Here is a 72089-nt window from a genome sequence, read left to right on the forward strand (position 1 = left end):
GGGGTGAGGATCATGTAAGCCTTATATGTATATTCCCATCTCTATGTAGCATGAGGCCTTTTGGGAGCTCACTAACTTCTGGTTTTGTAGGAACTCCGAAGTTAAGCAAGTTTGCGCAAGAGCAATCCCAGGATAGGTGACCCACTGGAAAGTTCTCGAGTGAGTTCCCAGAAACAAAACTGTGAGGCCATGGTTGAGGCCTAAAGCAGACAATATTGTGTTACGGTGGAGTCAAGCCAGGGATATGGTGGGGGCCCGGGCCGGGACGTGATACTGAGTGTTTGGTGCAATTATGCATTAAATAGTACACGTATTAATTAAACAGATCCCACATATTTTATACGGTATGAGCTTGCTAATTTATCATCTAAAAAACTTATGTATTATTAGTCAAGTCTTTATTCCTCTCGCTCTCTCGATCCCTCTCGCATCATTTTGCAATCTCACCCTCGTTGTCATTGTCAATGCTAGGTTTTCTTCATTCATCTTCTATCTCTCCCAGGTTTTCTTCCTCCTTCAGTTGATATTGCACCAAACGTCCAAATAATTTAGTCAGTATTATCTAATGCCAGATTATCTTTTTGGACTGAAATAGTAAGTACAGTTTGATGTTTCAAATGAGACCTAATATACTTATACTTAAAATTTAGTGTAAGCAATGAAATTTTTTATTTTGGTATAAAGGTAAATTTTGCACATGACCTCCTAAGTCCTTGGACAGGCCCTAGCCACATATTCAATATTCCTACAAGGCAAAGTAGAAAAAAAGACGACGATGAGGAGTCCTGGTTTTTTGCTAGACTTCTGAGAAATAGGCGTTGCACGACAAAGTTAAATCCCACAGTTCATTGCGATCGAAAGGCTTATACAAGAAGAAAATAATCAAAGACTGGAAATAGGGTCACGTGTCTTTAACAAAACACAATAAATCCTAGAAATTTGGTTTTGTTACTGTGGGGTGATTTGTGTTTTGTTTAACCTAAAATAATGTCCATTTTTTCTCCGTAATTCATATCAAATTCAATAGTGAATGACTACATATTTCTTGGTCACCAAATAACCAAGAGAACATTTTTGAGTTTTGGGCATCCAAATTTTGCGACACTAGTTTCATAGAGTACTCAATGCCTAAGCTAGAGCACAACCAAAGCAAGAACATGGAAGTACTTTATATGTCAAAATACAAGCTTGCATCAAATTTATAAAGACAAGAAAATGCCTTTGAAAATTTAAAGAGAAAAAAAAAAAAAAAAAAAGTGAACATACCTACTACAATGTATATCAATCCCATTTTCAGTCAGTACCGGGGTTTGGTGGACTTGTATTTGCACCATTCATGATTTCCAAAGTGTGAACAGAGGTTTGCGGACGGTACGTACAAACGGGATGTGGAACGTAAAATTAAATTTGAATGGCTGAAAACGAATCCATCGGAAAGGGCTTAGTATGAAACCGCATTAAAAAAGACCCGTGAATTAATGAAAATGGTATCCGCGAGAATTCCAAAAAATAGGGAATTAAACTTTCCCCCTCCCTCCCCACGACAACAATAGTTGAAACCAGAATTTTTTTTTTTCCTCCCAGAATCTCCTTCTCACCCTGACATCATGCTCTTTCAAAACTTTGGTAGTGTTCAAAAAGTTCATTGTTGTTCGAAACCCAATTGGAGTATTTTTGTGGTTGTTGTCTCCGACCTCAATGCACTTCGACATTCAAGCATCATTGGTTTGAGGGTAAGGTTACTTATGCGGAAAAAATTTGGTGGTTCCTTGATTGGAGTGGGTTCAAAGTTGTTGTTTTCGCGAAAGTCGACGTCAAACTTGATTCCAGAAACTAAATTTGAAATTTGGAGAGTTTGGAAATTTGGAACCCTAGAAAATAATTTTGTTATGTATGTGAAATTGTGTACTTTTTTAGTGTTTATGGTTATTTATGCAAGTGGATTGATGATATTAGTTGATGTGGAAGTATTTGAAAATTTTGGTGACATGTAAGTTTATGAACTATGGTTGATGGGTTGTGTACAAGGTATATGTGATTCAGTTTGTTTTGTTGAATTTATATTGTTGAGTTGGGAATGATTTGTGTTGATGAATCATTGTTAATTTTATGAATTAATTTGGTATTTCTTAACTCATGAAAGTATGTTCATAGTAGATGTGTAGTTATGAGAACTTGTTGATATGTTGTGTCAATGATTAACATTGTTGTATTTGGATGTTATGAGGGTATATGTTCGTCAATTTGGTTGTGATGAATGCTTATATTGTTATGTGTACTAGAGATGGCAAATGAAGGGGTTGAACTCACAATAAAAGAGGAAGAATATTATAGGCGAAGGGTTAACAACCTTTCTCAAGCTAGTCATGTCCTAAGAGTCACACGTCACAAGTTTAATGATGCACAACTTGCTGATTTTAGTGCCACATGCTTTGGACACTTAGAGAGTGTCGATAGATTAGCCTTTAATAGACAGCTAGTGCATATATTGTCGTTCCGTAGAGTGGCAAATCAAAGGGTGAAGGACCTAGAGGGACTCACATATTTAATAGGATGTAAGGTCATTGGGTTCATGAAGAAGGACTTTTGCCTCATTATGGGGCTTCGTTGTGACGAACCCTACGATCTAGAGGTTGAGCCTTCCAACATTAGGTTGTTGACTAAGTATTTTTCTCAAAAGTTTGGTTTTGTTGGAGAAAGTAGCAGGGGTAAGGGTAACGGTAAGGGTGTGAATGACAAAGGTAAAGTGACAGGTGCCGAGCTTCAAAAGGCATTTCAAGACTGTGAGGATGAGGATGATGCGTTGAAGATGGGGCTAGTTTACTTCGCCAAGGGTATATTGATAGGGGGTGAAGAGTAATGTGGGTGTGAACCTAGAGTACTTGGACCTTGTAGAGGATATGGATAGGTTCAACACTTATTCAAGGGGTACGATATCGTTTGAACAACTACAGAACAACATTTGTTTTGCTGCTTCTAGGAGAGGGAGAGGAAAAGGGGATCATGATGCCATAAGGAGATGAGGATGAGGAAGATGAACAATCGATGGGTAGTAAGAGGAGACAGAGATCTGGATGGGGCTACAAAGGGTTAAGTTATACCTTTTAGGTACAATTTGTTGGCTTGATTGAGGACTAATAAGGGTCAAGTTGTTGTGATTGTGATAAGTACTAATTCAGTGCACGTTTAGGTGTGGGCATACGAAAAAACTGCCCAACTGGAAAAGCCACTATAGTATTGCAAGATGACTGATCTGGTAGCCATCCCAACAATTCTCCGATGGTCGACAACGAATAAGCAGCCGATCCATGAACAGGTCCAGATGTACATAACTGAGAGCTAAGAGGTATGACCTTATTTCAAAAGTCATGAACTTTATGAAGGATTGTGAAACTATTAGAATTTCTCAGTGAATTTTCGTGAATATTTGTGAATGTTTATGATTGATTGTGTTTTGAAATGTAGTTGTGATGACTGGCGATAAATGGAAGACGGTGAGGATTCGAGAGATAGTGCCCACTAGAGCAGAGATGAACTCAGGCTACTGGACATAAGGTGATGATGCTGATATCGTGATGCTAGAAACCCTAACTCCAGATACAAATGATGTCAGAGAGCTTAAAGTACAAATTAAGGAGTTAAAGGTGGTTGTAGGGTGTTTGACCCACAAGAAAGATATTTTTCAGAGGAATGTGTTCAAGAAGGTGGAAGAGTTAACGGAGGAGGTAAAGGAATTGATGAAGGAAGTTAAGGAAGAAGAAAAAGAAAAATGTGTTGAATAAGGTGGAAGAGTTAATGGAGGAGGTGAAGGAATTGATGAGGGAAGTTAAGGAGGAAGAAGAAGAAGATGTACAAGATGATAATGAAGAGGGGAAAGAAGAAGGTAAACAATAGGAAAAAGAAGAAGAAGATGGTGGTTCAAGTTGCAATGGTGTACGAAATAGAGGAAAGGTTGGCATTAAGAGATCTTGATGGGGTTTACTCGACCTGTGTCTCCTCTATGTGGGAAATTGTACAATGTCATGATTAGCCCCTCCAAGGGGCTTGAGGAAACTGAGATTTCCAGCTCGTTGGGAAGGAATAGAATCTATGACAAACTTTACGGAAGATCAGTGGCAGTTAAGCCCTCTCAGCCCTGCCGCCTATAATAAAAGTACTATTTTGAAACTACTGGGGGCTTGGGAGCCCCCGGACAGTTCAAGTTCTGACTAGAATTCTCCATCAGCAAGCTGACAACATTGTATGTCTGTGAGTCCAAATGCAACGGTTCTGTTCTTAGGACTTTAAAAGTTAAGTTTGGTTTTGACTCAGCGTTCTGTGTTGATTCGAATGGAAATTTTGGTGGATTGGTTCTGCTTTGGCATGGGGAAACACCATTATGGATCATATCTTCCTCCTCTCACCATATTAACGCTGAAATTGGGGGGTATGGCAATTTTGACCACTGGCTTCTGACGGGGTTTTATGGTCATCCTAATACCAATCGTCATTCCAAAACTTGGGCTTTACTCCGATCCTTGGCTTCCCAATCATCTTTCCCCTAGATCTGTGAGGGAGATTTTAATGAACTCCTTCAATCTGGGGAAAAAGAGGGTGGGAGTTTCAGACCCATTCATCAGATTCTGAATTTCTGTAGAGCTATTGAAGATTGTCACTTGAGTGATTTGGGATTCACCGAGGAAAGTTCACTTGGATGACGAATAGGCATGGAGGCATTAAGGAACGCCTGGATCCTGTTCTCTCAACTTTTGACTAAAAAAGGATTTTTCCCTTCTCTTCAATGCACCACCTCCCTCTTAGTAAGTCTGAGCACATCCCCATTCTCCTTAAAGTTCGGCGCAATCTCAAGCAATCTTGGAAAAATTGATCTCTTTCATTTTGAGGAGATGTGGACGAAACATGAGAAGTGAGAGGATGTTATATGCCAGGCGTGGATTACTCATGTGTCTGGCGTCTCGATGTTTCGAGTGTGTGAGAAGATCAAGCTTGTCAGGGTGGCCTTACTCAAATGGCACTAAAAGACATTCTGAGAGAGACAACTTACAATTGACTCGATTTATGCTACACTTGACTTCATCCTCAGCCAACCTTCTTTTCCAATTAGATGACCTCCTTTCTCTTGACAAATCTTATTAGCAGCAGAGGTCTAAAACCATATGGCTCAAGCATGGGGATCGAAATTCTCGCCACTTCCATAGACATGTTGCTAGAAGAAAGGTCAAAAACCATATCTACGGACTGAATAATGCTTCGGGAACCTGGGTTTAAGCTAACAGGGATATAGAAAATGTTGTGTCGAATTACTTCTCTTCTACTTTCAAGTCACAGCAGAGAGGGAATGAGGAGGCTTCAAAAATTTTTGATGTGGTTGGATGCAGATTGGATGAGGGGAAGCTCAATACTCTCAATGCCAGTTTTACTAAGGATGATGTTAAAGGGGCGCTATTCCAAATGAAGGCTCTAAAAGCTCCGGGTTCGGATGGTCTCCTTCCATTGTTTTACCAAAATTACTAGAAAATCGTTGGTACGGATGTTTCCAAGGCGGTCATTTCCTTCATTTAGTTGGGGAAAATGCTCAATAAGATAAATTATACTTTTGTCACTCTCATTCCAAAGCAGTCGAATCCTAGGGAGATGTCTCACTTTCGGCCTATAAGCCTATGCAATGTCATCTATAAGATTGCCTCCAAGGTACTAACCAATCGACTCAAATTGGTCCTTCCCAGCCTTATTTCCCATCATCAAGGTGCATTTGTACCTGGTTGCATGATCTCTGATAACACGATTCTAGCTACAGAAATTGCCAACTCTCTTTTCAAGTTCAAGAGAGGTAAAAAAGGCTTTATGGATTTGAAGCTTCATATAAGCAAGGCTTATGATCGTGTTGATTGGGTTTTCCTTAGGGCCGTCATGGCTACCATGGGATTTCCCTCAAATTGGATCAATCTTTTGATGCAGTGCATTTCTACTATGCCGTACTTTTTCCTGGTTAATAGATCCCCATGTGGTTATCTCCGATCCAAAAGGGGTCTTAGACAGGGAGACCCCCTCTTTCCCTACCCTTTCCTCTCGTGCATGGAAGGCCTTTCGGCCCTTCTTACTAAATATGGGTGTGAGGGTAAAATTTAGGGAATCTTGATAGTCCCTTATTCGCCAAGGCTGATTCGGCCAATTGGTCTGAGATTGTTGAGATCCTAATGCCATCTCCAACCGAAGGGTCCAGAGGGCCGAAAATAGCCCGAAAACCGTCTCCAACCGAAGGCTAGGCCAGAAGGCTGTGGAATCTAAGAAGGCCCCACAGAATCGGAGAGGGCTGGAGGTATGCAGCCAGCCTGGGGCTGGCCAAAATTCAAATCAATCATGTCAGTTTACAGTAATACATTTATACGAAATAATATGAATGTATTCCTGTCGGTTTTAACCGACAAGATTGATTTGATTTTTTTTTTTTTTTTACAGTTTTATTATTATTTTTTATTTACGAAATTTTTCCTATAACTTCTATTTTTCATTTTTTTTTTAAATTCTATTTTTTTTCCTATAACTTTTATTTTACAAAATTTGTAGTTTTTAACAACATTTTACAAATTATTAAAAACATTTCTAGTTTTTCATATTTGTTAAAAAAAACCATTTAACAACATAAAACTTAAACAACATTTAAGTTGTAGTTTTTAAATAATAAATTATGTTTGGCCCTATGGCCCTCAGTTGGAAACAGTTTTTTGTGATAGGGCTAAAACGAGCCATCTGGCCTTTTGGCCCTCGGTTGGAGACGGAAGCAAATATGACCATGTACTGTTTATTAAAATATTAATATCTTGAAGGATCTTGAAGGACCAGAAGGCTAAAACGAGCCCTCTGACCAACCATCGGTTGGAGATAGCCTAAACCACTACAAAAGCTACCTCGGGACAGTCGTTTAACGTGCACAAAAGTGCTGTTTGTTTCAGCCGCAACACTAGGAGCTGCGATCAGGATGTCCTAAGCTGTCTATTGGGGGTGACTCGGGTGGATAGGCACGAAAAGTATTTGGGGCTACCCACTTCGGTTGGTCGAAATAAAACCGCGTGTTTCAATCATATCAAGGAAAGACATTGGAAGCGGCTGCAAGGCTGGAAGGAGAAACTATCTCAAGCACCATTTTTTACTGAATGCTATAAATTTCCAAGTGCATAGTTTTGAGAGACAGAAAGCCAAAAGAATTTCCTTTCCATTTACATCTCATATTTACAAAAATAATGCCCTCTAAGATCTAACCTCTTCTACAAAATTCGTAACCAACCATCCCCCCGCTACGATCTTCTCCATACCCTAACCACTTTAATAACTGATATCGATCATATACACACTGTATAACTATAAATCTAACCGCAGAAATTGGAAGTAACTTATCTCCTATATTTCCTTCGTTTTTTCTTCCTTGTGAGCTCTATTATTTCACAACCATCTGTGGCTGATGCTTACTTACCCAGGATCGACTGTTCGGTTGCTGACTTGCTCAAGGATCACTAGAAGGGGAAACAAGAACACAAACTAAAAGGGAAAGACTACAAAGCAATGCTTTCAACCCGTCTTCTCACTGATCAGGACAACGTCCACAACTGTTGCATTGCAAAAAAAGCATCTGTGGCAATTCAAAAGATGCCTGGTTATGCAAACATAACAAGACCTGTGCGAACAAGGTGAAAACTGGGCATCTGCTTCACAGGCGTAACAGATGCAGCACAGGCCATCATCCCCATCCGTTTCACCCCTGCATATTGTATTTTCTTGTGATTGGCTCTGGCTGAGAAGGCTCAGAAAATTCTCTAGCTGGGCAAGTTTTACAAGATACGCATCGCCTCTACAGGTTCCATCCTGAAAAATAAACTATAGTATAAATAAGTCTGGAAAATACAAAAAGAATCCAATGTGGAGCTTTAATCGTTTGTTTTGTTAGTGTTCCTAATATTTCGTTATGTGGAGTTCCAAGAATGTCAAGGACAGAGCTATATAATAAATCACCTAAATACACAGCTACAAAGCCCAACTCAATCACTTTAAATGCTTCACATAACTCCTGAATAGGTAGAAACGAGGTCATTGATATATAATTAATTGTATACATAAGACAGGAACGATGATAAAACCAGATTGAAAATATGGTATGATATTAATCAGTAGCTCTCGTATCATTCAGAAACAGTCAACATTACAATTGAACTCGCTCCGAAGGAGAAGAAAACAAGTTTTAAAAAGAATTTTCTTTGGAGAGAGAGAGAGAGAGAGAGAGAGAGAGAGAGAGAGAGGAACTAACCCAGTTGTAATCCACTAGATACTGGAATCTGCAATGAAAACTGTCAAGGCAACCCATGTTTGCAAAGATGCTCACAACATCATTGTACTCCCTGCATTCCATATGCTCGCCGGCATTCAACAAGTTCAAGATAATGCCTACAAGGGGTGCCAATATCATCCCTCGGTTTACTTTTTCTAAAGATTGGCCATGTCGTCTCAGTGACCTGCAAAAAAAAATCATAAATGTTAAGGTAACTAAGTAAACAGACCAGGTTCAGTTTATCATAACACAGGTTATGAGAATCAACAATGAGAAAGCTAGATCAAGCTACAAAAGTCAAAAATGAACAATGAAAATTCCGAAGAAGAAAACACTATGGAAGATAGACAGGGACTTTCATATGCACTCCAGAGTTTTCTTGCATGCCTTAATGTGAGAGCATAGAGAAGTGTGAGAAGTCATTTTTGGAGTGCATATATCATCTCAGATGATAAATGGAAAGTAATGGTAGACTGCATTTGCAAGAATGTGAGAGCATAGAGAAGTGTGAGAAGTCATTTGCGGAGTGCATATATCATCTCAGATGACAAATGGAAAGTAATGGTAGACTGCATTTGCAAGAATGTGAGAGCATAGAGAAGTGTGAGAAGTCATTTTTGGAGTGCATATATCATCTCAGATGATAAATGGAAAGTAATGGTAGACTGCATTTGCAAGAATGTGAGACCATAGAGAAGTGTGAGAAATCATTTTTGGAGTGCATATATCATCTCAGATGATAAATGGAAAGTAATAGTAGACTGCACTTGCAAGCACAGAATCTTACAAGTCAAAAAATTCAGCATCTTCTACTGAAGTTATGTGGTTCAGAATAAAGACAATCAACTCCGTCAACCTTCGAAGGTTTGTTTCAGCTCCAGACAGAAATGCTTGAGGTATCGCGTGGGTACTGAACTCCAAAACCCTTGTCAAATTGCATGAAAGATCAAATATGACACTGCATTTCTTTTGCTGGAACTCTAAAACCTGCAAAAGATGTTTTATTAAATTTAAAAATAAAAAAAAATGTCTGACGGGTAAATACGAAAGACTAGAACATAAATAGCCAAGTCAAATTGGTTAAATATTAGGCCATTTATATCTTTATCCAAAACTAAAATATAAAACAATATTCTATTTGGTTATTAAGAAAGATAACCAAAGTTCAGACAAGGTCCAAATTTGAAAAAATAATGATTATGCATATAATTTTCTCCATACATAGAAGAGGTCTCAAACAAAAGTAATTTAAATTGCATTAACAAATGTGCCCTCGTTATTTATTCTGCCCAAATGTTTGAAAAGATCATCAATATTTGGTGAGGAGCATATTAGGTTCTGCTTTCAAAAAAATTTGGAAACCAAGTTACAGTTCAGAAATTCTCTATTTTATCTTCCAAACACTACTATGGACATGGAGAAAAAAAAATACGCTCTTTATTTTGCCCAGTTCTTCACTTATAATGTGTTCAATCAAGAAAGCACATCTCTCTTTCATTACTCATTCCGCCCTGTCAACCCATACCAAGTCTTTGAGTGGCCTTGTGGGAATTGTGCCCATGGTTTTGAGTTAATCTCCTCTTCAGGAATTTTTCCAGCAAAGAGAACCCCGTAGCAAAGCTCCACCAGAGAATTTGTGCAAGTTGAGGGTTTGGGTTGCCCAAATATATGGCTATGGTTGGTCAATAATGCATTGGATCTAGGTACAGACGAGCTCACATGCCAATCCAAGCTAGACAAAGATTGACTTGCTTCACTTAATTTTATTATGGGCGTTTAGCTATGTTGTATTATCCCTCTCCAAAACTGGATGTTTCACTACACTTTTTATTCAGTAACTAAAGGCATATAAAAAGTAGTCTATATAATTCCTAACATCAAGCATTGGCAACAGAAACTGTAGTACATGATAACTTCTATAGCTAAGAATACTAGAATTTGACGTTTTCATTTTCTATTACTAAAAATACTAAAAATTAATGTTTTCATCAAGTAGTCATTTTATGAAAATTTTTGCATTTCATTCAGTAAATACAAAATTGGTTCGGTGTTATAGCTTCCAAACACGCATTTCATTAAACAATCCCGAGATTGATTTCCGTTTCCATTCCTCAAAAATCTAAAACAAGTTTGAAAAATAGTTTTCCAAAATCCACCAAACAAGCTCTGATACATGTAAAAAATTTCCTTCAACGTGTGTGCGCCTATATGTATAGCGCGTGAGAGTCTATCTTCTCAAAAGCACCAAGGTGTTTAAGCTTAGAGATACATAGCCAGAAAACAGAGATAAAGCTAATCAAGTCAAACATATGAATATGATAATAATAGTAGTGATAATAACAATGATAATAATAATACTTATTATCATCATCGTCATCATTATAACAATAATATTAATCCATACCTGGTACTTCTCTTGCATTTCTCTAACAGAGACTGAGAATTCAGTCATCGTCCAGCTGAGGGTGTTAAATAGGCGATTGATAAAAGCTGAGAACAATTCTTGATCATTGACACATGTTTCTCCTAACAATCTCTTTACGGATTAAAAGGCAAAAGAAGAATCAGAAGTTATTCGGTTGTAATACATTATACAACAAAAATCCTAAAACCATAATCAAGGATCATTTACCTGGAAGACAACGGATGAAGACGACAATTCTCCGTGCTTTGAACAACCAAAGCCAGATCCCTTGCACAAACGCAGAAGAATGTTTGTCACTGGAATCCAGGATCTATTATCAAATGCTGAAAGCAATGCCTTGGGCATTCTCTGGGTGGCTGCTTCATTACTCTCAAAAACGGACAGATATTCTTTGTACTGTACCAAGACTGAGATTGATTGGAGAAGCAGATCCCTCAGATCTGCACTTGATATCCGAGGATCATTGAAGTGCATGACCACAAAAGTGACCTGGGAAACAAGACGCACTCAAAAATCTAGAGAAAACAGAGAGAAAAAAAAACTCATAATCTTCATTAAGTCCTGCCTGGCCATGTTTTGGCCTGTCAATATGATTCAGGATCCAAATTTCAGAGGATGTAATATGTGTTGAGATAAAAGAATTATACATAGCAAGACATGAATTTACAAATTATACGAACCAAAACAATAATACAGAGCATTCCATAAAACAAATTTATTGTTTTCCTTCAGAGGAATGCTTAAATATAGAACTTAAAATGATAACATTCATCAGGTGAATCAAAATATAAATTATCTCGATGCTCAATTATCATATCTAAAACCAAATAATTTATCATTTTCAAATCCATCAAGCCTACTATTTGTATTTTACATTATGTAAATGTCTAGTCAAATTATACACAGCAGCATATAATAGAAAGTAGGAAAACACAAGATTAAAAGAATAAACATACAAATGAAGCAAGGCCTTGCTTGATAAATATTGATGAAGGTACAAATGGTGGATCACTTTTGCGCAACACATGAAAGCAATCGACCTGCAAGGGAATAGAAGAGTAATGAATAATTTCAAATACAGGGCTTCAGAAGAACTGGCTCAAGAGGTCATTGCAATTAGAGGCTAGATCCAGTATTTCCCAAAACATTAACAAGCAGATGAACTTCTTCTATCTTTTTTAGATTTGTCACATATAAAAAATCAGAGGCTGACATATTTGTAGAAAATTAAAAACTTTGTCTCGGAAATTTCCCAAGCAGTTGTATAGCATCCTAATGTAATTCTAGGACTACTCTAAGGGTACAAACTGCATCTACCTGATATCCTTCTTGAGAATTTCAGTAACATGCAAATATCGCCATCAAAGAAACATTGAATAAAAAACATGAAAAAAAAATTTTTTAAAAAAAATAGGATTATCCCACATGCAATAAAACAAGTGCAAACATCAAAGTCTGCTTATTACAAAAACAAGGGAAAACACAAATATTCTCCTATTGAGATGGAAATATTATGACAACGACTCATAGCCTATCAAACATTGTTAGATCGAATAAATAAAAAGTTAACTTACAAGAGCTTCCAGATAATATTCAGGGATATAAAGGAACAGCAGATCGACTTTGGTAAGAACCAAAAGCAACTGGACAGTCCACATGCATGTTGCATACATTCCTCTTTGCTTCCATCGAGAAAACAGAGAAATACGGTACCTGCAAGACATGACAAAGTGACAAACGGAAACAGATGTATGTAAATGTGAACAGATACCTAAACTATGTATCTTTTCAGGTACATACTAAAGTACGTAAAATTAAATGACTTGTTTAGCTGTTCTTCTATCAGAGATCTTTCTCAACACTCCTCTAAGCAGTATACCTACGACTAAGATTAAATTAACTAACAAACCATGCAACGTATATTTAACAGAAAAAGGAGGGGCAAAATTAAGTTAAATATTCTGAACAGTTGCAGGCAAGAAAATTGATGTAAACAGTACATATACAGATTATGGAAACAAGCTAATCTTCAAGGTCATCTTACCAAGCACATTGTCTGACACAATCAATAACTTCTTCTCTATAACCATTACGAGCTTCTTTCAAACGCTTTAATTGCTCACTGCAAGCTTTTTCTCTTATTTGTTTATCAGCTTCTTCCATGAGGGATATTGACTGTGACTGGTGGGTGGTTCGGTATGGGATACCATACCGAAACTAGTATCCCGAATCCCAAACCGAAATTTTTCGGGACGGGAATTTGAAGACCAATCCCAAACCAAATTTTCGGGAATCCCAAATTTCGGGAATCCCGAAATATTTTCGGGATTTTGGGACAAATCGGGAATCCCAAATTGAAATATGAAATTATGAATTGTTCTTCAAATATATAATTCAAGAACACATTCATAAACTAGGAATTTCATTTCATTCACACTACCATTTAATTGAACACTGACATGCTTGACTCTTTTTATCATAGTCAAAATTCAAATTAATTAAACTCTTTTTGCAATCTGTTGAGAGATAAAAGAATCAAGCCTTCTGAAATCATCAGCCATGGCAGCAGCAATAATAAAATCCACATGAATATCAAACAGAACATGAAAAATATGCAAGGTGTAAGGCATTCTAGGTTGCTAAGCATGAATTAGAAACTACTAGCATCAATTATAAAAGAATAATATATATATGTATAAATATATATATAATAATTAATATTATATATTTTCGGTTTGGTATGGGATTCCCGAAATATCGAGAAGCCAATCCCAAATCCCATACCGAAATTTTGGGATTGGTTCGGGATAGCATCCCGAAAATTTCGGGAATTTCGGTTTGGGAAATTTTTGGTTTGGGATCCGGATTTTTTCGGTTCGGTTCGGGATTTTCGGGAATTTTTTCCACCCCTAGGTGAGACATGTAATACGATGCCTGCAACCAGGTTTTTTAATAAATCAAATCTCGCAACAATCGGAATACAAGCATGCATAAATACTCAATGAAAGTTCTTCCCCTTATTAGTCTATCAGCTTCTTCCATGAGCTATTTAAGATTAATCGGTAAGAAGACAATGTTCTCACCTAGAAGGTTTTGTTCATTTCACATAGAAGACAAGACAAATATACAAATAAATAAAAGCACACAACAACATAGCAGAGTAAAAGAATGAGAAATAGAAGATCACAATTAAATCAAGAAAAGATAAAACCAAACAACAGTTTACCATTCGAATAAAAAACAGATCACAATTTCAATGTATTTTGCGCTTTAGCCTTGACAAATTTTATCTTTTAAAGAATGTTAACCTTAAAGACAACCACATTAGACCATGACTACAACAATATTGATAATGAGCGCATTAGGTTAAGGATTTTAAAAATAAAAAAATAAAAAAATAAAAAACATTTATTAGCAAAACTCTGTATTCTGTAAGGATAAGAACAATCATGCCCCAATATCTCCTTACCTGCTTAAAATTTGGTGCAAGGCCTATATGATATAACAGCAGCAAAATATCTAGAAGTTCTTCTTCTCTTAGTGTAGCTGAAGACATATTACTTTCCCTTGGTACAAACCTCATATGCTGCACTGGGCGATAACTAAACTCAGATTCAGATCGATAACTAGAGCTAGGTTTATCTTCTATTTCATCATTCACACTTCCAGTACTGCATTCTGTAGCAACATGGGCAGATCTCTCTGGAATGGAACTGCAATGGACACTAGAACCTTTGGCTGTGTATCCAATTGGATAATTTGAGATTCTTGTAAAATCATCATTGTAGCATGAGCAACAACACGGCTTTTTTGTACTTGAATGAGTCACTCTGGTTTCTTCATCGTCCATACAGCCTTCCTCCCACCGAATTAGTTCTGTTTCCTCATCATATACCGGATTTGATTTTGAAAGATGGCTAAATGATCCTCCAAGCCTAGGACTGTCATTTCGATGAGGATCATTTCTAAGAAATAGATCTACAGGAAAGCTTCGGTGACCACCCCTATGAAGAAAACCAACATCAGGGCCATTTTCACTGCCTTTCAACCAGCCACAAATATCCCCCATGCCAAAGCCTTCGGATAAGAAATGAAGTATAACTGTGTACAAAGAAACAAGAACAGAATTGCTTGAAACTCCAGGAGGTGGAAGATTGCGGTCAGCTCCTCTATTCTTTAGTAGAAGGTTCTGTAAAAAAGTTCTGAACACTGAACCGGGAAACTGGGGAGGTGTCACAGGTGGTATAAACTGTATGACCAAGCGACAGAGATCCCTATGCTTCTCCTCAATCTGTGAATATAAGATGTATTGTCAGCTAAAAATTAGTGTGGAACTGCACAATGTGTATGTTCCCCTAAGCTCTAGATAATTAGGATCAGGGGAAACCCCTATAAAACAAGCTGGTTATGTTATATATGGTTCATCATGTCAACCATATAATGCAAATTGCCTCAAATAGAAAGCAGTTCTCCCCAAACTCAGTTTACAGCATATACCCAGAAAAGGAAATTCATTATTAAAGTCAAAGCTTAATTTTCTAACAGAAAAAATTTGTCCAAGGAAATAACCATGGATATTTTTGTCGAAAGAGATAAGCACGGATTTATATTGATACAGGATATGAAACTAAATATTTCCAACAATTAAAACACAAATGGCCTTATCTATATCTTTAACAACTGAATTTGTTCCCAAAAATGGCCTGGTTAGATGAAATATGCCTTTATAGAAAAAGAAAACTTCCTCTGTAAGTTTTCTGATTGTATTGAATAGAATAATCAGTTACACAGATGTGAATATATATAGCCTTAGCTGCCTTAGTCTAATTACAAGAATACCCTCAACCATCTTAACTAATTACAGTAACTAACATAACTGATTACATTTAGCTTTATCATACTACTTAACAGTAACTACAGTAGATGACTTGTCATTTGCCCTATTACACCCCCTCAAGCTAAAAGAGGAATCAGTGAGGATTCCAATTGGAAGCTTGGAACAGAGAAAAGAGAACCTGTTCTTGGACAAAGATTTGGTGTGAAGATCAGCCAATTGGTCTTCACTACAAACATATTGAACTTTGATGAGATTTGCAAGAACCAACTCTCGGATATAGTGATAGTCAATCTCAACATGCTTGGTTCGAGCATGAAAAATAGGATTAGAGGCTAAAGAGATTGCAGAAATATTATCACACCATAGGGTAGGTAGAGTAGGAAGAGGGAAATGAAGATCTTTGAGAATTTTGCAAACCCAAGTGAGTTCTGCTGCAGTATGAGCTAAAGAACGATATTCAGCTTCTGTAGAGGAACGAGCAACAGTGCTTTGTTTCTTTGCACTCCAGCTGATGAGATTAGGGCCAAGAAAAACACAATATCCACTGGTAGACCGCCTGTCAAAAGTGCAGCCAGCCCAATCAGCATCAGAGTAAGCTGAAAGGGCGAGGGTACCTTTAGTAAACCATAACCCATGAGACAGAGAACCTTTAAGAAATCTGAGAACCCTTTTTGCTGCTTGAAGGTGTTGTTCTCGTGGAGCATGCATAAACTGACAGATCTGATTAACAGCAAATGCAAGATCTGGGCGAGTCCAAGTGAGACAGATCTGATACCATATAGAAACAGAAAACTTCCTCTGTAAGTTTTCTGATTGTATTGAATAGAATAATCAGTTACACATATGTGAATATATATAGCCTTAGCTGCCTTAGTCTAATTACAAGAATACCCTCAACTATCTTAACTAATTACAGTAACTAACATAACTGATTACATTTAGCTTTATCATACTACTTAACAGTAACTACAGTAGATGACTTGTCATTTGCCCTATTAGCCTTTACATTCAATTAAAAAAAAAAGTAAGAAATATGTCATGCACAATGAATTTCGAAAAATTCAAACATATTATATAAAGTTTCATGGGATTCACTATAGAAACCAACTTATAGTTTCAAATGAATCATAAATTATGCTTCTTGGTAGAAATATTAAAGAGCATTTACAGTGCTGCCAACGTATATGGTTTTATTGAACAATGAAGCTCAACTTATAAGCCTGACTTGATCTAATTGAAATCATCCACAAAGAAAATTGTGAAAGTCATAGTACTTCCTGTTCAGTTACTCTTACAAATGTTTCCATACACTTCCACTCTCGTTTGTTATGATTAATATTTTCTAAAAGACTCATCAATTTACCCAAAATTCACATTCTCAATATAACATGGACAATACAAACAAGATAAATGTAGCAATGGCATGAAAGAAAATTAAGCTCTTTAGCTCAATATGTTATTACCTTACTGACTGCTTCAGATAAAGCTCTAGTTGTCAACAACATGCTACTTTCATATGACACGTCCTCACTTGAACCAGGCCACGAAACAGATGGTATCATGGATTCAAGGTCATGCTTATTTGGATTCTTCCGTGACAGAAACCCTTCAAAAAGGAATTCAAAATCAGGTGATTTCCACCAAAGCACCATAAGTTCTTGTCATCGCAAGACGTGGATTGCCATCGCAAGGTATGGGTATGACCCTGAACATGGGCAATCTTCCAGAACCAGTGGAGCTGTCTTGCAACCACAAGCCAAGGCATTTATGAAATGTTCAAACAACAAATTTGATCCTTCAAACTCTAGAAAGACATCAAGAACCCTATCTAAACTTGAATAATCATGTGGAATCTGCAACCCAAACATTTCCATCACGAATGACAGAAATGGACCCCAGGCAATGTACTCTGTGCTCCACACATCTACCCCAAGTACTGAGAAAATTTCCTCACATATGCCATGAGAAACAGGATAAAAAAGTTCTTCACGTGAAACAAACCTCTTTAGTCTCCTCAACTTCTGAACAGAAGAGTGCTTTGCCTGCTCCACAGAGTGCAGACCCAACAGCCTTGACAAGCAATACAGCAACTGAGTAGCAAACAGAACTAAGAATGGAGGTGCCTGAAGGGGGAGGTATCTTTCAATGGGGAATCTAAAGGGGCGGGCACCAAAATTTAATTCACATCTTTCGCCTTGAGAAAGAGAAACTGCAGGATAATAACCAGACCCTGGTCCCATCTTACGAATGCCATGAAATGCGGGCCCAAGTGAGACACCATTTCTGTAGAATGATATTTCATTACAATCCAAATCTATGCAGCAACCAATGGCATCACCAACAACCCATGACTGACCATATGGCTCAGCTTCCTTGTTCCATTTTCTAACCCTCCTCCCATCAAATGCATATGAATCGTCTGCATCACCTACACCCTTATGGTCAGTGAAAGGGCAAGACACAGTTGCCCACCCAAGCTGCTGAATTCCTGAAGTTTCTAGAATAACTTCATACATCCATTTACCTTTCCACACAAAAGCATTAGCCCTGGCACTGCTGAACATTGCCAAGCTCTCAATAAGCAAAGGTGGTTTAATCACTCTAATATCACCACGAATACTGGATTCATCAAGACCAATGATGTGGGATGTACAACCATCTCCAGAAATACAAACTCCATCTCTGTTTCTAAACACACTTGAATTTGCATGCAGTTTAGGGAATTCATTCTGTATAATACAACGAACTAGATTGCTGTCAACTGGACTGGCCAATGAACTAACAGATTTGTTAGGGAGACCAAGAACATATTCTAAGCTACGCTCCACTGATTGGTAGCCAAAATCATCACAATTTGAAACAAGATGGGTTTTCAACGAATTCTCTTTACTGCCTTCGCCATTCAATAACACGGCTAGACCAGAAGAAAGCCCACCAATTCATAGGCCGTCTTCTGCCATTCTGAATATATGCCCAAATCTAACCCAAATCAAAGGACAAATTATCGTTCAAACTTGAATGTTCCTCACGGAAATTCAGTTATCTCCAAAACAAGACTCAGACGCCTTCATATCACTGAAAGTTCATGATGTCAACACATACAACTAAGTTTCAGAAACAATCCACAGAACGTTGTTTTTGTTTGGTGGGCACAATGAAAAGACATAAATAATTTCAGCACAATTGGTGGGCAAAGTTAATCAACATTACAGTACCCTGTCTTTTCCCATCCCTCAATTTTCTCTGGAGCCAAACAGGGATCAAAGGGAAAATAAATTGAAACAAAATTCGAAATTAATCATAGAATTACAGGAAAAAATACAAATTCAGCGCTCAAACAATAAAATTGCACATAAAATTGAGAAATGATGAAGATGAACTCACAGGTGCTGCCCAGGCGTTGTCGTTTCGACAGTAAAAAGCGGCTAGGGTTTTGTAGCAGCCATTAAAATTAAGTACCTTCCAGAGAGGAGAGAACAGGGGAAGGGAAGAGGACAAAAATGGAATTCTGAAAATTTTCGCCAAAAGGTCTGGGGGAAGCGAGAGGCAGGACAGACAAAAAAAAATGGAAAGGAGAAGCGGCCGCTGCTTCAACCTCACGCACCTGACCGACACGTGTCCAGCACCTGCTGGAGTAACCGGCTGCTGACATGGCGGGTCTTTCTAAACTGTGCGGCGTTAAAACTGCGCCGGTGAGTGGACGGTGTTGTTCTCTTTGTTTTCTAAAGCGAGGGTTGCGGCCGTAACTCGATCCATGACAATGACGTGGACTTTTTTTTCTTTTTTAATCTTTTTTTATATGTAATCTTCTTTTTTTTTTTTTGTTAAATAATACATTTTATTAAATTAAATATTAACTATTAACGAAATTTAAACTCACGCCGTCATATAAAAGTTTAACACTTTTTCACTACTATAGTAAAGCCAAATGCTTTTTATATTTAATCATTAGATGATGAATGTTGTAAGGGATTTGAATCCTATCCAAATCCTCTAGAGATCCTCACATCTTATCTGTTATCTTATATTGTGTGATCGATAATCATTTTGAATTTTTTATTTAAAATTAAACACTAATAGTACCTAATAAAAGTTGACCGCATGATGTGCAATGAACGGATATGATCTAAGAATTCTTAAGATCCTCGTAAAGAGAATTCAAAGAAGATTACCATCCTACTATCATTATTGTAACTAGGTTTAAATTTCATGGCCTGAATACAGTATTTATATTTATTTAGTATATTTATCGGGTAACGGTCACATAGCTATGGCCAAAAATGATACTTTCTTTTTAATTGTAAATAACAAATGTATTAAGAAATAGATGTATTAATGATTAATCGTTCTTAAATCATAACCTAAAAAATATTTGTAGCAAAATCAGAATTTTAAACAAATAAATGAAAAATAATTTTTATGGCCGCGTGGAGTTTTGTATCCCATAGCAAAAGGGTCCATGAGACCGTGAGAGAATCCTCGTCGAATTCTCTTTGTGAGGATTATGAGATCCTCTAATCACATTCGTTTATCGTATATCGTGTAGTCAGTTTTTTTAATTTTAAATAAAAAAATTATAATAATTTCTGACCACACGATGTACGATGAACGAATGTGATTGAATGATCACCAGAATTCTCACAAAAAGGATCAAGCGAAGATCTTCCTGGCCACAGGACCATTATTTGGTGATGGTTTGTTCGTAACTTGATAGGGAAGGATCCGATCAATATTTCATGTGTTACGTCATGTGGGAAAAAAGAAGAAGGAAAATACTACTTTTATTTTGTGAAATGACAATTAAGGTCACTAGAGTAATGCGAAGTCGTTAACATTGAGACCCTGTGAATCGAACCTAATACATTTAAATTTTTTTATATACTAAAATGCGGAGTAGTAAATTAATTATGAACTCGTCATTCACAATATACAAATTTAAGGTCTCTAACTTACAAGTGAAAGTAATACTTATAAACCGTAATACTACATGGCAACGCATCTGCTTACAAGTGTATGAAAATATGACTAAGATTTACGGTGCTAATTGACAGTATGCCAAAAAAAAAAAAAGGCTAACAATAGACTTTAAACACGAAAATTCGTCATTCACAATATACAAACTTAAGGTCTCCAATTTACAAGTGAAAGTAATACTTATAAACCGTGATACCACGTGGCAACGCATCTGTTTGTAAGTGTATGAAAATATGACTAAGATTTACACTGCTAATCGACAATATGCCAAAAAAAGGTTAACAGTAGACTATAAACACAAAAATCTTGTAACAAATGAAACAAGAACACAAGTACAAACTAATAATTGTATTAATGAGTTTAGGGTTACAATCTCTTTACAATTTGAATCCTTTGATTCGATCTCTGAAATGTAAGGTGTTGAGTGTTGTTGACCCGATGGTCGTGATGACTTAATCTCGTTGATGGAAGAATCAACACATGTAGTGGTACTTGACTAGTTATTTTCCACCAAATGTCGACATGTATCCTCAATGACTCATCCGTCCTCGCATGCCACGTAAACCCTCGCATGCCGAAATTTAATGCATTGGTGAACATTTATTTTCACCGAAATTAACTTGTCTACGTAGACATAATAACAAAAACCAGTTAAAATCATTTAATTGATATTGCAATATATTCATTTGAATATCTGATAATACACATCAAAAGCTTAAACAACCCCCAACCCTTGGCCGCAAAACCCCACCCCCCCTCACCCCCTCACTACACTCAAAATGCTAATAGTACACAGCAAATTACAATGCCAACCTGATTATTCCGGCATATGATACAACGGCAGCTTCCCATAACTTACAAACAAATTACAACGCCGGCCTCTACTCAAAAGCTACCTCGTTGAGTAAAAAGAAGCAGCTCGTCCCAGCACTCCAGTAGCCACCTTTCATCACCAGTAACCAAGATCAGTGACCCACACCACAAAATGATATTTCCATTCACCAAGGCTTGCGAAAGGCAAGAGGCCGCAAAACACTGGAAGAAGCAGAAACAAAATAGCAAAGAACACCACTTGCCGGATACAGTATGGTAACCTTGTTTTTATTTTTGCTCCTTGGGACACATCAACTGATCCATACAGGATAAGGTACAAGGTCGATGTAAAGACATTACATAAGAAGTGCAGCGCGCAAAAAATCTCCCACCACATAACCCAAATATTACCGTTCCCTCCCAATGTGTCTATGCAGAACTTGCCCGCAGTACCACACAAAAGTCCCAATAGCAAGACTATGTAAGTTACTGGCATTATCCGTTTTGCAGTTGCTGAGCAATGGAGGAAGACGAAAGTAATTGCAACAATCGTTAAGAGACCAATTAGCGCTCGAGATATAACTTGAACCTTACACCATAGAACATTAAACCATGAATTGAAAGATGTCATCGGATCCCAGGCTTCCCATCTCAACCAAGACTTCGACCCCTGAGACAAAAAAGAATCACTAAGATTTCCCAGACAAAAATCAATGTTAGTGCATGAAGTGGAGAAACATCATAATTCATGCATATGATTTTTCTTCCAGTAGAATAACTACATTTTCCAAAAGGTTTGGAATTGGTTTTTAAAGTCGGCTACGACGTTCAGTTTTTCTAAACTTACAACGTCAAGTTTTAGAATTTCATGAATTTAACCCTCTGTCAGATTGATCATTAATTCTTCTGTTTAAGTTGATGATGTGGGAACTGGCAACTGTGGGACCCATTTTTGTGCTGATGTGTGGAAGAAAAACCATACAAGAAATAATTTTATTAATATCTTAAATCCTATTAGTTTTTACCTATCTCTGCGCTTTAAAATTTTTTATTAACTTTCTTCCCAACGTTAGCATAAAAAATGAATTTCGTAATTGCTGCATCACCAATTAAGCAAAACCGAACTTTAATCATCACAAAAGCTTTTAGTTAATGTAATCTTAAAACTTCAGGGTGTCAAATGCTAACATAATAACATCAAAAACCTTGTGGTCCATCTTGAAAGCCACCCGAAACCTTGGGGGGAAAATGTAGTTTATACTAAAAACCAATACAACAGAATGCAATAATAATCAACCTCGACTAACCAATTCTTAAATTCTAAAGATTTAAAAAGCTACATAGCTGAACCCTGAAATTATAGCTTTAAAAGAATAAAACCAAATGAAGTGAACCTAATTTCTTAGCTTGCGTCTAAGCCCAACTAATCATAATTTTCTTTTAGTACTGGTCATCGGATAGTCTTCCCTCTATAGTAAAATTAAATCCTAAATATTTTCCTATGAGATTTTCTCACATAGAATCAATTGATGAGGTAACTCTATGAACAGTCCAAAGATCCAAAAATCTGAAGCCAATGAATAGTTCAGGCTGTTCTTGAAGATCTTTCTATGAATGCGACCAAGAAAGAGGTTGCTGCTGATTTTTCATACATACAGCTTAGTATGAGAGATTTATTTTTCCTAGATACTGTGTCTCGGTATTTTTCCTACATCAACACGTAAACAAAAAGAGTATAGCGGAGATGAGAATGCTTCGTTGGATGTGTGGGCACACGAGAAAGGACAAGATTAGGAATGAGGATATCTGAAGTAAATTAGGAGTAGCCGAAAATGAAGACAAGATGAGAGAGAATCGGTTAAGGTGGTTTGGACATGTGAAACGAAGACCTACAGACACTCTGGTTAGAAGATGTGATTACGAGAAAGGGGCTCAAGGCCAAAGGGTTAAGGGAAGACCTAAGAAGACTTGGAAAGGAACTCTAAGAAAAGACTTGGACTACTTAGATCTAATAGAAGAAATGGCACAAAACCGAGTGCACTGGTGTTCTAGGATTCACATAGCCGACCCCACTTAGTGGGGTAAGGCTTTGTTGATTTTGTTTTGAACTGTGTCTTGGTATTCTCTCGCATTGTAAACAATTTGCAACATCTTGTCAACAGGGTTATGTGTACTTGTGTAGGAAAGCCAATTCATAGCAGCACTGACAAATAAGTGAACCTTGTACCAAATCAGATAAAGCCAGAGAGAAAAAGGGAAATACCTTTGTTGAAGGAGATGTACAGGATGCAGTTCCTTCTGTAAGTCTTTCATATGAATAGACATAAACACCATACATCAGGAATCCAGTCATGACAAGCAAACCAAAAACTAGACAGTCATTACACCTTCGAAGCAGCTCAGCATGTCTGATTTCTTCTAATTGACTCTTAAACTTTTCAGCTTTAAATGATTGCTTTGATATGCCCATAGCAAATTTTGATCTCTCCAGTTGATTAGAATCATAGTGGAGATCCAGCTGTGTCTCTTTCATCTTCAGTCTTTGCATTGTAAGATTAAGCTCCAATGTTTTGAGGTCATTTGCACGGGCTTGCTCCATGACAGATTTCCCAATAGTTTTAAGAATAGACTGGTTGGTTCCAGATTCAGAAGTCATTGGGAAAACACAAGCCAACTGGTTTGTTTGCCCATGCAAAGAGAGCTCCAGATTAAGAGAATTTGTTAACATATTCTGCTGTACTTCGTCTCTATAATTTAAACAACCCAGGGTTGCATTAGTGTGGGGAATCTCTTCTGAGTGACAATCTTCTATAACAGAACTGCTTTCTCTTCTTAAACAATCATCATGCTCGTCATGAGGCACATGCAGATTTGACCTGTCCATGTTTTGGTGGCTTGAGATATATTCCCTGTTTTCTGTAGATGATTCCTTGATCGATTTTAGAGTCCTCAAGGTGCTTCCAAATGATTCTTCAAAGTTCCTGATAAAACAATCAAATGTGTTCCCAAAATCCTGTTGGGACATAGGCATTCAAGGAAGATAAATACCACTTTAGCATCTAGGACCTGTGGGGCGTTGATTATGAACGACAAGAAGGAACTTCTAAAACCACTTTCAATGGATGAATCAGCAGTTAGGTCTGGCTTACATTGGCTAAAGATTCTCTGACAGCTGAAGCACATATCTGCATTACAGAAAGATTATATTAGTTGATTCCCTATTATCTAAATTTAATTTGAGAAAAAACAAAAAAACACTATATGAAGGATGGAGAAAAGAAAAGTTCAACCCCACCATTACAGACAGGCTTCACTTTTTGTGTGACAACAATTTCATCAATTGAAGTAAAACACCTCATATCACAAGCCAAAATGTCACTATAAGGGTAACTTGGCCATATGAACATGCAGTTTTCTTTAGTAGTAAACAAGTAACGGTCAATTACATGTCCAATGGACTAACTAACTATAAATAGTGAAGTTTGAAATGAAAGAAATTAAATACAAACAGATAACTGATGGTGTAAGGTAAAGCTTATTGTTGATGTAGGTCGTCTAGGATGGAAAGAAGAATACCTTAGCAAGATGATCAGATGACATCCCTCCACCTACCTCACCATTCCTTTCCAGAATCTGGAATGAGAAAGCATCAAACCCAAATTGTCAATGTTTAATACTTACTCAGAATTACAAAAACTGGAAATGAAGCATAGAAGTTATCTCTGAAAGAACCACAATTAGCCAGATAGGAATCACCATGTGAAAGTAACAGCTGGAGGAAGAATGACCACATGAATCTAACACCAGAAAAACCCAAGAGGCAAGACTAAAGAAAAGAAATTAAAGATGAAGACCAAATGAATTTTCAAAAACACGAAAAATAAAATAATACCATGTGAATAAAATACTGTTTCCGCCATAAAGTAATAAAGCTAGAATATGTAAAACAAACACCAAGCACCTTCAACTGACATAGGATTTCTACGTTTAGCATGGACCACATCTGTAATTACATCCTCACAAATCCATTTCGCTGAAGCTTTACAGGACCAACAACATGATATCCACATTCATATGCAGGAGCATATTACTTAAGAAATAGAAGACAAAGATACTATATTCATAATCTATAATTCGCAAACACCAAATCATGTTTAAACCAGAAAAAGAATCGCTCCATAAACAAATACCAACAAGCCGCAACCCCAGGCTAATCCAAATATGTTCCATATTTCCTTAAAGAGCGACAATTAACAATATTTTGTCCCCACCAGCCAATACCTATTTAACCACTGCCCATCAATGCTTGTAAAGAAGCTCATTACTATTAAACATGAAATCAAAAGACACAAACTTCATATCAACACAACATTGTGAACTACAAAAATAACGCAGCATGGGCCACCAAATCCAAATCATCCACGGTTCAATTTCAGAAACTAACGACATAATTCTTTGAATTAAAGCATAAACTCAGCTCACAGTTACCTAGCTACGCAAACTTCAACTGCATTAAGCCCATTCCAGAGTCCAATAACAAAAAAATAAACTTCGAGAGAGTTGAAGAAGCCGAATCACAAACAACTAATGCTTAAATGTCACAACTTTTCCACACACACCAAAAACGAATGCCGAAATTCAACTAAAGATATAAAATTTACACATGAACATCAATTAATTATTCGAAACCCGCAATTTCGCAAATCAAACACAGAACAAATACCCACCAAACAACCAAAATAGAAAAAATGGGACCTGGGCAACAAAAGCTGCAATTGACATCCCCAGCCGAAACGCAATCTCGTCTGCATTAGGGTTTCTTCGAGACGCCGTGGAAACCACCTTAGGGGTTCGGCGCTTGCCCGCCACGCGTGTTCCTCTGACAGACGAACCCGAAGATATTGAAGCAGAAGAAGAGGAGGACGCTGCAGAAGGGTCTCTTAATACCCTCTTCGTCGCCTTCTTTTTGTTCCTGCCAATGGGTTTTTCTGGGCTTGCATCACCCGGCAAAGAGTTTGGGACCGCCGGATTTGAAGGGTTGGGGTTGGCATCAACGGTGGTGGTGGTGGTGTTTTCATGGTCTGCGGCGTCGGGTTGATCGGCGGGAACGGAAGGAGTGGAGTCCATGGAACGCAAGGAAAGGTGGGAAAGGGAGCAACGTTTCCTTCATAAATATTTGAAAAGTAGTCAGACCTTTCGATACGGCTGTGGTTTTTATTGGCTTATTCAAGCTACTTTTCCTATTTTTCTCTCCTTTTTCTTTACTTTTGGGTTTTAATCGCATTATTCTTCTGTTTGATCAACTATCAGTTTATTCCAAACTGATCAATTTCATTCCTCATTATGTCTTGTTTCACTTCTCAAATTTGTTCTCGTCATCCAACATCATTAAAAAAACCTGTTAGGCCATCTCTAACCGAAAGGTCCAAATGGTCGAAAATAGCCCAAAAATCATCTCCAACTGAGGGCTAGATCAGAGGTCTCGTAGAATTTGAGAGGGCCCCACATAATCTGAAAGGGCCAAAGAGTTGGAGGGCTGGCTGCCTGGGCTGGCCAGAAAATATACCAATCCTGTCAGATATCATCGATAGGAATCGATTTGTATTATCCATATAGAGTCCACCAACCCAATCATGTTGCTAATGGACTACATAAATGTCAATTTTAAAAGCGTTCTCAATATACTGATTATATAACACTTGCATTTCTTGTTATTGATGATGAGATTCCACCAACTTACAAAGAAGCAATCAAAAGTTTAAAGTTTGGAGATTGGAATGTGTCTATGGATGAGGAGATAGATCACTTCATAAGAATGAAACTTGGAAAGAAGAGAAAGCAAATGGGTGCAAATGGGTTTATGCTAAGAAGTTGAAATCTTCGAGAGAAGGCAATGTAAGATTTGTGGACCCTAAAATAATTCCAAAAATTCTAGAGGCGACACGTGGACTTTTGCTCAAGAAAGACAAGATTGCCCTCATTAAATGGGCAGGCTCCTCATATACTCTCACGCTCAACTCACACCCCTGAAGGTCCATGCAGCTGAATATGACTGTCCACAGCTCACCTCCCCTTGGCAAGGAAAAGTCAAAGCTTAATCTCTTCCTTTGAAGGCAGCCCGCCTTTCTTCCAACGGAGAGGACTGAGTAGCCAACGCCACTCACGGTACTCAGCAAGAATGCCCAAGGTGATGTGCACCTCCTTTATATCCGCCAAAGTTCTTGGAGTTGAGCCAAAATCCGAATCTACACGAAGTAAGAAAGACGATCAATAAATTGAAGTCATGGAGCAGCTCAACAAAAAATTTAAGCAGGCCAGGAATGAAGTAGTTCACTTACCACTTATAAATACAGTCGGAACACGTAGCTCGGACGAGGAGTCGGACTCTCACTCTCCACTTAACTCCAAGGTATCTCTTGCCCACGCATGATCACCTTTGTAGGAAGCATCAAGCAACCTATGGCGAAACCTCAACTGCCTCATGCCTTCCTTGTGGCCAATTTCGAAGAAGTACCAGAACTCATTGATGGTCAAGCCAAGATCAAAGAACCTGCTCAAGTTCCAAAATCCCACCACCACACGAACTGCATTCGAGGAGCATTGAGCAGACACGCATTTCATGGAGCAGATCACCTCCTAGAAAAAGACGCGGCATAGAAAAAGTAAATCCCAACATGAAGTAATATGGATGGAATTTGATGGCCTTCTTCCTAGCAGTGGCACCCTCACCGCATGGTTCATGGCCGCCATCATCCTTCACCCACTTGACTTGAACCCCTGATAGAATCGCATGCTTGTACATCTCGAGAAAATCCCAAAATAGCTCATCGAAATTGATCTTGACATGTGCAGCCTTGAAGTAGCACACCTTGATAGTAAAAAGGTGGATGATATTCGTCACTTTTACCATCGGAGGAAGACATCTCAAAATTTCTGCAAAATACTACGAAGAAAAATATATAGAAGGCAGCTCGCGAGAAGAAAAAAAAAAAAAAATATATATATATATATGTATGTATAAATGGGGGGATCGCAGAGCCTAGCCCCAACGCCAGGCCCCATGGCCCAACTCGCCATTTTGGCTAGGCCATAAAGGCCTAACCCTTACACATACTTTCCTCCAGCACAGGCCCAAATCGCTGGAGCCTAGCTACGCGTTAGGCCCTACGTCCCTGACCCCTGCCATCTCTATCTCGAGCCCAGCACGCTCAACAAAGCTCAAGGCTTTTTGGCCCAACTTGCCAGCAAGATAGACCAGACCCGTGCTTGTCTTTTTGTTTTCCACCCTTCATAGCAGGGCCGAACATGCTTCTCTATGCTTGGCCGTGCCAAGCTTAAACCCATAAGGGTTAAAGCTTCATAGCTTGCCTAACTCCGCTCCCAGCACGCCTACACCTTGACCCAGCCAAGCCGAGCTCTGGCTCACACCATCCGAGCTTCGCTGTTGCACCCCATGTGCATCCAGCAGCCCCGTGACACCCTTGCCACGTGTTTCACACGTCATCGGCCCTTGCCGAGCCAATTTTTCAAGCTCCAAGACTCCCAAGAATTAAGAAGAAGAAAATTCAATTCTTACCTTGGTGCGGCATGAATAAGAAGAAGAACAACAATGAGAGACAACTTTTTGCAAGGCAAGAGAAAAAGAAAGTTAGGAGAGGGGGAACAAATTTCCTCTGGCTTCTCTCTTCCTTGTTGGAATGATGATTGTTCTCCAAATTTATTTAATCCCCTGCTTAAGGGAGAATTCAATAGGTATTGAGGGCAATTGGTTTCCTTTTCCTAGAAAAAGTCTATCTCCAAATCAAGGAAGGAGATTTAATTCAAATTGGGACACAACACTACAAGCCCATGCAACTTGGGATTTTTACACCTATTGCCATTTTCCTACGTACATCCCAGCAGGTGTGGTGACATTTGTGGAGCCTAAAATAATCTCAAAAATTCAAAAGGCGACATGTGGACTTTTGCTCAGGAAAGACAAGATTGCCCTCATTAAATACGCAAGCTCCTCAGATACTCCTACATGTAGCTCACACCCCTGAAGGTCCATGCAACTGAATACGACTACCCACAGCTCACCTGCCTTTGGCAAGGAAAAGTCAAAGCATTAAAGATAAGGATTAATTACCCAAATCCTATCTTTAATACATTGCCAATTGAAGATTGACTCCATTCAAGTAAGTACTTCTTATTTAAATCAATTAGGGATACTTACTCCATTATCTTAAGATATTATTTCATATTTAATATATTGAGAATATTTCTTCATAAACCTTGGCCAATAGGATGCTGTCGGGTTACAGAAACCTTGGCCAATAGGATGCTATCATGTGTAACCCTAACACCATGGCCGACCCTCTCCCCTATATATATATCCCCAATTCTACCAAATTTCGGAAAGCTTTTGCTACCCCTAAAATCCCTAAACACTTACTCTTTTTCAAAGAAACTAACTTAGGCATCAGATATCCATTGGCCTAAACCACCCCCCCCCCCCAAAAAAAAAAAAAACCACGTCTAGGGAGCCTGAGGTTTAGGTCCTTAATCAGTGGTGTTGATTGTTTTGCAGGTGCATTTTCATCAAAGTTAGAGATGGTGGAAATTTGTATCGACAAGATTCAAAGCAGATTAGTAGTTAAAGGCTACTCTGAAGGAAAAGTTTTGTCCTAGCTAAGAACATGTGAGAACATTTGAACACATAAGCAAACTAATAACACTTTAAAGTAGGCATGCATTCAAAAACAATTCTAAAACACATGACTTTCAAAGCCTAGTAAATGGTGAACCACAAGACTATTTAACAACATTAAAGAGAATGAAGGATTTTGAGATTCATTACCCTTGAAGCTCATCCTTGTTTACACAAGGGATTCGCCCAAGTGGAGAGCCTTCAAGTCACTTCCTAGCTCCTTAGACCTTCCTTGTGATTTTCTTCCTTTTGATACTCTTTTGCTTCTTGAGGATGTGAGCAAAGGATCTCCAAGAACACCAAAGGTTTGGTGTCTCTAAGTCTCCACACCAAGGATGAGATGTGAAGATGAAATGGATGACTTAGATGAAGAAAGATTGCTAGCTATCCTTCCCCTAAGTGGCCGACCTTTATAGAGAAAAAGAGAGAAAAGGTTTCTCTTCTTTGCCTCAAGAAAACCCTAATGAAGGAATGGCTATAAAGTTGCTTTTATACCACCTCACAAGTGAGTGGCAAACTTGTAATAAGTCAACCAACTCACTCTCCCTAAGTGGCCGGTTTTAGCTTTGTTTTTGGGCTATTTTTCCATTTCGTTTTAGTTATGACACAACATAAACTCAATGAGCCTTGTGGACCAAAAACCCTTTTGGGCCCTGAAACCCGAAACTAACTTAAAAAGCCCAACACGAACATTTTGTATAATTAATTAACTAATTAATTAATCATGACCATTCTCAATTAAACCATTTAATGATTATCTGTCTCTTTTATATCTTCACATCCATTTTTACTTGGTGTACGATCCATTAGGTTCCATTTAGCGAGGCAGTAGGCGATTGTTACTCTTAACGATCGATTGTGAATTGAAACAACATTTCAATTCTCCCTTTGATGAAGATTAGTGTTTGCTAATCTTCAGGGCTTCCACAAACCATGGGTGACATCTAACAGTATGTCATGGTTACCCAAGCTAAGTAGAAGTGGTTGGAGAACCTATCCAGTTACAATTACCATGCAATACGGTCATTCTCTAATACAATACTCTTAATCACATTGTTTGAGTAATTGTTTGTTTCATGTCTACTATCCAATGTGATACTTCTTTATATGATTCAATTGAATATGATTTGGAACAAACTTCCTAAGTCATATTCGTATGCTTTGGCCAAAGACTCCCAAATCATATCTCAGAGTATTCTTCCTCCAACATGGAAGGTTAGAGATCCTTTGTTGTGCATTCATATGCCTACATGACTAGATAGCTTCACCCCAACTATGTCGTGGACACTCTCGATGGAATGCCCTTAACATGATCAAAGATCAAGGACCTAACCATTAGATATCTATGATGCCTCAGGTCAAAAGACTACGTTACATATTGTAACTTACGAGTTCTTACATGAGATGTATGTTCGAACTCCTTTTTTATCGTTGTTCAGTGTACTTAATTACCTTTTGAGCACCTATGTGCTTGTCTCAGTGTCCAACACTAAATGACATGGGACTAGTCATACTTACGCTTGAGTTAACATAACACATACTAACCTTAGCAGATTGTCAATGCCCAATTAGCAATCTTATAACTAGGAACGTTTTAGGAATGAACATAAAAGAAAGGTCTCGTTAATCTAACTTACTTACATCATTTCTCTCTTAGATTAAATGCATTCCTTGGATTCCCTTATTGCTTAAACACATAATACAATAAATAGTGATTAACAATAAGCTTTGCCCTTCATTAAACTTATAATAGTTTAACACAGTAGTATTCCAAAAGCTATTACATCAAATGAATGGCTTTGTGGGCATACTTCCAACAATCTCCCACTTGCAATCAAAGCCACATTCCCATGTATCTAATACCTATCTTTTCCATATGGCGGCCAAGTTGGATTTGAGACATTGGCTTCATTAATGGATCTGCTACGTTATCGGCTGAGGCAACCTTGAGTATGTTGACTTTCCCCTTGGCAACATATCTTCTAATGATATTAAAGCATTTGTCAAAATGCCTATTCTTTTGATGAGCCCTGGGTTCCTTGCCTTGACCTATTGCTCCACTATTATCACAATACAAAGTTACTGGTGATGTAATGGTTGGAACCACTCCAAGTTCAGTAATGAACTTCTTCATCCAGAACGCTTCTTTGCCGACTTCATCTGCAGTGACATATTCAACCTCCGTCATGGAATCAGCAATTACATCTTGTTTTTTGCTTTTCCAACTAACAACCCCACCATTCAAAGTGAACACATATCTAGAGTTGGAACTTCTAGCATCGACATTAGATTGGAAATCTGTGTCTATATAGGCTTCTACTTGCAACTCTGTCGCTCTTCCATAAACGAGGAACATGTCCTTAGTTCTTCTTAAGTACTTAAAGACCATCTTGACAGCTGCCCAATGTTCTGATCCTGGGTTAGATTGATATCGACTAGTAATGCTCACATTATATGTGATATCAGGCCTTGTGCATATTATGGCATACATAAGACTTCCTATGGCGGAAGCATAAGGAATAACACTCATCTGCCGTATTTCTTCAAGAGTATTAGGTCCTATGAATTTAGAAAGGTGAATTCCATGTCTCACAGGAAGAAAAACTTTCTTAGATTGTTCCATCTGGAACCTATTTATCACCTTATCTATGTACATAGATTGGGATAATCCAATCAATTTTCTAGATCTATCACGATAGAGCTTTATCCCAAGCACATAAGATGCATCTCCCAAATCTTTCATATGGAAGGTTTTGGACAACCACACTTTTACAGAAGAAAGTACTGCAGTGTCATTACCGAATAGTAATATGTCATTTACATATAACACTAGGAATACAACTGCATCCTCAACGACCTTTTGATAAACACAATTGTCGTCTTTGTTTTGAGTAAAATTAAATGATTTGATTTCAATATCAAAACGAATGTTCCAGCTCTTGGAGGCTTGCCATAAATGGACCTCTGAAGCTTGCATACCTTAGTCTTTTCAGACTTGGACATGAAACCTTCAGGTTGAGTCATATAGAGCTCTTCCTCTAGGTAGCCATTTAGAAATGCCGTCATCACGTCCATTTGCCATATCTCATAATCATGGTACGCAACTATAGCAAGTAAAATCCGAATTGACTTAATCATGGCTACAGGAAATAAGGTTTCTTCATAGTCAATCCCTTCTCGTTACCTGTAACCCTTGGCTACTAGTTTAGCCTTATAAGTCTCCACGTTCCCATCAGTGCCTATCTTCCTCTTGAAGACCTATTTGTTTCCAACAGGTATTATACCTTCTAGAGGGTCTACAAGAGTCTAGACCTGATTTTGATACATGGAATCCATCTCGGATATCATGGCCTCTTGCCATCTCTTTGAATCAATGTCGAACATTGCTTTAGTGTAGTCTCTAGGGTCTTCTTTTGTGTCATTGTCACCTAGAATGTGCAATTCCCCAAAGTCATTATCCAAGCTATACCTCTTAGGTGGCTTGTTGACCCGTTTAGATCTACGTGGAGTTAGGGGTCTAGGAACAGAGTTGTCCATCTGTTGATTGCTTGTTTGTGGCTCATCAGGAATCTCTTTCAATGCCATTATTCTTTTGCCAGTTCCATTGAGAACGAATTCATTCTCAAGGAATATAACAGTTCTGGCGATAAAGACTTTATAGTCGTTAGGGTGATAGAATTCGTATCCATAGGTTTGTTTAAGATACCCCACAAAATAGCATTTAACAGATCTTGCTTTAAGCTTTCATGCATCTTGTTTCTTAACGTATGCAGGAAAAACCCAAATCTTAAGATGTTTAAGACTTGGCTTCTTCCCATACCATATCTCATATGGTGTTTGTCGAATAGATTTAGAAGGCACTGCATTTAGCAAATAAGCCATTGTGTATAATGCATATCCCCAGAATGATATTGGTAGATTAGCGGAACTCATCATAGAACGAACCATATTCATCAAGGTTCGGTTTTTCCTCTCAGAAACTCCGTTATGTTGAGGAGTTCCTAGTGGAGTCCACTGTGATAATATTCCACACTCTTTGAGACAATCTAGGAATTCAGTACTCAGATACTCACCCCCTCGATCTAATCTTAGGGTCTTTACCTGTTTCCCAGTTTGCTTCTCTACTTCATTATTGAATTCTTTGAACTTTTCACAGGATTTTGACTTGTACTTCATAAGATACACATAGCCAAATCGAGAGTAATCGTCGGTGAATATGATATATTAGGAGAAACCTCCCCTTGATGTGATGGACATAGGTCCACATACATCTATGTGGGTTAACACTAGTATATATTTGGCCCACTCTCCTTTCCCAGTGAATGGAGATTTAGACATTTTCCCTAGTAGACAATGTTCACAAGTGCCCATGTGGTCATTACCCAATGGGCTAAGATATCTGTCTTTCGACATCTTGCGAATCTTATCCTAGTTTACATGTCCAAGTTTAAGATGCCAAAGTCTAACTTGGTTAACTTTTTCTCTAGCCCTTTTGGGTTTTGAGGTATTGCCGCTCTCAGGGTTGGTTTGGTATTGCTGTGCTTTGAAAAAAAGTTGCTTCTGCTGTGCTGTGAGAATAAGCAGCAAGGTGTTTGGTAAACTTTTTTGTAAAAGTGCTTTTGGAAAAAAAAAAAAAAAAAAAACAGTATAATAGTGTTTGGTAAACTTTTTTGTAAAACAACTGTGACTGTGTGAAATGACCAAAAAGGGTATAATGCTAGATGTGCTATTAATTTAATTTTCTTAACAAATAAAGGTGAATTACTAAATATACTTTATTTTTAAAAGAAAAATATTTATAAATTTTATCTTAAATATTAATTAGTATGACAAACTAATTCAATTGAAATATTTTAGATTGAATAGCTATGATTCATTAGTACAATATTGTTAATGTACTTGAAAGTAGTCTAATTAGATGCATTCATCAAATCCAGTCCTACCAACCAAGCTTTAATTCCTTTCTCTGTCTCTCTCTCAATTTTCCCAGTTCTGTTTCCTGTCTCTGTCTCTCTTTCAATTTTCCCGAGAAAATTCAACATCAACAACCAAATCATGGAAGAAAATCACATTGCAGCTTTCAAATCAATCGCCAACGTCGACCACCACGACGCCGCATCCACCGCTGACCACCACGACGCCGCATCCACCGCCATAAACGACTACAACAATATCCATCACACCCATGCCAACAACGACCACGACTAGCAGAAGGTCACCGCAAAGCGCCTGAGGAAGAAGAAAGAATCAAACACCGAAGTAATCAACAATCAAAGCAAACTCGTCCCCAGCATCGTGAGTGCCAACAGAAACGACATTTTCCAGTAGCTGGAGAAACAATTTGAAAACCGACGCCGATGGATTCTCGAAGCTTAGAGGGCCAATGTCGACCTCAATGATGTTGCTCCAGCGAGATCGAAGCTTAGGTTCGAAGACGAGGATAGGGATAATAGTGATGATGAAGCTGCAGCGCAGAACGTGAAGGCCGAAGAGGTGAAGAAGGGTAGGATTGCCAAAAACTTTTATTAAAGGGTCACTGTTCACCCGCATTTAGGTTTGCGCAGAAGTTGAAAAGCTAGTTTTTCAAAGCTGTCTTTTGCTGCTTCTATTTTTTGGCTTTTTTTCACCTAAAACTATGAAAAACAGCTGAAGTTGGGAGTTTACCAAACACCAAAAACTCTCCCAGCTTTTTTTTTAAATCACCTTAACCCCAAACCATACCTCAATACAGTGCATCCCACTACTTGTTTCTAGGTAAAAAAGTTCCCCTATCATATTACCATGAGTGCTAATATGACTGTTCAAGTATAAAATGCAACTCATTTTGTCAAACAATATTGAGTTCCCATCTCGTAAAAGTATAGAGATGGAAATCAAATTCTTTATACATGAAGGAAAATATAAACAATTTTTAGGTTCCAAGATTTCCCCAGAAGGTAGTTTAAGCATGTAGATGCCTATTGCTTTTGCAGAGATTTTAGTGTCGTTCCCAACTCGCACAATCATCTCCCTATTGCGCAGTGTCCTGCTCCCTATTAGTCTCTGCAACGAATTGCAGATATGTTGACTAACACTTGAATCAAATATCCAGGAATTTGAGCTTATTGTAAAAGCATTCTCTATGACAAAAATAGTCCCTTCAAAAGTTCATGTCATAAGGCTCGCAATGCGCACCCTGTATTTCTTCTTCCAACGTTCATCCTTTCTACAATGAAAACATGCTCCTTTGGATTTTCTTGCCTTCTTCTTATGCAACCTTTTCCTTGTGATTACATTCTCACTCCCACTGTCCTTTTTGAAACTTTGTTCAAACTCACAGCACATGTCAATCATCTTGGTAAAAGTATGATCAAATCTATTCACTTTATAGTTTACTATAAACTTAGTGAAATCATCCGAGAGAGATGGAAGGAAAAAATCTTGGGCCATTTTCCCATCGATGCAAGTTCCTAAACTCTCAAGATCTTGAAAGATCTTTTCCATCTTTTGTCCATGTTTTTGGACCGATGTCCCCTTTGCCATTTTGGCATTCAATAAACTACAAACATTTGAGAATCGTACGTTACTTGTCTCAATGTTATGCATCTTACGCAAACTATCAATCATGGCACAAGAAGTGTCCATGTGCTCATATAGCTTCTTAAGCTCCTGACTAAGTGAAGTGAGGATTAATCATTTGGCTTGTAAGTCATTCTCATAGTGTTTAGCATGATTTTGACACTTCTCATTTGAAGCTAGTTTCGTAGGAGGTACATGAGGAGGGGATTGCTTAAGCACATACGATATGTCATTCATCTTTGAGACATTCTCAATGTGATGATACCAAGCAAGGAAACGTTGGCCTCTAAGGCCCATTTTGTCAAAGTATAATGGTAGTTGTAATTTTAGGCATGTTGTTAACTACATAACATAACAGAAATCGTATTAGATTGTTGATTTTAAAACTACTTGATTGGGTCTTAAATCAAATAGTACCACCCACTATTTTTGGCAAATTCCACATCCCTCAATGGAATCCGAGAGTTACGTTGAACTCGTAGCAGGGTATGGGTGACTCACCATTACCAAGCCCACTTCAGAATTATATCATTTTGGCTAGCAACAATAATGATGAGAGGATAACTCTTAGCCATTTACAACTTTTGTAATTACCCATTTGTTTTGGTCTCTGGAGAATGATTGCCTTATAATTATATCATGTTGGCGTCATTGCACTTAGTTATGTCATTCCCACCATGCTAGTTTATGTAGGGGTTCAAGCACAACCTTAGAATTATATCATGTTGGTCACACTCGTTGTCTACACTCACTTCATCATATGTGTTTATAGACTCCTCCTGGGTGTAAGCACATACTTTGAACTTCCCCATTATAGGGTGAAGCCGTTGTATGAGTCACAAACGATTGGAGCCTACCACGGTGGAAGGCCCACAAAGAGATGTTCAAAGCATTTCTCGCTTATCAACTTAATATTCGTTGTGAGGGAGTAGTGTTGGGCTACATCAATTTCAATTTAGTCTTATTGAAAGAACTTGGGCCTATCACAACCATTGGTCCAAGTTTATATGAATTAATAATATATAATACTCCCACTATTTCGATGAAACAAGCGAGACTATATGGAACTACTAACGAATGCATTGCATCCTTATATGGACTATATAGTCATCTTAGGTCTTAGGATGGTTATGAACCATTTGATTTGATCCAACACGAGCCTTGTGTTGGACCTTGGGTCTAAGGTAGGTAGTTGTTGATTTTAGTTACGCGTTTAATCTAATTAAACCGTTATTTCCGATTGGGTGTTGCCACGTTGGACCCAACTATTCCAATTTGTATGCAAATAAAGAAAAATGGAATACTTGAAATAAAGAGAAGGGCTTATGCCATTTTACAACACATTTGATGGACTTATGCCCATTTACAACACATTGGAACTAATCAAATTACATTCAAATCTAAACTACTTAACCCAAACATTCATAATGTAAAGCGGCCAATCATATAGCTCAATTATCGAGGCCTTTGGTTCATAATCATCCTTTTCTTAATCAATCACATTAACTAAGAAAGCAACTTAAACAATTGGTTTTCAAATTCATAGAATTGATTTAAATGGAACTAAATGAAATGAAAATCCAATTCTCATTTAAAAAAACAAAACCATTTTGCTCTCTTCATAACTTGGGCCGAAAATGCAATGACCACAACTATTGGACCACAATGCTAAAACATAAACTTTTGGGGTCACTTTGTAAAAACACAAGAGTCCACAACTTCATGTAATTACAACTAGAACCCAAAAAATTTCAACAATAACAAAAACTTCATTAAAGGAGCAAAACAATTTGTCCTTTAGTGATTTTGGGCCTTTACATTAAAATGTAAACTTTTGGGTCAAAGTGAAAATACACAAAAGTATTAAAACTTTATGTAATTGCATAAAAGCCCCAAAAGTACCCCCAGTATAGGGGTGGCTGGTTTTGGTAGTTGAGTGAAGGGTTAGTTTTTGTTGAAAATTCAAAATTTCATAGTGCATTGAAAAAGTGAAAGGTATGGGTTGAATAGTTGATTGGCATGGTTGAAAAGTTTGATTGGTATGGGTTGTAAGATGTAGGTTTGTCAAACAATAAAGACACCAATCATCCATCACCAGTCAATAACAAACCAAAACTTTATGAAAAACAACAAACACATTGAATCAAAACACCAAACCTTTTTGTTCTTGGTAAGAACATCAAGAACATTGAAGAACACACATGAAAACTCATAAGAGCTCCATGCATGTTTTCACTTAATAAAACTCAAATTTTCACTACACAAAAGAGGCTTAATATCCTAGGGTACTTAGGGGTTCCTAATGTCACTTTAAAACAATTTTAACAAGACAAACATGAACCCAAAAATCCACCCTTTGGATTTGGCCGAATTTCCCCACATACATGACACCAAATTTTAGTTCCAATATTCATGCTTAAATGAACTACATCTACAACATTTGAGATGCTAAATTTTCAAGCAAAATTTATATTCAAAAAGCAAGAACAAAGCTTGTAACATTTACAACATTTAAATCACAAACCATGAAAAACACAAAACCCAAAAGGATTCACCATACACTAGACCTAGGCTCTTGATACCACTTGAAGGAAAAGTTTTCTCTTAAACATGTGAGAACATTTGAACACATAAGCAAACTAATAACACTTTAAAGTAGGCATGCATTAAAAAACAATTCTAAAACCCATGACTTTCAAAGCCTAGTGAATGGTGAACCACAAGACTCTTTAACAACATTAAAGAGAAGGAAGGATTTTGAGATTCATTACCCTTGAAGCTCATCCTTGTTTAGATAAGGGATTCACCCAAGTGGAGCGCCTTCAAGTCACCTCCTAGATCCTTAGATCTTCCTTGTGATTTTCTTCCTTTTGATACTCCTTTGCTCCTTGAGGATGTGAGGAAAGGATCTTCAAGAACACCAAAGGTTTGGTGTCTCCAAGTCTCCACACCAAGGATGAGGTGTGAAGATGAAATGGATGACTTAGAGGAAGAAAGATTGCTAGCTATCTTTCCCCTAAGTGGCCGACCTCTATAAAGAAAAAGAGAGAAAATGTTTCTCTTCTTTGCCTCAAGAAAACCCTAATGAGGGAATGGCTATAAAGTTGCCTTTATATCACCTCACAAGTGAGTGGCAAACTTGTAATAAGTCAATCAACTCACTATCCCTAAGTGGCCGGTTTTAGCTTTGTTTTTGGGCTATTTTTCTATTTAGTTTTCGTTGTGACACAATATAAACTCAATGGGCCTTATGGACCAAAAACCCTTTTGGGCCCCGTAACCCAAAACTAACTTAAAAGGCCCAACATGAACCTTTCTTATAATTAATTAACTAATTAATTAATCTTGACCATTCTCAATTAAACCATTTAATTGCTTATATATCTCTTTTATATATTCACATTCATCCTTACTCGGTGTACGATTCATTAGGTTCCATTTAGCGGGGCAGTGGGCGATTGTTACTCTTAATGATCGATTGTGAATTGCAACAACATTTCAATTCTCCCTTTGATGAAGATTAGCGTTTGCTAATCTTCAGGGCTTCCACAAACCATGAGTGACATCTAGCAGTATGTTATGGCTACCCAAGCTAAGTAGAAGTGGTTGGAGAACCTATCCAATTACAATTACCATGCAATACGACCATTCTCTAATACAATACTCTTAATCACATTGTTTGAGTGATAATTTGTTTCATGTCTACTATCCAATGTGATTCTTTTCTATATGATTCAATTGAATATGATTTGGAACAAACTTCCTAAGTCATATTCGTATGCTTTGGCCAAAAACTCCTGAATCATATCTCAGAGTATTCTCCCTCCACCATGAAAGGTTAGAGATCCCTTTTGTGCATCTATATGCCTACATGACTAGATAGCTTGACCCCAACAATGTCGTGGACACTCTCGATGGAATGCCTTTGACATGATCAAAGATCAATGACCTAACTATTAGACATCTATGATGCCTCAGGTCAAAGGACTACTTTGCATATTGCAAACTACGAGTTCTTACATGAGATGCATGTTTGAACTCCTTTTTTATCATTGTTCAGTGTACTCAATTACCTTTTGAGCACCTATGTGTTTGTCTCAATGTCCAACACTAAATGACTTAAGACTAGTCATACTCACACTTGAGTTAATATAACACATGCTAACCTTAGCGGATTGTCAATGCCCAATTGCAATCCTATGGCTAGGAACGTTTTAGGAATGAACATAAAAGAAAGGTCTCGTTAATATAACTTACTTATATTTCTTCTCTCTTAGATTAAATACATTCCTTGGATTCCCTTATTGCTTAAATACATAATACAATAAATAGTGATTAACAATAAACTTTGCCCTTCATTAAACATATAATAGTTTAACACAATAAGTATTCCAAAAGTTATTACATCAAATGAGTGGCTTTGTGGGCATACTTCCAATATATGCTTAGAAAGAAGGCATTGACTACAATGAGGTATTTTATCTTGTTGTAAAGCATTTTTCTGTTCGTATTTTGGTAGCTTTGGTTGTGGATTATGACCTCGATTTGGCACAACCTGATGTCAAGATGGCATTCTTACATGGTGATTTGGAAGAAGAAATTTACATTCTCAGTCATAAGGTTTTAAAGTTGCTGGTATGGAGGTTTGCAAATTACAGAAGTCATTGTATAGTTTAAGACATCATCCACGACAATGATATAAGCGATTTGATCGGTTGAAGTTCCAGCAGAAGTACACAATATGTCATTGTGACCACTGTGTCTATTTTTGCTAGTTACAAGATGGTACCTTCATTTACTTGCTCTTAAACGTTGATGATATGGTATTTGCTTGTATGAGCAAGGTGGAGATTGAAAAATCAAAGACTCGGTTGAGTAATGAATTTGATATGAATGATTTCTAAGAAACAAAGAAGATATTGGTATGGAGAATTGAAAGAAATTGAAAGAATGACAACATTAGTCTGTCTTAGAAGCATTATCTGAAGAGGGTACTACATGTTTTGGAATGAATGACAAACCAAAACCGGTTATACACCTCCTACTTTTCATTTCAAACTTATTGCTTATGTGTCTCTTAGAACAAAAGAAGAGAGTCAGGACATGAGACAAATTTCATATGCTACTGTTGTTGGCAGCTTGATGTATGTTACAGTGTGTTAGGTCTGATGTCTCACAAGTTGTTAGTATTGTAAGTAGATGGTTTTGTCATGAAAACAATGATTATGACAAAAACAATGATAATATGTATAATCCAAGAAAGGGCATTGATGAGTTGTGAAATGAATGCTACAGTATATTCATGGGTGGTACTCGAGTTCCTATGTATGATTATGGAGATACATGAATGTGCAATAAAGAATCTTATTGCCTTTTACCAATCGTTGAATAGAAGGTGATATCCCCGAAACCACTTGAAGAGCCATCTCGAAAATCTCTGACCAAGAGTAACTGTTGATCAAGCTATGCTTGTAAGAACTGCTTCAACATAAGATGCATCGTGGTGATCATAAATATCTATATGTGATTTGACATTATTCCATAGCACATAAATCATGATCCGAAGATGTATGATAGAAGAACTGAGTTACATTGTAACTACAATCAAGGTTCAAAGGATTATCATGATTAGTTCGTGTATACTTCTTTTAATCCAAGTAGCCATGAAATGTTGTTAGGTGTCATTCATGGTTTGTGAAATTAAGTTAATTAATTGATTAATTTCACTACCGACTTTAGTTACAACCTAAGATGCCACACACATATGGTAGTTTTAGCAATGTTAACAGGATGATGATTAGATGAACTTAATTATTAATTATATTAGATTAATTATTTTGGACCCACTGGACATGTTTTAATTAAATAAGTTTCAGGCTTTATTTTATTTAATTAAAAATGGGTTCAAGTCACAAAGATCAAATAGGCAAGTCATTGGGAAAGGGATTCTCTTTGGATCCCTTTCCAAGTGATTGTGCTTCAATTTCAATATCCTGATTATTTAAATAATTATTCACAACTACAATTTCTCTTATTGAGATTTTCGTGACATGAACAACTTAATATTGATTTCCACAATAACTTTGCCAAATTTACACGTGCATATAGGTATCGTTTGGTATGCAGACGGGATGGGACGGAACGGAATGGGACGAGATGGGACGGGACAGGATGGAACGGAACGGAGTAGGAGTAAAGATGCCCTCGGATGGAAACGAGGAGGAAGAAGAAGGAGACGGAGAGGTTATAATTTTGTGTTCCATGGATGTGGAACGAGTCGTTCCAAGAGGGTGAGGTGGAACGAAAATTCACCCAAAACTCGTCCTGTGGAACAGCTCGTTCCACCCGTTTTAGGCGCACCAAATGTGGGACAGAACGCCTTGTCCCACTCTGTTCCATCTCGTCCCACGTACCAAACGGTACCATAAGGACGGAGCTAGTGTAGGCCTAGGGGCGGATGCCCCCACTCATTCGAAAAAAAATGTATGGTTGCGTTCTAATTCTCAATAACCAGCCCTAATTAAACTACAATTAAAAAATTGGTAGGCAACTAAACTAGTCTACCGTTTTGGATCCTAAATACCCTACCTGATGATAATTTAATTAACAATTAATTTAATTGTGCCTTCCCGTTTTTCTAACCCTAGGTCGTTAATCCACACAAAACTCATCACACCATGTACAACAAAGCAATTCCAATCCTCAACTCTCCAGATTTGTCCTCACCTTTCATTCAACCAAAACTCAATTGAATTTGGAGTGTTATAGACAGTTGGAGTTCAAGTAATCAATTATCAAAATTCAACACAAGAATTTTACTCCACAAGGTATTTTATAGGACTTTACTTCATTAATTTATTTTTGGCATTTCAATTTAGAATTTAGCTTTCTAATTTAGAGATCAATGGATGAATGATAACATGATTATTTTTATATAAAGAGATATTTAATGAATTGGTAATGATATTGTTATGTAACGCTTTTAAAACATGAAAACGATTCGAGGAATAATGTGATATGTTGTATGAAAAACTTTATGGATTAATATATTAGTGTTTTGTTCAATAAATTCTTGAGATTTTTAATTGTGACTTTGTTGCTTGAGGATGCCCTCGCTCATACAAATCTCTGGCTTCATCCTTGCGTGCATATGAATCATATATTCACTTAATATAATCTCGATTCTCGACTATTGAGATTTTAAATTGCCATCACGTTCAACATAGACTTTAAGGGAAAGAGCAATTAAATTAATAGCAAGTAAATCAATTCAATTACATAAAAAGTGAATCATGATAAGAATGATTAAAACATAATAGTCCCCTAAATTGAAGATGATGAAACTTTGTTTAACACATCATCAAAAGTGTTATGATAACGTGTTGTAGGCATATCTTACTAAAGAAAAAGAAAAAGACGGTTATAGAGAAAAAGAAGTGATTGAAGAATTCGTGAGTGATATTACTCATGCCTCGCCTTTATTCATATTAATAAAATAGAATACAAACTTGCAGCAAGTAATACAGTTATACAAGAAAAAATATCCTAGTTCGTAAAAATATATACATAATAAGATTTCTGCAATCATATTTCTAGTTAAATTATAACTGCATCGTTATTCACTTTCTTTTTGCCTCTCCTGGTTCTTCTGCCGCCTGTTCTGACTTATGGGAGAGAAATTGTTCACCCAGTCACCCTGTTCTCTCTCTCCATCCTCTCTCTCTCCTCTCTCTTCTCTCTCTCCTATCTCTTGTATAGCTTTGAGAGAAGAAGAATTAGAAATCTTTTCCAGCTTGAAGAATTTCTCTCTGTCCTTGTGAGATTGTATTTCTTCAAATCTCAAGTAGATTTATGCATATCAGATACAAAATTGGACAGTGGGAGTCAGCCAAGTTTTTGAAGGTAGTCATATTTCCTACAATCCTTTCAAAGTCTCAGTCGTCGGATCGATTAACGCCTTGGTGTGTTCTTCCCAAATAACAACCAATTCTTAGATTTCATATTTATATATAAAGCAAGGAACTTTTTTTTATGCTCTATTCATTCCAATTCATGGGTTTCATCTCTTTGCGCTTGTTTCGATTAATTTTTTTAGCTTTCTTTTGCCATTATATGCTTGAAATTCTTATTCAATACAGACTTCATATGTGTGTTGTCTACATATATGTATATATTATATGTGCATGTGTATTTATATAAGACAACCATTTGCAACTTTTTGATACAAATCTTTGTTTTATACTTTGTATTCCAGAATTTTGATTTTATAGTGAGATAAACATGGATTTGGTTTCTTAAATTTCTAGCTCTATAATCACGTTCATGCTAGTTTTTCGATCTAATATCTCCGACTTCTTTGTATGTTCGGTGCAAGTTACAGATTTGTCTTGCTAACAAAGCAACTTGTACGAATGAAGTTTTTTACATCATGTTGTTACTTGGTTTGCAATGATTGTTGCTTATATTCTATATATGTTCATATAGACGGGTGTCATGGGCTCGAGCTAAATCTGGAGGATATTATGGTTGCATGCCATTCTAGTGGGAAAAGGGGCGTTCAGAAGGAAAAAGGGATTATACTTTCTTCATCACTTTAGTCATTTAGTTGTATGGACATAGAGAAATTGGATCAACAAAAAGCATCGTAGACACGAAGACCGACATCCTTAGAGATCATCATAGGTATTTTGTTTCATTCATTGAATTTATAAGTTTAGATGACATACGTAAATAGTGTCAGAATTTAAAGTTACGTTCATGTATTAGAATTCTAGAATCTCTACTTTATGTTGACATAGGATAATTTGGGACATGCTTACTTGTTTGCGTTTTCTTTTCTGCTTGGGAAAATTATCATTAAATTGAAACAAATAGGTTAAATTTAATATCATTTAGAACATTCTTTATAAACGTCTGCTATAGGTTGAGGGTTGGTATTTAGGAAATTATGGAGGGTTTAAATCTGAAGATAAAAATAGGGACTGACGGAAAATGTGGAAGGTGGTTGGAATGCAACATCACTTGGTGTTAAAATGCTTATGTTTGTGTCTCTAGAGAAATGCTGGATATATTTGAAGGGTTTTTTGCTCACCATCTTTAAGTGGTGGATAACATTATCATTGCATTAATTATCGTTGGATGAGCGTGATATAATTTACTTGCATGCTGAAATGTCGTAAGTCATACTCATCCAATTGATGTAAAGCCCTTGCCGTGTGGGTCGGAACTCGAGCACAATTCAATTACAAACTTGAACTACAACCCAATTGCAAACTTGCACGGCTTGATTTCGACCCCAAAAAAACAAAAAAAAAACAAAAAAAAACCTTGAACTTCAAGTGCAAAACCAAATATTAGCATCTTCAAATAAACAATAAACTATATCTTGTTCCAAGCACCGGCAAGACCAATTGATGTTTATATGCACGTGCACATTTAATTCATTTAAATTACAGAGAACAGAATTCAAAATCGAGTGGTGAGTACGTGCATATTTAATTCATTTAAATTAGGGAATTGTTATTGGTACTTCAAAATCTCATTCTACATTTCAAACTTTCGTGGAAAGAAAAATATAGTGTAGAATGAGATTTTTAGAGTGTCAATAACACTTCTCTTAAATTATAGAGAAAGGAATTCGAACTGGAATAGAAGGGGTGGAGGACCTGACATTCATGTCGTGTTTCTTGTGTTCGTGTCGTTTTCATGTCATACCCGATAGCTTAACGGGTCGTGTCGTGTAATACCTGTTAAAGTAAACGGGTAATATGACCCGACCCGAAATCAACCCATTAATATTAACAGGTAATATGACCCGACCTGTTACCCGTTAAGAAAATTATATTTTAAATCAATAAAAATGAAAAGAAAAACATAATTTGACCCAAAAAAAATGTAAAACATAATACTAAATTAGTATATACATACTAAATTTCGGAGTTGACCCCTTAATGAAAGTTGTAAAGCTTTTCATTACGAGTGATTACATTTTTCACACTTATTATTATTAATTTTTCACTCAAATAAATAACATTGTTCATGAGATTTGGAGGGTTTTAAAAATCTACACTTATTTATACTTTCATCAAGTATAACATAAGATTTTATGGTATCCACTAGTGTAAATATTTTAAATTGAAGATCGAATTCATTCATTGTATTCAGATAGGGTCAATGAGTGTAGCTGTAAAAAAAATCATCAAAATCAGAGTTAAAATAACCGTTAAATCGTAATTTTTCGTTATAACCGTCGAAAAGTTTTGTCTCATTACTTGATCTCTGAATGTTTGTTTGTTTGCAATATTTGGCATATGCAATCTCGAAGAATATATAAACAAGTTTGACGGTTGGATCGTTGAAATTAGTTTCGTAGGATGCGTATCCCATCAAAACGATAGATTCACTAACACTTAAGAGTTTATTTATGCTTTCATCAAGTATAACATAAGAATTTGTGGTATCCACTAGTGTAAATATTTTAAATTGAAGATCGAATTCATTCATTGTATTCATTTAGGGTCAAGGAGTGTAACTGTAAAAAATCATCAAAATCGGAGTTAAAATAACCGTTAAATCGTAATTTTTCGTTTATAACCGTCGAAAAGTTTTGTCTCATTACTTGATTTCTGAATGTTTTTTTTTTTTTTTTTTTGCAATTTTTGGCATATGCAATCTCGAAGCATATATAAACAAGTTTGACGGTTGGATCGTTGAAATTAGTTTCGTAGGATGCGTATCCCATCAAAACTATAGATTCACTAACACTTAAGAGTTTATTTATACTTTCATCAAGTATAACATAAGATTTTGTGGTATCCACTATGCCAAAATAGAGTTAATTTCTTGATCTATTCATCTCCCAATCGGAGGATTTATATAGGAATACAAGCAATGATGATCAGGTATGAAACCAGTACAAGAAGTCATAAAAACACTGCTATGAAACTACTGCCTATACCTAACTTTACAGCTTACAACTACTTTATTAATTACAATGGAAAACATGTCTGATTTCCTAATTCTTTAGTCAACAATGGCTGATTTAGTTAACAAGTCTACAATGGCTGGCTGCTACAAGTCTACAATGGCTGGCTGCTTCAGTTAACACTCCCCCTCAAGTTGGTGCATAAATATCTCGAATGCCCAACTTGCTGAGTGAAAGATGGAAAATCCTACTTGACACTGCCTTTGTTAAAATATATGCTAGCTGGTCATCACTCTTCACATAAGGCAAGTTAATGGTACCATCAACCAACCTTTCCTTAATAAAGTGCCTATCCACTTCAACATGTTTAGTACGATCATGTTGAACTGGATTATGAGCAATGCTAATGGCGGCTTTGTTATCACAATAAAGATTTGATGGCTTTGTAGAATTGAAACCCAATTCTCTCAACAAAATCTTGAGCCATAACAATTCTTGCACGCCGTGTGCCATACCTCTAAATTCAGCTTCAACACTGGATCTAGCCACTACATGTTGCTTCTTACTACGCCAAGTAACTAGATTTCCTCCAACAAATGTAAAGTATCTAGAAGTCGATCTGCGATCAGTTACTGACCCAGCCCAATCTGCATCAGTGTATCCTTCAACTTCTTGATGTCCATGATTGGAAAACATCAAGCCTTTTCCAGGAGCAGACTTCAAATACCTGAGAATGCGTTGTACAGCATCCATGTGGGCTTCACTTGGCCTATGCATAAATTGACTCACCACACTTACAGCATAGGCTATGTCAGGTCGTGTATGAGACAAATAAATCAACCTCCCAACTAATCTTTGGTATCTTTCCTTGTTAGCCGAAACTTGATCAGGATAGTCTCCTAATCTATGGTTTTGCTCAATTGGTGTGTCTGCAGGTTTACAAGCTAACATCCCAGTCTCAGTTAATAAGTCTATAACATATTTCTTTTGAGAAAGAAAAATGCCATGCTTTGATCTTGCAACTTCAATACCCAAGAAATATTTCAAAGTACCCAAGTCCTTCATTTCAAATTCCTTGGCTAGATACATTTGAAGTTTTTGAATTCCCTCGACGTCATTACCTGTAACCACCATATCATCCACATAAACAATTAAGGCTGTAAGTTTACCTTTATCATGCTTAAGAAATAAGGTATGGTCAGCCTGAGTTTGCTTGAACCCATAATTTCTCATGGATTGAGCGAACCTGCCAAACCATGCCCTTGGTGATTGCTTCAATCCATACAAGGACTTTCTCAACCTGCATACTTTGCCAATATCACAAGTGGTAGTGAATCCAGGAGGAAGATCCATGTATACCTCTTCATCCAAGTCTCCATGTAGAAATGCATTTTTCACATCAAACTGTCGTAGAGGCCACCCCAGATTTGCTGCCAATGACATAAGAACCCTAATAGTGTTGATCTTTGCTACCGGCGCAAATGTCTCTTGATAATCAATGCCATAGGTTTGAGTATAACCTTTGGCTACCAATCTGGCCTTGTACCTCTCCACTGAACCATCAGCTTTATGCTTTACTGTGAACACCCATCTACACCCAACAGGTTTCTTGCCTTCAGGAAGTTTAACCAGTTCCCAAGTGGAGTTTTTTCGAAGAGCTTCCATCTCTTCAATCATAGCTTTTTTCCATTTTGGATTTTTAAGAGCATCCTGTAACTTGTTAGGAATTGAGACTGATGACAATTGGTTTGCAAAAGCTATATAAGAGTCTGACAAGCGATGAGATGAAACAAAATTAGATATGGGATATTGAATACCCTTTGTAGAAGAATAACCATAACGAACAGGGGGTATCCCTCGATTTTCTCGAATAGGATAACGAGAAACAGACTCATGATGTGGTTCAATTGGATCAGAACTTAATGAAATCTCATGATTGGACTCATCAAATATAGTAGGCTGAAGAGAAGGAGAATGAGTGGTTACCTCAGGATAATTCGTATGAGTAGCAGCTGATTGGTCAGAGAGTTGGTCAATGAGGGGATCTATATGTGGGTGGTCTATCTCATCAGCCACTTTTTCTTTTTCTTTTCCTTTATCTCCCCTTTTTCTTGTCCTCTCATATACCTTCAATATTTTTTCACTCTTTGCCTCATCATTAGGCAAATTTGGACCATCACCGGCATCAGACAAGTGTTCATCCGAAAAATGCATACCACCAATGTCAAGTGGCCACTGCTCTTCCTCCTTACTCCCCATCTCCCACTGAAGAGAAGTGACTGAATCTCCCTCTGAAAAATAAGCCTCTTGTTCCTGAAAGGTAACATCCATAGAGACAAAAATTTTCCCATTGGGAGGATAGTAACATCGATACCCTTTCTGAGTAGCAGAATAGCCAATAAACATACATTTGATGGCTCGAGGATCCAACTTATCACGATTTTGCATGTGGACATGAACATAGCAGACACAACCAAACACTTTTGGAGGAATATGAAGGAGTGAAGGAAGAGAATGATATTGGGAAAGGGTTTGGATAGGTGTTTGAAATTGGAGAACACGTGATGGCATGCGATTGATAAGAAAAACAGCTGTGTGAATGGCATCACCCCAAAAACGTTTAGGAACATGCATAGCAAAACATAAAGATCTAGCCACATCCAAGAGGTGACGATTTTTACGTTCTGCTATACCGTTCTGTTGAGGAGTATGTGGACAAGATGTTTGATGAATGATACCTTCTTGTTGAAAAAATGTTCCAAGTCCATAATTCAAATACTCTTTCCCATTGTCAGATCGAACAACTTGAATTTTAGCATTAAATTGGGTTTGAATCATTTGATGAAATATTGGAAAAACAGACATAACCTCACTCTTATTTTTTAGTAAGTATACCCAAGAAACTCGAGTGCAGTCATCAATGAAAGAGACAAAGTATTTAGCACCAGTATGAGTAGGAATATGAAATGGTCCCCAAACATCAGAATGAATAAGAGAGAAAGGAACATCACTTTTATTGGAGCTTAAAGGAAATGAGACACGATGATTTTTAGAAAAGATGCAAGTTTCACAATGGAAATTAGAAACCTTGACTTTAGAAAATAAAGAAGGGAATAGATATTGCAGGTACTGAAAGGAATGATGTCCCAATCTTTTGTGCCATAACCAAATTTTTTCAGAAGCTTCAAATTATTTAGCTTCCACTTGAAAACTGTAACTTGTCTTCTCACAATCTGGTGGTAAGTCCAAGTAGTATAGACCTCCCCTCTCTCTACCATGACCAATCAACGCTTTCGTTCGAATATCCTGAAACCAACAATGAGTAGGAGAAAAGATGGCAAGACAGTTTAGTTGATTTGTGAGTTTACCAATAGAAAGCAAATTGTGAGAAAGATTAGGAACATGTAAAACAGATGAGAGAGATAGGCATGGTGTTAATGAGATGGAGCCTGCTCCAAGCACTGGAGTGGAAATACCATTAGCAACTTTAACGGTATTTAAAGGTGGAGTAGTGTGAGAAGCAAACCATGAAGAGTTATTGGTCATATGGTCAGAAGCCCCCGAATCAATGATCCAAGGTTTATTTGGAGCACCAAATGTGGTGTTCAAGGCAAAACCAAAGTTACCTGCGTCGACTAAGGAAGTGGAAGCAGTAGTAGGAGAAACTGAGTGAGCAGATTGATCTACTCGAGGCACGGAAGGCGTTGGTGTAGACAGGTGTGCTTGTGATCCAACAATGCTTTTCTTTTGATTTTCCTTCTTTTGAACCCACCAATCAGGATATCCATGCAACTTAAAACAAGTGTCCCTAGTATGCTTATCCTTGTCACAATAAGTACACTTCCTTGTATCAGTAACTTTAGATCCACCTGATCGAGAATTCGAGACTCCACGGGGAAATCGAGACGGAGCAGCTACCATGGCTGATCCTTCCACTTGTGGGCCAACCAACATAATGGTTTGCCTACTTGCTTCAGCATTCACAAGAGCATAAGCAGCACGAACAGATGGCAAAGGTGTTTGAGTCAAAACTTGACTGCGAACATGATCTAAATGAGGATCAAGGCCAGCTAGAAAATCATACAATCTTTCTTCTGAAATTTCTGTCTCTCGAGCAGCAACATCATCAGCACATTTCAATTTTCCAGGACGTAAGAAATCTATTTCTTGCCATGTTTGCTGGAGTTTACCATAATATGCAGATAAAGGCTCACCATTCTGGCGAGTCGACAGTGCTTGACGGCGAAGTTCATATAATTTTGATGCATCTTTTTCAATTGAGTAAGTTTGGGTAACAGCATCCCAAACATCTTTTGCAGTAGAGAGTCGGAGAAAAATGGCCCACAAATCTCTAGTCATGGAGTTGAGAAGCCAAGATTGAACCATGGCATTCTCTTCCTCCCATATAGCATACAATGCATCGGCTTCTGCTGGTGCCTTATTTTTTCCACTGACATAAGACCATTTGCCTCTGCCAGTGATGTAGATGCAGACACTTTGGGACCACGAGGAATAGTTGGACCCATCCAACTTGTCTGGGGTGATATGCAGAGACATATCTTTTTGTGTAACAGCAGCTGAAACAGTGGTCTTGGAGTCACCCATTACTACTGCAACGAATTCTCTTTATTGAAACAATAGAGAGTCAGTCTCACTGAGAGAGATGCAGGAACAAAATGCAAGGAGGAAGAGGCAATGGCACGGGTTTGTTGGGTGATTCCAACGGGTATGGTTTATAGGGTATGGGGTAGTATTTAGGTAGAGATGCAGCGGAATATATATGGTTAACAAGCTCAATATGGGTAGTGATGTTGGCAGATATGGCCAAAGAGAGATTGGATTCGTATGAAAGTAGAAGGCCTGCTATTCTGCAGGTCTTATGGGGTAGATGGCAGTAGTGCCAGTAGGTTAATCAGAATAGAAACTCCTTTTGGATCAGAATGGCTCTGATACCATGCCAAAATAGAGTTAATTTCTTGATCTATTCATCTCCCAATCGGAGGATTTATATAGGAATACAAGCAATGATGATCAGGTATGAAACCAGTACAAGAAGTCATAAAAACACTGCTATGAAACTACTGCCTATACCTAACTTTACAGCTTACAACTACTTTATTAATTACAATGGAAAACATGTCTGATTTCCTAATTCTTTAGTCAACAATGGCTGATTTAGTTAACAAGTCTACAATGGCTGGCTGCTACAAGTCTACAATGGCTGGCTGCTTCAGTTAACACACTAGTGTAAATATTTTAAATTGAAGATCGAATACATTCATTGTATTCATTTAGGGTCAAGGAGTGTAGCTGTAAAAAATCATCAAAATCGGAGTTATAATAACCGTTAAATCGTGATTTTTCGTTTATAACCGTCGAAAAGTTTTGTCTTATTACTTGATCTCTGAATGTTTGTTTTTTGCAATTTTTGGCGCATGCGATCTTGAAGCATATATAAACAAGTTTGACGGTTGGATCATTGAAATTAGTTTCGTACGATGCGTATCACATCAAAACGATAGATTCACTAACACTTAAGAGTTTATTTATACTTTCATCAAGTATAACATAAGATTTTGTAGTATCTACTAGTGTAAATATTTTAAATAGAAGATCGAATTCATTCATTTTATTTGTTTAGGGTCAAGGAGTGTAGCTGTAAAAAATCATCAAAATCGGAGTTAAAATAACCGTTAAATCATGATTTTTCGTTTATAACCGTCGAAAAGTTTTGTTTTATTAATTGATCTCTGAATGTTTGTTTTTTGCAATTTTTGGCGTATGCGATCTTGAAGCATATATAAACAAGTTTGACAGTTGGATCGTTGAAATTAGTTTCTAAGCTGCATATCCCATCAAAACAATAGATTCACCAACACTTAAGAGTTTATTTATACTTTATTCAAGTATAACATAAGATTTTGTGGTATCCACTAGTGTAAATATTTTAAATTGAAGATCGAATTCATTCATTGTATTTATATAAGGTCAAAGAGTGTAGCTGTAAAAAATCATCAAAATCAAAGTTAAAATAACCATTAAATCATGATTTTTCATTTATAACCGTCGAAAAATTTTGTCTCGTTACTTGATCTCTGAATGTTTGTTTTTTGCAATTTTTGGTGTATGCGATCTCGAAACATGTATAAACAAGTTTGACGGTTGGATCATTGAAATTAGTTTAATAGGATGCGTATCTCATCAAAACGATACATTAACTAACACTTAAGAGTTTATTTATACTTTCATTCAGTATAACATAAGATTTGTGGTATCCACTAGTGTAAATATTTTAAATTGAAGATCGAATTCATTCATTGTATTCATATAAGGTCAAGGAGTGTAGCTGTAAAAAATCATCAAAATCGGTGTTAAAATAACCGTTAAATCGTGATTTTTAGTTTATAACCGTTGAAAAGTTTTGTCTCATTACTTCATCTCTGAATGTTTTTTTTTTGCAATTTTTGGAGTATGCGATCTCAAAGCATGTATAAACAAGTTTGACGGTTGGATTGTTGAAATTAGTTTTGTAGGATACGTATCCCGTCAAAACGATAAATCACTAACACTTAAGAGTTTATTCATACTTTCATCATTTTGATGGGATACGCATTGATGTTATACTTAATGAAAGTATAAATAAACTTTAAGCATTAGTGAATCTTATCGTTTTGATGACTTGGAATAAATATATTAATTATTTATATATTTTAAGTGTTAATTAGACTATGTTTCAATTAATATGTGATGATATTTAATAATAAAATTACATTTATGTTTTTTATTACGTATTTTATTTTTATTCAAGTTAAAATGTTATAAGAGATAAAAAAAAAAAAAAAAAAGCTGTCTTTGGGTTAAACATTAAGCGGGAAATGGATGGATATAGGTTGCAAAATTTCCCAAACATTAGGTGGGAAATGGATGAAACTCTTGAAACATTAGGCGGGAAATTAATTATTATAATTTTTTTATGTTTTTGGTATTTTTAAATTACTTGATATTTTTATTTTTAACGTGTTTTATGATTTTTAATCTTAATCTTTGCCTATAATATACTATAAAAATAAATAAATAAATAAAACTTAAATTTTAAAATTTATATAGAATAATAATAGAATAATAATTAATAAACAATATATACATATTCATTATATCTATTGCATTTTATATTAAGTTTTTTTTAGTAGTTTAAAAAATTAAAATCATCAAAATAACATTTTTCTTATCATGTCAAAACAGGTTACCCGCGTGTCACTCTCGTGTAAACCTGTTAAAGACCCGTTATTAACGGGTTATTATCGTGTGACCCGATAATGACCCGATTAGTTATCGTGTTGACCCGAAACCCGTTGTTTTCGTGTCATTTACGTATCGTGTTAACGGGTCGTGTAATAAATTGCCAGGTCTAGATGGAGCACAGCAAGAACTCTATCTTTCCAGTCACAAAATTCTCGGACTGACACGTCAGCCAAAACAATCTCTGAGAGTCACAAGAAAGCGAAAAGAACGAAGCGTCTTTGTGGCGCGCGAGCCTCGTAGCCAATGAGAAGCCTCCTTCTTCAAAACACTCATCCGCCTTATTTGCCACGTGTCCTCCCCAGCTCCACCCCTTTCCCTCCCTTTTCTTCTTCGTTTTCCTCAGTTGCATCTCCCTTGCTCACTTCCAAACAGACTCTCTGTCTGTCTGTCTTCTTCTTCTGCTTCTCTCTCTCTTCCGGGCATGAAAATTGGGGATTAGGGTTTTGATCAAATTCCCGATTCCCTCACCTCAATGGCTGCTTGTTCTCTACCGCTGCCGGAACTCACGTTTCTCTCACCACAAACCACTCCTAAATTCTCTCGTAATGGATACCCGAGGTCTGGTGTTCGATCCCGAATAAGAGCGGTCAAAGAGGAAGGTGTTGTAGTTGAAGAGAGGATCAAGAAAGTCAATGGTGTCGAGTTGGGTGGTAATGGAGCTGCTGCTGCTAGTACTAGTGGTAGCGGTTACGGGTCCAATGGCTCAGTCAACAGCTACTCCAATGGCAGTGCGGGTGTAATTCGTAGTAAGAATGGGGCTGTTAATGGGAGCTTGGTGGAGTTCGTGAGTGGCAATGGAGTGGCAGCGGAAGCGGTGCAAGGAGTTCAAGTGTTGGAGACGAAGGAGGAAGGAAGGAGGAAGAATATTGAGGAAATTGGAAGGGAAGATGCGTGGTTTAAGCAAAGCGGGCTGCCAAAAGTTGAGGTATGATTCCATGATGTTGATTGATTGGATTGTCTTTATGGGAACTGCGTGTTTGAGCTAAGTTATGTTGAGAGTGTGAATCCCACATCGGGGAATTAAAGGCTTACGTAATAGTTTGAAGGCGTGCCTCTCTGTCTATTTCAATTGGTTTAGGGTTGGATGCTCACACCCTAACAAGTAACAAGTTAGTATTAAATCCGAGTCAGCCTGCCATAGTAATATCGTACTTTTGGTTTTTGCAGGTCTCCGTTTCTCCCGGTGGCCGTTGGAGTAGATTTAAAACTTACTCGACAATGCAGAGGACCTTGGAAATATGGGGATTTGTTCTAAAATTCATCATAAAGGCTTGGTTGGGCAATAAAAAATTCACTTATCGAGGTTAGTCACTTCCTATAGAATGAAATTTCATTAGTTCTTTGTTTTGGCTTTCCAAATGAGTAATTAACCAAAAATGTAAGAACCATTTCAAACTGGGAAGTCCTTGCAAAGCTCATGAAATAATAGTTTTAGAGCTTTATTTCCACTTCCCATGGAAATGCTTTCTAATTTACAATCTAATAGTCTGTTGTCAGTTTTGGAGATAATTAGCACAATTTGAAGTTAACCACAATGTACCTTGTGACTGGTACCAATTTGATATGGTGGTGGAAGACTCTTTGGTTTTGGTACCAGGTACCAATGTACTGTACATTGGTACCTGGTACCAATATACAGTACATTGCTTCCTGGTACCAGACAATCTATATACCTTTCAATAGTTAAGAAGAAGTGCTTGGCTTCCATGTCACATGATTTTGAAGACTAGAGTACTGTACATGGTTTAAGTTATGATCTGGATTATAGCTCTGGAATAGTAAATCCTTGTAACATTATTCAAAGTAGGGGCCCTAAAAATGTTATTCAATGGTACAAGTAATAGTCAGTCTTGATTATGTGCAAATGGGAGGTTGAAATTGCTCCATTCCTTTAAGCTTTGGCACAAGTTGTTAATGGGATGCGAATTTTGTTAGTTTTACTGTGGAAGTGAGTGATGCCTCGGTTTTTGTATGTATGAACAAAATATCAGGTTTTTATTTTAATTAATTTTTCACGGTAAGGAACCAGGAGTGTTTGTGGGATAAAGTTTGCATTTGGTTATCTTTGTGATTTCCACTTTCTCTGGATTTTGGGATATACCTTTCTTTCTTATGAAGGCCGATTCACAATGTCCACCCGAACTTTCTCAGATATAGTTTTGTGAAAGTACATAAAGGACAATTATAGAAACTGAGGGTGCTGGTGCCATGGCAGTGTCCATGTCATCTGGGAATTTCCATGGGAAACACCCTCGAGAAAAAGGAAAAAGAAATTGGATGGGGTGCTGCCCCATGGCAGTGCCCCTTGAATCAGCCATACAATACTGAGTGAGCGAAAAATGGTGGATCAGCGGAGCAGTTTGGGCATGATATTCACACTGCCTAATAATTCTTTTGGTCTTTCTTATAAATAAATGGTTAACGGGAACTAATCTTCTTGGAATATGTTGAATTTTATTTGGAATTTAGAATTCTTTTGATTAGGCATCCCTTTGTAAGATAGCTAGACTGTGTAGTATTTGGTGCTTATATCTAATTTAAAGGAAACAAATGTTCAGGGGGAATGACAGAGGAGAAGAAAACCTTGAGGCGTAAGGCACTTGCGAAGTGGCTTAAGGAGAACATTTTGAGATTAGGTCCAACATTCATTAAAATTGGCCAGCAGTTCTCCACAAGGGTGGACATTCTTGCCCAAGAATATGTTGATCAATTGTCAGAACTTCAGGTTGGAAATTCTTTAATTCAATGTCAACAAGATTGCACATTCCTACTGTATGCTTCTGTTCTTATATCAGACTCCTAAATCTGTAGTTCTTCGAGTTCTTTCCTGTTCAACAATTATTTGTTGGAATTTCCTTGACTTGTGATGCGTCTTCTGTTATTGTTTTGTTTATCTTTTTCACTCTTTTGTTATCATGTTTAAAATTTGGCTATGCAAGCGGCTGGGATTTGTGAGATGACATCCTCTATGCTTATTATATTGTCTGGGTTGTTGTTCCCAGATGTTTTAATCTATTCTCTAACTTATCAAAAATTGAAAAGAAAAATAGAGTTTTTGAGAGGGTAGAAGAAGAAATACATTTTTATTTTCTTCTACTTCAAAACTCAAATTTTCTTGTTAACTGAAAAAACCGCATTTTTTTAGTATGGGAATCTAATATTGCTGTATGTTTTAGTACTATACAATGCTGTTAGGGTAGCGGTTGTCTCTGAGCATGCTGAATATGTAAACAGCGGATGAAAGATTTGCTTTTTCTTTTAATCATGTAAGTTAGCTTAAGCCTCTGTCATTTATAGACACTTGCTCTGAGCACAGCAAATATGCAAAAGCATCATGAAATATATGTTTTTTATTAATAAAAAAAAAATATGGACCTAGCTTAGTGAGCTTTGACTTTTAGTTTTCTTTTCTTCTACTTTCCATATTATACTGTTTATATCCAATCTGCTACTTAATGTAGAGCCAAATTTTGTTTGTCGTATCCTTTCTAAAAAACTATCAGTTACCTATCTATTTTTAATTGGTAATTCCTAAGGCATAACTGAATCACGGTTTAATTTTCAGGATCAAGTTCCTCCTTTCCCATCAGATACAGCTGTTTCTATTGTTGAAGAAGAGCTGGGTGCTCCTGTGGGAGATATCTTTGATCGGTTTGATTATGAACCAATAGCTGCTGCTAGTCTTGGTACTCCTGATTGCATTTATACAGTTTCTGATAGCAAAGTTTGTGCAAAAGAACGAGAAATCAGAAAATGAAACTAGCATAATTGTTTTTTTGTTTTTTGTTTTTTTTTTTTAAAGTTATAGTCCAGTTTTATAAGGGACAAAATGTAAGAATATGGTATCATCCTTTATGCAGGTCAGGTTCACCGTGCAAGATTGAAGGGACAGGAAGTTGTTGTTAAAGTACAGAGGCCTGGACTCAAGGATCTTTTCAATATTGATCTTAAGAACCTGAGGGTTAGTTTCTCATATTGGCTTACAGTTCTACATTAGGACTATCAATTTTGGGATTTTTGGTACATGTTCACTTGATGCCTTTCTTGTTGAATGTGAATTCAACTGTATCATTAGATCTCATAACTTTCTCTCTATCCGTTTGGTTGTGTCTTGTGTATTATGTGCTTGTTTTACTATGTTGTACATGAAATACATGTGAAGGTTCCTCTTGATCTTGTGAAGGCAGTGGGAATTCTGATGAGCATCGTCATATTGTCATTTTCTTTTCCAGGTAATTGCAGAATATCTTCAAAAAATTGACCCAAAGTCAGATGGTGCGAAGAGGGATTGGGTTGCTATCTATGATGAGTGTGCAAATGTCTTATATGAGGTATTGAGATCCACTTGCATTGTTTTAACCATTTTGGCACTAAATAGTGAGCCAAAAGGCACATAAATCTTGTGTTTTTTTTTTTTGTTTTGTTTTGTTTAGTGTAGGTAAAGGTCGCATTCTCCACAGTGGCTTCTGTTTCCCTCTACATAATACGTTGAACCATGCTTCATGGAATAAGATGTCATCCATGTCGAGTGTAATGCAAGGATATTGACTTGGATGAGTAAAGGTGTAGGAAGACATGGAGTAATAATTATGAACTCATGTGAGGGAACTTAGGTGATATAGATACAGGAAAAGAGGTCAATAATAGATGGTTCAAAGTCCAACAATGACAAAGCAAGGCAATTGAATGTTGAATTTTTGTTCTTGAAAAGAAACAAATTTTATTGTTCACAGCTTGACAGTTTTCTTAAACTTTTTAAATATAGATTTTTTTCTTTCTATTACATGGTAAAGATAATAATAGCAGATAGTTTATGCTCATTTGTCACGTGCAAAATTCTGTGTTTAGTAAATTGTTGATAACTTATTTTCATAACATTTTAATCTTAAAAACTGCCTTCTTAAAGACATTGTGTTTGGTACTATTCAGTAAATGATAGCTAATAATTATAATGTTTTCCAGGAGATTGATTATACCAAGGAAGCTGCTAACGCTGAGCTATTTGCCAGTAACTTCAAAAACATGGATTATGTCAAAGTCCCAACAATAATATGGGAATACACTACACCACAGGTTTTAAGCTTTCACCGCTAAAGATTTTTGATCCTCTAGATGTTATTATGCTTATTAAATCCAACTGTCGATAATATAATTATCAGGTTCTGACAATGGAATATGTCCCGGGGATCAAGATAAACAAGATACAAGCTATAGATCAATTGGGCCTTGATCGGCAAAGGTCAGTACAGTTTCCTGTCTCTTATATTCTGGGTAAAATCTTGTTAACTTGTGACCTCTTCTTATCACTCCTGTTGCTTCTAATATCAATTTGAATTTCCTCAGGCTGGGTCGATATGCTGTTGAATCGTACTTGGAACAAATTCTGTCTCATGGGTTTTTTCATGCTGATCCTGTGAGTTTTTGTTGTTTAATTCAGTTTTGGTTCTAAAGCATGATTTGGATGTCAAAACATAGAAAACTGGGAAACCCTCAGAAGTGTGGGTGTGGTATGAGAAAATACCTACTCCTCATTCATGGCATCAAATTTAACAATATGGCCTCTTGTTTTTTAGTTCTCTTATATGTCATGTCTGTGATATTCTGTAGTTTAAGAGGCAATTTTTGAAACTATTGCTTCAAATGGCAAGAAATTTGCATAATTGCAAAAAGAAAAATTGTCCTGCTCAGATGCATAAGCAATCGCTCATGGCTGTCAGATTGGGACTTCCACTGATTTCTGTGCTCTACCCTTTCCAAGTTTTAGGGATCAATATATCTGTTGCACTTGCACATAAGAAAGTTGTAGTCTTCTTGTTTCTTGATTACACATTTCGGGATTCCTGTCATTTAATATCCCCTGCCAATGTGTAACCACAATTTTCTTTTACTCTTAATGCAGCATCCTGGCAATATTGCCGTGGATGATGTCAATGGTGGAAGGTTGATTTTTTATGATTTTGGAATGATGGGAAGGTAAATCCTTGATTGTGTTTGCTAATCTACAATCTACCAACCACTACTCTCCAAGTTTTAATTTATTTTAATATGTATCTCAATATTTATACCTTACAGTATCAGCCCAAACATTAGAGAAGGTTTGCTGGAAACCTTTTACGGAGTTTATGAGAAGGATCCAGATAAGGTTTGTTTATCTTTTCCCCACATTTTGGTTTACTAAGTACGGTTCATTATACCTTGGTGGTCAGGCAATCAGAATTACAGTTAGCTTACATTAATTATACTATGGTTTGAATGTCTGGTTATGATCTTCAAGTGACAGAAACTATTTTAACTGGTGCAGGTCCTTCAGGCAATGGTTCAGATGGGTGTTCTTGTGCCTACTGGAGATATGACAGCTGTCAGACGAACAGCACTATTTTTTCTTAACAGGTGCTTCTGATAGAGAAGAATTAGCCTGATTCCGTTGTTCAGTCCTTAATTAATTTGTTGAGTCGTTCTTTCTTTTTCTGTACAAAATTTAAATTCACTGTTATTGAGGAATTTCAGAGCTACTTGGGGTATAATGCCTCCGTAGCAAATTAGAATTATATCCACATGTCTGCTATATGTAACTTGCTAGATAAGGCACTATATCAGCTATGGTTACGAATGGAGTTATTTATACCAGTTCAAATGTAAGGAAGTATTTATAATGGTTTGAATGGAGTTATTTGTATAGTTGTCAATTGTTTTACGAGCTGGGGTATAATTTACATTGACTGACAGCCTGCTCTCCTTGTTTTTGCAAGCAAGGTCTTTACTTAAACATACTGTGTTTACTTTGATTAGTAATTCCGTAATTTAAACTCTATATCTTGAGTTCTTTTCTAATGCTCAAATTTTGCAGTTTTGAAGAGCGACTTGCTGCACAGAGAAAGGAGAAAGAATTGGCAACAGCAGAGCTTGGGTTTAAAAAGCCATTGAGCAAGGAGGAAAAGATAATGAAAAAGAAAGAAAGGCTTGCTGCAATTGGTAATTTACCTTGTTTAAATCTTGTGTCTATGTTAGGGTTACCCTACATAGTTTTGGTCTTAACAACTCAATATTTAATGGAAGAGTTGGAGGCTGAGCTTTCTTAGTTAGCCAGACCTATGTCACGTATTAGAATTTAAGTCAAGTCCTGTGAAAATTTGATGCTAAAGTAGTAAATTTAAAGCCATGTTTTGTGGGATAGAATAGAAATGAATTGTACTCCTTTACAGTCTCTAGCTTCTTGTTTAATTTAGGGAATAAGAACCAGTGAGCTTTTTCATGGCTACATTCATACTGGAACCAGTTTATGCCATGCCAAGTTTAGACAGGATTAACTGAAAATTAAAAGACTTCTCAGTCCACAGGGATGTATAAGTTAGTAGGTAGCGTTACTCTCGTACTTGAATTTGGTTTACAGTTGAACAACTAATCAATGAACACCAGGTCCAGTAATCATATGTCAAATATTTTCTAATCTGGTTAAACATGTTCCTTATTATCATGTATTATATATTGTCTAAATAATATTTTGGGGTTTTCCTTGTGGCTACCTTACTGATATGAAACTTGGAATTATTTTTTTGGGTCTTTGGTTTAAGCTCAGCCACCTGAGCTATTTAAATTTGATGTCTAATTAGGGGTCTTTTAAATTAAACATGCTTATGCACCAAGTTTGATTATGCTAAATTTTCCAATTTAAATGATGTAAAATTTGAGTCTGGGCTCCAACTGTAATTAAGGGTACCAAGTTTCTGTCCAGTAGCTGGATTTCCAGGATTGGTTCGTTGTGAATAGTGTCTTGCATTCTTCCACTAAGCATTGATGTTTGATACTCAGTACCTTGCATTCTTTTAACAGGGGAAGATTTATTAGCCATTGCAGCAGACCAACCCTTCAGATTTCCTGCGACATTCACATTTGTTGTCAGAGCATTTTCAGGTACAGTAATAGAAACATGGTGGACATATTTTTGTTGGAAATATGTTTTCATTTTACAGTGTTTATGTAATGTGTTTATATGTACTTACAGTCTTGCACACAGAGATATATATTTATAGGGGGCAGATCCGTGGCACCACTTTTTTTATACACGTTTTTGTGGGGCCTACTCCGTAATGTATTTAACAATCCGAACCGTCTATCTTTTAGTAGACATGATCTTTGACGGAAGACCTAAAAGATAGATAGTTCAGATTGCTGAAATACATTAGAAGTGGCCCCACAAAAACGTGTCAAAGTTGTGCAAAAACGTGCCCCATATTTATATGTTTATATCATCCTAAAAGGACTTCTTTGTTTTCTGTCTTTTCAGTATTGGATGGCATTGGAAAGGGTCTTGATCCTCGATTTGACATTACTGAGATAGCCAAACCGTGAGTTTAATTTAGCTTTGAAACCATCCCAAAGTTGTTCCATAAATACCTTCAAAGATATGGTAACTGTTCCTTCCCTTTATTTCTGACAAGTCTTGGACACTCTGCCTTGTAGCTACGCACTGGAATTGCTAAAATTTCGTGAAGCTGGAGTTGAAGTCATTATAAAGGCAAACTCTTGACCATCTATATTAAATGTCATATTGTACAATCTTTCTAATACAAACGCTATTCTTACACTAAACTTATAAATGTTCCAGGACCTCAGAAATAGGTGGGACAGGCAGTCGCGTGCATTCTATAACTTATTTAGACAGGCTGACAGAGTTGAAAAGCTTGCTGAAATTATCCAAAGATTGGTACCAACTGATTTTTTTATTTGTATGCTATTAATATGAATACTTTGAATATCTTGTTATGATTTTCTCGGTTGTGGATGTCCCTTGTTTATTTATAGGAGCAAGGTGATCTGAAGCTTAGAGTTCGGACTTTGGAATCTGAGAGGGCATTCCAGCGGGTTGCAACTGTCCAAAAGACTGTAGGAAATGTGAGTTAAGCTTACTCATGATCTAGTGGCATATACATCATACTTATCTATGTTAGAATTTATTTTGGTGTATCATATCCTGACAAGAGAGCTCTGATTTGAATTTTTTTTCTTTATTAGGCTCCATTAGATATATACAAAATATACTTTGTTAAAGCCTTACTGAGCTTTGGCTCTATCCTACTCACGTCCGCAAGCATGGAAGGAGTTTATTTTAATGATTTATACACATTTTCTCATACGTGTATGACACTGACATTATCTCTTCCTCGTCAACAGTGGGGGTAACATATCTTGATATCAAATGAACCAGTTTTCACTGTAACATTATTGAATCGCATTCAAAAAAGTTCTTGTAGAACAAAAAAAATAAAAAAGCAGAAGACCCACATTGACAGTTTGGGAAAAAGAGAAAACAGATTTTGATTACTTTTCTGAGTCATCTTACTAGGTGCAAATGCACAGTTCCGTATCTCTCTTGTCTGCTAAAGCTTATATGAAAAATATCATATTGTACTGATATGTATTATTTACAGCTTAACTAGTTGAACGTCTGCTAAATCTTATAATGGCATGATGTCTACTTGGATTGATCTTTACTTTGACTTACTTGCAGGCAGTTGCTGCCGGAAGCCTAATAAATCTCGCAACAATCTTGTATATTAATTCCATTCGAGTAAGCTATCAAGTTTACTTTTGGTATCTATGGCGTTGTGTGGACTCCCTGTTGTCTAATTTTATTCAGAGCTCGATTCTGATGCTACTTATTTATTTTCAGGTTCCTGCCATTGCAGCATATGTCTTTTGCGCATTTTTCAGTTTTCAGGTTCTCATTGGCCTCGTAAAGGTGAAAAAGTTTGATGAGCAGGAGAGGTTGATAACAGGAACTGCTTAAACAATTGGTGAGTGAAACTTGTTCTATTAATGTAATCTCTCTTTTTGGTTCTTCATCCTTGAGATAGAGAAACAAGGTCTCAAATGCAAATAGAGCCCGAGCTTCCATAAAGGGATGCTCCAAAATGCCTTTTCTGCTCAAGTGGATAAGTTTATTGATAAGTGATATCGTATTATTACTTTTCTTATGCTCATTGTTTTATGTCTTTGTGTTTGTAATGGATGGAAAAGTTTGGCAACGTGTTGAATGACTTATATTATCAAACCTTGTCTGGGATGATTACTTGGTCAAACCCACCGACATTTGTCTCTTATATTGTTAACGAATCTTACCACATCACTAACAGGAAAAAGATATGATCCATATGATATAGTTGGGTCTTAGAGAAACCAAATGGGTGAGTACGGCTACCCGTTAATTGTTAGAAATTCTTTGTAGTCAGTCTGTTAATGTCCGTTAACTTACAAGAATACCTTATGTGATTGCTATTTGCAACTACAAGTACACTTATCGTTCGCTCTTTCTTATAAACGTATTATGTTGCATTTTTCAAGTGGAGGGAGATCCAGCGCGCATTGTTTTACAGGTCAACCTTCTGATTCTTGAAGAGAATTAGGATTGATCGTGGGAATACAGACTACACCCCGGTTCTTACAGAAACAATATGATCTGAACTTCCATCTCACAGGTTTGTTTAGAATGGATGTGTAGAAGCTGAACACGGGGGCTTATTCATCCAAATTTTAATAAGAGTTAGATTTGTACCGCTGTTAGTGTTAGGTTAGGTTCGCCTGTGTCCCAAAATTACGTTCCTAAATGTGGTTATATTGAAGGCGTGTTGTCATTTTTCGGGTCGATGACTGTATAAGGCCAGCTTGTTGTAGTCCTAACATGGTGTCATTTGTAACAATCTTTTTAGCTTATGAGCCTGACATTGTCTCCCATAAAAAATTGGCCTGGTGGGATCAGGGATGTGCATAATTCTTGTATAATGTTTGTATCGGACAGATTTTGTTTCGAATAAATTAAAGTTGGCCAAAGTGTGATATAAAGTTTATTTAACAAGTTTTCTACTTTAAATCAGTTGCATTTGTAATTGTTGCTTGCCTTTTGGCTTTCAGCAACAAAATAGACACTAATGGTGGTGTACTATTTGCACATATGGTAATCATCTACCGCACTGGTGATATTTGTTGCAAGAGTGTCGTAAACAATTTACATGATAGGGGTACATCTATGTGGACAAAACTTACGTCTTTCTTTCATAGGCACATGATGTTACTATATCGATGTACCCTTGCTACTAATAGTGTTGTACTCGTGCCATATTGGTCGTTGTCTTGCTCCTTTTTCTCTGTGGTTAATTGTCTTCACAAGCTGACAGAGCTGCTGACAAGGATCCTTGTCACTGTGATCCATCCATCCAGCCCAGCGGGGTTGCTTTGCTTTCCCCTGTTTTTAATTATTGTAAGTTAGGGTTTTGCTTTTGTTATTCAAAATCCCATCCCAAGTCAATCTGGCATCATCATTCTTTGCTGGAATATATTGTTTACATTTTAGCCAAGATCGCAAATATTCTCACTCTGCTGCCAACCAACCTCGCCCTAATAGAACTTTACGGGAAAAAAATTTTATTGCTTCTTTAGACATATATATATATATATATATACAATCAGTGTTCAACTAGGAAACTAAATAAAGCTTATAAACAACCTACTTAATAAAGGACTCCTACTATTTACATTCCCTTTTTTTTCCTAATATTGACTCATGACTAACACTCCCCCTCAAGTTGGTGCATAGATATCACACATGCCCAACTTGACAAGTGAGTCATCAAACTTTCGACTACATACTGCATGAGTTAGAACATCTGCAAGTTGCTCCTCCGAATTCACAAAGGTATTGACACAATCTTCCTTTCAAGTTTCTCTTTAATAAAATGTCGATCAACTTCCACATGTTTTGTCCTATCATGCTGTATCGGATTATCAACTATATCTCTCGCTGACTTATTATCACAGTATAGTCTCATGGTCTCCTTTGGCTTGAACCCAAGCCCCTCAAGGAGTTTTCGAAGCCAAAGAATCTCACAAATGCCGTGAGCCATCCCTCGATACTCAGCCTCAGCTGAGGATCTTGATACTACCTTCTGTTTTTTACTTCTCCATGTAACCAAATTTCCTCCTACAAAAGTAAAATATCCCGAAGTAGACCGTCGGTCACCCACACTTCCTGCCCAATCAGCATCTGTGAACCCTTCAATCCTCAAATGTCCATGCTTCCGATATAAAACTCCTTTCCCAAGTGCAGACTTCAAATATGCTAAGACATGCATAACAGCAGCCATATGATCTACACTTGGTGAATGCATAAATTGACTTACTACACTCACTGCATAAGCAATATCAGGACGTGTATGAGCCAAATAAATTAGTCTCCCTACAAGTCTCTGATATCTCCCCTTATCAACAGATTTCTGATTCGGATCTAAACATAGATGGTGTTTTTCAACAATAGGAGTATCTACTGACTTACATCCTAGCATACCAGTTTCTTGTAACAAATCCAAAACATACTTACGTTGTGACAAGAAAATACCTTTTGAAGATCGAGCAACTTCGACTCCAAGAAAATACTTCAAATCCCCTAGGTTCTTCATTTCAAACTCAGCCGCAAGATTTCTCTCCAACCTTGAAATCTCATCAAAATCATCTCCAGTAATAATCATGTCATCTACATAGATGATTAAAGCTGTCACTTTTTCATGTCTCCGTTTAACAAACAATGTATGATCAGAATGACTCTGATAATACCCAATCTTTTTCATAACTCGAGTAAACCTATCAAACCATGTACGAGGCGATTGCTTAAGCCCATAAAGAGACTTACGCAACCGACATACTCCGGTATTTCTACTAGCACTGTATCCAGGAGGAAAATCCATATATACTTCTTCCTCTAAGTTCCCATAGAGGAAAGCATTTTTCACATCAAACTGTTTTAATGGCTAGTCCATATTAGCAGCTAAAGATATCAGAACACGTACCGTATTCATCTTGGCAACTGGAGAGAACGTTTCTTGATAATCTACACCATATGTTTGGGTGTATCCCTTAGCTACCAACCTTGCTTTGTACCTGTCTAATGATTCATCGGCTTTGTATTTGACAGTAAACACCCACCGACATCCAACTGTTTTTTTCCCTTCTGGTAAGGACGTCACCTCCCAGGTATTATTCTTCTGTAATGCCAACATTTCTTCATCCATTGCTTTTGCCCACTTTGGATCCTTTAGAGCCTCCTCCACACGGGTTGGTACTCGAATAGCCTCCATATTGTCCACCAAGGTCTTGCGTTCTGGTGCAAGACCATTGCAGGAGACATAGTTGGCTATTGGATACTTCACTTTGCCTTCGGGAGAAAACCTGTCAGGTGGCACACCCCGATTTTGTCTCAGTGGCAGTTTATATGCATTTACATCATTACTCGCATTAGTTACATAATCATCCACAATACTTACCTCAGGTATATCCAGAGAAGATTCATTGGGCCGCATTGTGGAGCTAGAGAGAGAGGGGGTTACGTCCACAGACTTGTCAACAATCTTCCCTGACTGCAGATCACTCTCGGCTGCAATCACTCCTGACTGCATGCTGTTCTCGGCAGCAATCATTCCTGACTCCATGCCGCTCTCGGCAACAATCTGCCGTGGCATTCCAGCCCCATTATCACGCACGGCATCTATAATCACTGCCTCATTATGCACGACATCAGCTACAATGTTCCCTCCCAAGTCCAACCATTCCAGATCACCACTACAGCTCTCCCCCTGGTGATCTGAAGATGAAGATACGGGAGCATAAAAATACTCCGATTCAGAAAAGGTCACATCCATGGTAACATACATATGCCGAGTCTCAGGGTGATAACATTTATATCCTTTTTGGTGAGATGAGAAACCAACAAACACACATCGGAGGGCACATAGATCCAACTTAGTGCGATGAATTTTCTGAATATGCACATAAGCCACACACCCAAATACCCGGGGGGGTGAGAGTATGAGTAGACACCACTGGAACATGGTGAGTGAGGGCTTGAAGAGGAGTGCGAAAATCAACCACCCGAGATGGCATACGATTAATCACGTAGACGGCATAAGTAATTGCTTCAAGCCAAAAACTCTTAGGAACCGATGCGCCCAGAAGTAGAGCACGTGCCGTTTCTAAGATATGGCGATTTTTCCGTTCAGCCACCCTATTTTGCTGTGGAGTATAAAGACAAGTTGTTTCATGGAGAATGCCTTGATCACACAGAAACTCCGACAACTCACAATTAATATACTCACCCCCATTATCAGAACGGAGAACTTCAATCACAGACAAGTATTGTGTCCGAATCATCTGAGAAAAAAATCGAAATACCATACCAACATCACTTTTATTTTTTAACACATACAGCCACGTCATACGAGTGCAATCATCCACAAACGTAACAAACCACTTAATCTCAGAAGAAGTAACAACAGGGGAGGGTCCCCAAACATCCGAGTGCACAAGTTCAAATGGTAAAGCTCTTTTATTCATACTAGGAGGAAACGAAGCACGATGGCTTTTAGCAAGAATACATACTTCACAATGTAAGTCTGATTCATTTATTCCACTAAATAGACTAGGTAACATATGCCGTAAATACCCAAAAGATGCATGCCCTTACCGACGATGCAACAACCACACTTCTTGTAAATTACTAGACCGGGACACTCGAACTACATTAGCTCTGCCAGAAACGATGTCGTCCACATAGTACAACCCCTCTCTCTTAGTGCCACGCCCAATTATCTCCTTGGTCTGAATATCCTGAAGTAGACAAAAGGACAGATACATTAGAACAACACAATCCAATTGTTCAGTAACCTGTGGTATGGACAACAAGTGATGGGATAAAGAAGGAACAAGCAAGCAATGATGTAAGGGAAGTGACGGGGTGAAATGCACAGTGCCGGCACCATACACGGGTGCCAAAGTACCATTGACAGTTGATATATTTTTTCTGTGAGATGTAGTCATGTATTGAAACATATTTTTAACACATGTCATATGATATGTTGCCCCAGAGTCTAGAATCCAACCTATATGGTGCTGAATTTCGGAGGCTAAGAAAACACGTCCCACGGTACCTGTGTCGGAAGACGAGTCACCTCGAGTACGAGTCAACAAATTTTGACTAGAGTCACTTGGGCTAAGCACGGCTTCCTGGACTGTTGGTGTAGCCGTAGCAAGGGAGGCACGGCCTCCACTAGACCTGGCTGCTCCACGCTCCTTGGCACGCAATTTTTTCTTTAACTCTGGAAACCAATCAGGCACCCCATGCTTAGTAAAGCATGTATCTTCAGTATGACGGGTTTGTCTACAGAAAGTACACTTCAAATCATCTTTATTTTCTCGGTTGAAGGGACGAGAATTTAAAGATTGAGTAGAAGAATTACTAGGCTGAGAAGCACCAACTGGCCGAGAGATCATGGCCATGGACGGCAACCCTCCGTGATTGTTATTTCCACCCATCATAGTAGCATGTCGTTGAGCTTCACGCCGAACAACAGAAAACACCTCCTCAACAGATGGTAGGGGCTGAGTACGTAAAATATCACTACGCACTTTATCAAACACATCATCCAAACCCGCCAAAAAAGCATACACACGATCAATCTGACGTTCTTCTCGAAGTATCTTGAGATCCACAACACATTCCATCTTGATTGGTCTCCATTGATCTAACTCCTGCCAAACGGACTTGAGATCAGCATAATACACGCCAACTGGCCGACCCTCTTGACGAAGTCTGAACGATTTAACCTTCAATTCATAAATCTGAGAAATATCTGAGCCATCATAATAGGTCCGAGCCACCTCTTCCCAAATTTCTTTAGCGGTACGCAGGTGAATAAAAAATCCCATGATAGCAGGTTCCATGGAATTGATCAACCACCCTTTTACTATTGCATTCCCTGTCTCCCACGTCTCATACTCAGCACTATTCTTAGCAGGCTCCTTGGTACTCCTAGTCACAAAGCCCTTCCTACCGCGTCCAGCGATGTGCATCTCCAAAACTTTGGACCAAAGAGGATAATTTGATCCATTTAATTTCACGGTATTTGGTATAGCAGACGCATCACTCTGAATAACGACCGGATTCAATACTGGATTATTGGTTGAGTTACTGCCCTCTAACTTCAACATGCCACTGCCTCTTTCTGATGCCATTCGACTTTACCGTGAAAAAAAAAAAAACAAAGCAAGACTGACACTGATGATTCACCACACTGCCACACACGCAGTACTACCACACACACACGGCAACACTGTGCAGAAAACACAGCACCACCCACACTGCTGCACACGCAGCAAGATTACACACACACGGCAACACTGTTTGCTGCAGAAGATTTGCAGAAAAAAACGCACCACCCACACTGCTGCACACGCAGCAAGATTACACACACACACGACAACACTGTTTTCTGCAAAAGATTTGCAGAAAAAACAGTCAACCAAGCACAACGGAAAAACTAGGGTTTCGGCAACTCTTGCTCTGATACCAAATAGAACTTTACGGGAAAATTTTTTTATTGCTTCTTTAGAAATATATATATATATATACAATCAGTGTTCAACTAGGAAACTAAATAAAGCTTATAAGCAACCTACTTAATAAAGGACTCCTACTATTTACATTCCCTTTTTTTTTCCTAATATTGACTCATGACTAACAGCCCTCCATAGGTAATGAAAGAAAATATCACTCTTGTCCAACACTCTTTCGAGTAGTGCATAATGACTTTATTGAAGTGCTAATAATAGCTTGCTTTTTTAACCCTTCAAATTACAGTTCTGGCTCTTATAGTTGGAGTGAAGTTTCACTTCGATGGCAAAATTAAAGAAAATCTCCATTCTCAAACTACAACTTATAGGCCGTTTGATAACCATTTTGTTTTTAGTTTTTGTTCACTTTTTGTAATTTAAAAACTTATTTGTGTTGTAGGCCTATTTTACTGAGGAACTATAGAGACAAGGTGCGGCAACAAGAGAGAAAGAAGAGAGAATTTGGTGATTTTGTGGTGTGATTTCTCACCCCCTTGTGCGTTATTTATAGTGCTTACTGCTTAGGGAGAGAGAATCTTACTCCCCAAGGAATACAATTACAATAATCTACTAGGATTTATACAATCACATTCCTAACTAATTTAGGATTGCAACCCACCCCCTTGAGTGTGTAAAGTCAAACAAATGTCGCATCCAATCTTCAGCGATGATGAAGAAGTAGTTGATGAAGTCGTCGGCACAATGAGCCAATGCTGGTCTCAAAACAAATGAACCTTGCTATGGTAAAAACTAGGCTAGGATAAAACCCATAGTCTAAGGAGAAAAATGACAAGATGCATTAAGTAAAAAACTAAA

At 37.3% G+C, this 72089-nt stretch overlaps 2 protein-coding genes and 1 pseudogene across 3 annotated transcripts; 1 reads left to right on the forward strand and 2 right to left on the reverse strand.

The window, feature by feature from the left end:
• Positions 1 to 6923: 6923 nt before the first annotated feature.
• Positions 6924 to 19127, reverse strand: LOC137720718 (E3 ubiquitin-protein ligase RKP-like; annotated as a pseudogene).
• A 2196-nt stretch (positions 19128 to 21323) lies between these two features.
• LOC137720612 (protein CPR-5) lies at positions 21324 to 26567 on the reverse strand. Its single transcript, XM_068459699.1, has 5 exons — positions 26125 to 26567; positions 24946 to 25002; positions 24519 to 24554; positions 23633 to 24382; positions 21324 to 22039 (listed from the first exon to the last, which is right to left on the reverse strand). Exons 1-5 carry the CDS (start codon positions 26494 to 26496, stop codon positions 21506 to 21508), a joined length of 1749 nt encoding a protein of 582 aa, XP_068315800.1. The 5' UTR covers positions 26497 to 26567; the 3' UTR covers positions 21324 to 21505.
• Positions 26568 to 55099: 28532 nt separating this feature from the next.
• On the forward strand, positions 55100 to 65706 carry LOC137720879 (protein ACTIVITY OF BC1 COMPLEX KINASE 8, chloroplastic-like). 2 transcript variants are annotated; one of them, XM_068459993.1, is made up of 21 exons: positions 55100 to 55767; positions 56010 to 56145; positions 57401 to 57567; positions 58408 to 58528; positions 58703 to 58803; positions 59075 to 59173; positions 59805 to 59915; positions 60002 to 60081; positions 60186 to 60255; positions 60742 to 60815; positions 60915 to 60984; positions 61144 to 61232; positions 61690 to 61814; positions 62673 to 62753; positions 63127 to 63187; positions 63303 to 63357; positions 63448 to 63546; positions 63645 to 63734; positions 64351 to 64410; positions 64513 to 64636; positions 65216 to 65706. In XM_068459993.1, exons 1-20 carry the CDS (start codon positions 55315 to 55317, stop codon positions 64627 to 64629), a joined length of 2259 nt encoding a protein of 752 aa, XP_068316094.1. In that variant the 5' UTR covers positions 55100 to 55314; the 3' UTR covers positions 64630 to 64636; positions 65216 to 65706. The 2 variants fall into 2 exon arrangements, with proteins under 2 accessions (XP_068316094.1, XP_068316093.1); XM_068459992.1 differs by having other exon boundaries at positions 55103 to 55767; positions 65184 to 65706.
• The last annotated feature ends 6383 nt before the right edge of the window (positions 65707 to 72089 follow it).

Source organism: Pyrus communis, chromosome 16, assembly GCF_963583255.1.
Source record: "Pyrus communis chromosome 16, drPyrComm1.1, whole genome shotgun sequence".
Lineage (NCBI taxonomy): Eukaryota > Viridiplantae > Streptophyta > Magnoliopsida > Rosales > Rosaceae > Pyrus > Pyrus communis.

Coding starts and splice junctions, on each gene's coding strand:
- LOC137720612 (XM_068459699.1), bottom strand. CDS start 26,496: ATGGACTCCACTCCTTCCGTTCCCGCCGATCAACCCGACGCCGCAGAC. Junction 25,003..26,124: donor TTGCAGCTTTTGTTGCCCAG/GTCCCATTTTTT, acceptor TTCTCATTCCAG/ATTCTGGAAAGGAATGGTGA. Junction 24,555..24,945: donor CATCTGATCATCTTGCTAAG/GTATTCTTCTTT, acceptor TCTGTAATGCAG/ATATGTGCTTCAGCTGTCAG.
- LOC137720879 (XM_068459993.1), top strand. CDS start 55,315: ATGGCTGCTTGTTCTCTACCGCTGCCGGAACTCACGTTTCTCTCACCA. Junction 59,916..60,001: donor GGGAATACACTACACCACAG/GTTTTAAGCTTT, acceptor TATAATTATCAG/GTTCTGACAATGGAATATGT. Junction 60,985..61,143: donor ATGAGAAGGATCCAGATAAG/GTTTGTTTATCT, acceptor TAACTGGTGCAG/GTCCTTCAGGCAATGGTTCA.